This window comes from Myxocyprinus asiaticus, chromosome 34 (genome assembly GCF_019703515.2).
Source record: "Myxocyprinus asiaticus isolate MX2 ecotype Aquarium Trade chromosome 34, UBuf_Myxa_2, whole genome shotgun sequence".
In the NCBI taxonomy this organism is placed as follows: domain Eukaryota; kingdom Metazoa; phylum Chordata; class Actinopteri; order Cypriniformes; family Catostomidae; genus Myxocyprinus; species Myxocyprinus asiaticus.
In genome coordinates this window covers 1,233,999-1,297,997 of record NC_059377.1, presented here as the reverse complement: position 1 = coordinate 1,297,997, position 63,999 = coordinate 1,233,999, and the positions used below count along the sequence as shown (strand labels likewise).

General features: G+C 39.1%; 1 protein-coding gene across 1 annotated transcript; it reads right to left on the bottom strand.

Moving 5' to 3' along the window:
• Positions 1-4,138: 4,138 nt before the first annotated feature.
• Positions 4,139-44,420, bottom strand: LOC127425143 (26S proteasome non-ATPase regulatory subunit 3-like). The gene is made up of 12 exons (XM_051670828.1): positions 44,137-44,420; positions 28,664-28,854; positions 27,676-27,813; positions 25,874-26,010; positions 17,842-18,032; positions 8,832-8,935; positions 8,630-8,744; positions 8,209-8,328; positions 7,477-7,580; positions 7,064-7,219; positions 5,306-5,356; positions 4,139-5,222 (listed from the first exon to the last, which is right to left on the bottom strand). Exons 1-12 carry the CDS (start codon positions 44,279-44,281, stop codon positions 5,145-5,147), a joined length of 1,530 nt encoding a protein of 509 aa, XP_051526788.1. The 5' UTR covers positions 44,282-44,420; the 3' UTR covers positions 4,139-5,144.
• Positions 44,421-63,999: the final 19,579 nt, after the last annotated feature.

Below are 63,999 nucleotides of genomic sequence, written 5' to 3'. Positions count from 1 at the left end.
TGCTTTTCAGCAGCAGTTAATCTTGCCATACCTGACAAGAGTGATAAAATTATATGATTATGAATGTCCTAAGGCAAAATGTATGCTTTTTATTAAAAATACATTTCTGGTTGTATATTGTCTGTGGAGTTACTATGGAGTCTGTGGTGTTACCAGGAAAGACAGTAACATCAGACAAATTAGCACAAATCCAGACTTTTCTAAAATGGAGGCTACCATCATGACGATTTCAAGATCAGGGGACATTTTGGAAATATTAATAAGACTCTATCAAAATTTTGATTAAAATATGTCAGATCTGCAAGTTATCGAGATAACACAGACACTAATAAAGTGTGACACATGAAATTGTCAGAAATTTAGCTAACTTTAAGAAAATTAATAAGAAAGAATGTACTCACCATGCACCCCTCAGATCAACCAGCACCTGCAATGACCTTTACACACAGGAAGTAGTCCAAATAGAATTCCCCCTTTTCTTAAATGGGCGACGTCCATTGGTGTAACACCACAGACATGAATTTGGTGGGGGGGCAACTTTTTAAAACAATTTAATGAAATTGTACACGTTAAATAAAATCTATATTCCCATATAACCACTTTATTTGTCTTAAAAATGTTATATTGTTGCAATTACATTCTATGATAACTCTCTGAGATATGGTGGGAACATGCACATTTTGTTACACATGCAATCTCTCAAACTCAATTAAAATGTATTTTAAAACAAAAACGTAACTTTTAACAGTTAACAAATTGTGTTTACCCTACAAAATACAAACATGCAAACATTTTATGATTTATTGGTATTAAAGTTTATTTCAACTGTTGCAAAATAAAGGGACACTACTTGCCACCGCAAATGAAGAATGACCCAAAAAGGAGATTTTCTGGCTGGGGGAAAGTGTGCTTTTCACCCAGTTGACATTCAGACCCAGATTTTTCAGATGGCAAAGCAGCAAGTCTATTGAGGCTTTTCCACTGCACGGTACAGCTCGACTCGACTCTGTTAGCTTTTTGGGGGTTTTCCACTGTGGATAGTACCTGGTACCTGATACTTTTTTATTACCACCTCTGTCGAGGTTCCAAGCGAGCCAAGCTGATACTAAATGTGACGTCAAAACCCTGCAGATCACTGATTGGTCAGAGAGAATCGTCACTACCAGCGTCACTGGATTTGTGACACGGGACATCAATCCGCTAGTTTTAAAGTTAGCAACAGCGACAGCAATATTATTTGTTCACGTGACTTTCGAATTGTAAAAAGAAATGGCTGTGCGCAAAACCACGCCGTGGTCAATAAACGAGGTGCAGATGTTCCTCTTGTTAGCGACGAACGAAACGACGTGAAACGAAAAAGTCTTTCAGGAAGTGTCTCAGCTGTTGGCCGCGCACGGCTACCACCGGACCTACCAACAGTGTAGGGAAAACTTAAAAAAACCTAAAAGTGACTACAGAACCATCAAGGACCACAACAGCCGGAGTGGTTTAAACAGAAGAAAGTGGAAGTGGTTCAACCAAATGGACGCTATCTATGGCAATCCATTTGGCGAGCAATGGGAGGGAGAGTGCCCTGGACTTGGTGTTGTTGGAGTCCATGATGGAGGATGGTACGTTTTGTTAGGTTAACTTTATATTCTGCTTGAAAGCTTCACTTTATTTAGTTGACCAGCTACTGGAAAGCTTGCTTCTAAAACAACCAGACCAATTTAACTGTTACACTTGTGTAAAATCACCATGCAACAACTGCTTTATGCAGCACATGAGCTAGTAGCTAACAGCTAGCGGTTGTGCTATTGTTTATGGTCAGTAATGTTTGTGTAGCGTTTAAGATGATGTCACGGCAGTAGAGACGGCGCAACTATGACGATCAGCCTATAATCCCACCCACGTTGAGGCGGCACTAAACTGCAGTGGAAAAGCAAGCTCAGAAAAGTAAACCGAGCAGAGTCGAGTCGAACCATAAGGTGCAGTGGAAAAGTGCCATATGTTCGCTCAGTAGTGCCTCTGATTGGGCTAGTAATAACTAATCGCCGAGGTAATTAAAAACATGCATACATCTTATTTGCTAAAAAATGGGGCAAATATTTAGTTTTTTGGGGGGAATCTCGGGGAGGGGATGTGGAGAGTGTAGTTTAATCATGTATGTTTATTATTTTATTTATTTGTGTGTGTGTGTATATATATATATATATATATATATATATATATATATATATATATATATATATATATATATAATTTTATGTAAGTGTATGTATATGTATCTGTGTATGTATGTATATGCATGTGTGTGTGTATATATGTGTATATATATATATATATATATATTAATTTATTTTTTTGGATTGTGTGTGTGTTATGTGGGACCACAGGGGTGTTCGTTAGGGGTCAGGGTGGGATTGTATTAGTAGGGTTTAAATGTAAAATGTTGATTCATTATATATGCGTTTAGTTTTTTTCACTGTCATAGCACATGAATCAATAAAATGTTAATTACAAAAAAAAAAAAAACTTTAATTAATTTTCAATGGGGCAAGCGCCGCATTGATACATTTCGTGAATGTGCGTGGAGCCAGAGACAGACCGAAAGGAAGGATCTTGAATTGATACGCAATTCCCTTGAACGTGAATCTCAAAAACCGCCTTTGACGCAAAGATCTGTTTCTGAGTAACATTTTGAATGGGCGCTTTGCGAGCGCGATTCAAGTGTCTCAGATCTAGAATAGGCCGAAGCCCGCCGTCTTTCTTCGTAACAAAAAAAATAACAGCTGTAAACCCCTCTGTGTGTCGCAGTCCAATATGGAGCTTCAATGAGAAAATGAGTTGCGTTCAATAAACAGACTGTTTCGTCTGTGAATCCTATTTTCTGCATTTTATTGTCAGTTATCGTCATTTTAGTGTATGAATATCGTGGTGTCCCATCTGGTGTGGACAGGCAGATAGCTTGTCGCTGGAACCTTATCGCGTCGCGTCTGAGGTGTTATGCGTTTTGATGCTAACCTTGTAGGCTCCATTTTAGAATGGGTCTGGTATCATGGTCCATAGGAACAGCTGCTAAGGCATCTACGTATGTATAACTATGACCGTTACCCTCCAGCAATCTTCTATATAGAGGTAACAACCTCCGCCTTTTAACATTGGAAGAGTTTAACGGTCAACTAAGGATACCATACAAACGAATGGGGAGAGCCGTAAACTGACACCTACCAGTCACAAAAAATGTTGTCTTTATGGTTGTAAACTCCACACATAGTTTATTCCAGAACGATTGTTTAGTGTAAAATATGTTGACGTTCATTAATTTATGAGCTGTTTCCTCACAAAAGCAGTTTATTCAGCGTAATGAAGCGACATCCTTAAAAAATAAAGAAAAAACGGCCTCTTGTAGAATCTCTCGCCAGTAGAATGTCTATGGTACCGCTTGTAGGCTCCCTATGAAAGGTTCTGTTACCCTCTCTCATATGGGTAGAGTGCAGAGGTTGTTATATCAGAATAGAAGATCTCTGGAAATATCAACCTCTGAACTATGAACCTTAGAAGATCTTTTCCACAAGTTTTTGTAATTTCAAAAACATGAAGGGGATTTTTTTTTTCTTCACAGTTGACAAAGGTAAATTATATATATATATATATATATATATATATATATATATATATATATGTGTGTAAAATAATAGTCAAACCATTTCATATTACTTAAAAGGTTAGGCTTATAGAAAAATGCCTTTTAAATAGGGTTTCTTGACCATTTGAAATCTTCATTACTGTCAAGGGACATGTTTGTCACCATATTTTGATAATGACCCAATTCAGTATTGTGAACTGAACGGTGAGATAATTGAATCGTTACACCCCTACTTCTCACACAAATCATGTCATTCAATATTCAAATCAATATTCAATCAGAGAAATATTGACACTTTGCAATTATGGCACTACTAACTAAAGCAAATTTTCCTTGAGGAGTGCCTTTACTTAGCCCCACTGTACCCTATTCAAAACTAAAATCCATGCACATTATGTTCAGACCTATGTTAAGAAATATCTTCAGCTATCTTCTTAAGTCACAAAATAAAACAAGACAGCATTACGGAATGCCAAGGAGAGAAAGAAACCACTCGGAACCACAGCTATCTCAAATGATGACTATACTTTATTAGACAGAGAATTTTGGTGAACTTGAATGCTGGTACTGGTCAGTCCCACACTCCCAGTGCACTCAAATAGGTTGACAGCTTGATAGATTGCTGCCATTTTCTTAAGACTTTATGGCAGAGATGCTTTTTTTTGGATCAGATCTTCAAACTGAGGTATGCTGAACTTGTTGCACTGCAGGAGTCCCTACAAACTCCTTTGTCCTGCCTGATATTCTAATTAAGTTGCCTTCATTCTCATTTTGTAACTGTAAAGAACATTAGAATTCTTCAAACAGAAAGAAAATCAGTTCACAGTTCTTCACATGTGTAGTATGGAAGACTTCCCAGGACAGAAACTGTTCTACAGCTAAAGTGTGTCTTAATTTGTTTCTTAATGTATTTCTAGATGTATCAAATATTTCCGCGTCACATACAATACTCGAACTAAACACACATTTAACTTAAGCGGTGCTGAATTTTAATTGAAGATAGATTCTCAACGAGAAAAAACATACTATTAAATGTAAATAAGTAACACCAACAACCAGATCATTTACAGAAAATCTCACTACATTTTAGAGCCAAATTATATCCGGTCAGGAAATCACTGCTCCTCAGCAATTTAATGTATCTCTTACAATTTGGAATTCAGGTTAATTTGGGAAAGTCAGGCAAAGCTTTGTGTTTTGAGATTATTTGTTGCAAACCAACAATTAAAGAACATTTATTATTTTTATGAATGCATCTTTATAAAACACTGATGCATGTACAGATTTTATAGCTGTTGAGTTGGGAGTGAAAAAACCCCCAAAACAATTATGCACAGTTCACATAACTGTAGAACCTAAAACTGATGATGCATTCATGATGTCATATCACAGCATGTTCATGGGCCATGAGAAGAGCGCAGTTGAACAGAAGTTAAAGAAGAGCAGACGGGTCATTTTACAGATGTGGGGAGCGAAACAGTATGAGACACATTAATAAAAGTGATGTTCTGCAGACTCATGGGAAACTGTCATCATCATCCTCTGCCATCTCTTTAGCAAACTCCAGATCCTGTTGTTCTCTCTCTCTTCTCTCCTGTGGACACATACAGATAACACATCAATGTCTTGGCTTTTATCTAAAGCAAATTTGTGAAGGAAGGGAGACATATCTCATACCTCAGCTGACTCAAGATCCTTGTTGTAAGCCTTTGGTGGAAATCTCATCGCCTGCACAGAGACACGTGGATTATGAAAACAACAGTATAAAGTTTACCACCTTTCAGCAGTCAATAATGGTTGATTTCACATGGAATAACCCTAATTTCAGAAACATTAAAAAAAAAAAAAAAATTCATACCTTTTCTGAAGATAAACAAGTGATGAATATTAAATATTAAAATATTAAATGCCATGAATCAACATTTACTGAGTAATCCATTATTTTGTAGAAAGTTTGCTTGTGATTTGGAAACAAAACTACAGTTAAGAAAAATACCAGAGATGGGTAAGTACTACTGAAATCAGTTGACTAGCACCCCTTGTTGCATTAAACACTAATGGTGGATATCTTAGGGGGTATTACACTTGGTCACTTCATGCGTTTTTACTGATCGGATTGCTATCCAATTGAATAAGCACAATTAATTTACACTTTGCCACATGAATGTGTCTGCACCAAATGGATATAAATCCCATCTTCAATTCCTGCGCCACAAAAAAATTTTTTACACTAATGCTGGGCAGCAAATTTAAAAGATATGACTTATTTGATTCCAAGTGACTTTGCCCAGTGCACTTGTGTGCACTGTGTTTTTTCTCCCTCGGAGCTTGTTGTAGTTAAGCTGTTCATGCGAGTCAGCTCACTCATTGTCAGTGTTTAGTTTGTTCTGTCAGCGATCTGCATAAAATAAATGAAAACATTTCTGTCTCCCCTACAATGCGCATTCGTTTTATAAATTAGATAAATAATGTTTTATTTATTGCGTGATGCGAGCCCTATGCAAATCGGTAGCAGCTATTATTTTTCAAATTTTCCCTATGCTGACGTAGCACTGTTTGGGTGAAGTAAAGTTTACAAATGTGGCTTGAACAGCCAGATGCATTTACACTTGAATGAGTTTCCAATGGAACACATCTCAAACCACCTCCAGAGTGATCAGATATATGTCCGTCTCTAATCCGCCTTGGAGGGCATTCCTATTTGGTCTTTTCATGATAGGATAGAAGGGATGTCATAACATACTGATATATATTATGTATTGATCAGCACAATATTTTATCGATATATTTTTGAGGCATCAAGAGATTAAAATTAGCTGACATTTAAATTAGAATTAGTGTGTGCATACATTCGTAGAAAATAGTTTAAAATTTTAGAATGCGCCATGTCATCCGCGAGACGTGTCTGGTGTATGACCCTTTAATTTACCCTACCACTCACACTTTACCAAAGTTGTGTTGAGAAATATGTTTTAAAAAAACAAAAGACAATTGTGCAACATGCAGCCCTATTTATATCTGATATTTCTTTTCAATACATCGATAATCGATGCATGAAAAAGGCTTCGATCCCAAGCCTATTCGATCCCAAGCGAATAGCTATCCGATCAGTAAAAATGGATAAGGTGACCAAGTGTAAATACCCCCTTTATATCTTTTTAGATTCTAGTTCAGAACAAACTTTCCTTTTAGCATTTTCATATCAATAGGATTATCAATGGGGCTCAGTGTGCCTTCATGCATAAATTGTTTAATTTTATACATTTCCAATGGTAGAAAAGCAAATATCTGTGTATGAAGCTAGTTTTTCTTGTCCAACAAAATACTGATCCATGACATCATCATTTATGCATTTATTTTATCAAAAACAAAATTGAGCCGGGGACCTCTGGTTGACACTAAATGTATTTTCCCATATAAAGATGTTTCTCGTACCTTGACAGACATGTTGTGTATGTCCAGACAGAACGAAATGCGCTGGTGGAAAGCGAGCTGTGGCTCTCGAGTGCTGTAGATGTCCATGGTCTCTTTAGACTGAACATAACCTTTCTCATGGTTTATGCTCGCCTCAATAACACCGTCACGAATCGCCTGGGGAATGGATAAGAATGATGTTATTTCTTTTTCAATTCAGAAATCTGCTGACTGTTATTCCCTGAGCAGTCAGTAACAATTCAAGCGAACTGGAAAACACTCAAAACTCATCCCGTACTTTGTAATATTTTTGGGTTGAAAATCATGCCATATATGCAAATATAAAATGTAAATAAAAAACAGTGTGATTATCCAAGTCAATTTCATCACTGCATCTTTGTGCAACAGATCCAAAAGGTAGGTGTGATAGTGACCTTGGCTACGATGAACTCTGCGTCTTCAGGACTGTCCAGCTGCAGTTTTTGAGCAATATCAGCCAGAGAGATCCGCGAGTATGACAAACTGATCATTCTCACACCTACACAAACACATCACAAACATCAGCTTTACAAGCGTTTTCATTACTCCACCACCAAAAAAAAAAAAACTATAGAATTTACTTAAAGGCCCGTTTACACCTGGTCAAATGTACAAATGTGTCTCCTGTGACCACATATGTTCAGATTTTGAGAGGAGGGTCTCTGAATTTCATGACTGCATAATCCCTCTCTACGTTTATGGTATGACAACAAACCGGGAAAAAAAAGGTTGTCACATGGTTTTTGATCACCACCATATGTGGTTTCAGTGATCCTATCACAAAATGTTATGACCCCATTTACACCAGCATTTTGAGCTGAACACTTGTGATCAGACCACCCGAAACATCTTAATATCTGGTGCAAACAGGGGCCATACTGAGGTTAAATTATTCATAAGAATTAAATATTCAATTTGTTTTACAAAACATGTTTGAAACCTGGTGCTGTTTAATCTGCTAGCTAGTATTCAAGCTTAGAATGCTGGTGAACATTCATCACCACTAATTTAGCATAATAAAACAATTCCGCCAGGCAAAATTTTATGTTACCCCATTTACAAAGATTCTATGTATGTTTTGGTAGAAAAATGAAGGTGAACATAGATAACTTGCAGTCAGAACTGACCGGTTTTGATGACATTGTGTCTCAGACGGATGATCAGTGTGTAGGTACCATCAGCCTGGAACTTCTCTCCAAACTGATCCAACGCTTGGTTAAACTTTGCAAGATTTCCAGTTCTCACCGCTAGACAGAAAAACACATCAGCTCAGAATGCCAAAACACCACACAGAATTTTCTTAGGAAGGAAAATTAAATCCAATACAGAGAAAAAATTTGTGAATTTTTGCACAAATCTGCAGAACAAGTATGAAATGACACAATGCATTTTAGTTAAAGTATAATGTGCCCAATCATTTGCAGTAAAACTGGATGAAAGAAGATTTGTGACCACTGTATTCATGACATCTAACAGTTTATATGAAAAAGATGACTGTGATTATGGGATGTACTGATGTAGGACAGTTGATCAGAAGTGTTTAATTACCCTGTGTGAGCAGGAAGTATGGCATGAGCGACCTCTTCAGAGACGGCTGACGGAACTGCAGACGGTCTGGAATCTCACCCAACAACAACTCCACTACAATCAACAGCTTATGCACCTGACAGACACATAAACTCTCACAACACACACAAACAAACAAGATTCCCGTGTATTCTGATGCTGGAGATGAAAAGATTAAACTTACCGTCTGTTTGAAGCCCACAGCAGTGTGCTGAGGGGCTTTGCGTAGGGCATTTGTCAGAGTCCTTCTCGCTTCTGAATACTCCAGCTGAATGGCTTTTATACGCCCTGAAAAAGTGAACATCACAATCAAACAGTGGTGTAAAGTAACAAAGTTCAAAAACTTTGTTACTGTACTTAAGTAGCTTTTTTCAAAATGTGTACTTTGAATATTTAAATTTGTTGCAACTTTTACTTTGCTAATTTTTTTAGCCAAACAAATAATTTTTACTCTGATATCCCTCTTGTTACTCATTACCTGGATAATTTTTTTTCATTAAAGAGAGCAGAGAGCATCTTATAAACAGCACGCAGTGTGTTTGATTGACAGCAGTCAGCGTGAGCACAGACACTCAGCGCATGAGCTTATGGAGTCTGTCAGACCAGTGAGGCACGCTGAACTACACATCTGACATTATTCTAAACAATTTTGAAGCAATTTGGGTAAATATAAGAGTATTTTAAAGTCTGTTGTAAGGTCCTGGAGTCACGTGACGCCATGCGAGGAGCAGACGTGTAAACGGCGAGCTCTGCGCACTTTGCTAGTTTTTAATTATTTTCATGTTATAATCCAGTGAGAATCGATACACCCAGTTACATATTTGCTCTTTGAGGTAAACATGGCAAAGAAGTCAAAATCCTCAGACTCTGGAGACATTAAAAGACACTTACGTGTTCAAGCGAGCCGGGGACTCTATTTGGAAAACTCGACGGGAGAAGAAATCCAGCGTCAACTGTCCAACATCTCGATGATGCTGACGAAGGTTGTTGCTGACTTGGAGGATCTCGCTGTAATACGTTGATCGATGGAAACAAAATTCGCCGAGTTGGTCACAAGAGTCGCAGAAGTTGAGAAACGAATCAATTATCTTGAGTCATCAGAAAGGGAATTATCCGCCCGCGTCCAAAACAGATTTGGAATGCATTTTAGAAAAATTGGAAGATCTCAAAAATAGAAATCGAAGGAACAATATACGAATTGTTGGAATTCCTGAGCATGAAGAGGGCAAAGATATGGTGAAATTCCTGGACAAGCTCTTCCCGAGTCTGCTCGCCATAAACTGGAAATCGAGCGAGCTCACAGAGTCCCGGCTCGTAGATCTGCTGAGGGAGACAGGCCCCGATCAATTCTGGCCAAATTTCTGAGATCACCCGATAAAGACATTGTGTTGCGCCAGGCGAGGAGCAAAGGAAAGCTTTCTTGGAAGAATCACAATATTTTTTTGTTCCCGGATTTTGCGAATTCGACAAGAGAGAAACGCGATCAGTTCAAGGAATGTAAGAAACTCTTACATCAACGGAAGATTGCTTTTGCACTGTAGACACCAAAGACGGCCACAAAATGTATTTTTATGCCCCCAAAAAGCACTGTCCTTTATAGAATCTATGGGTGAGTAAACCATTGCATGTTACTTATGTGAGTGGACTAACTCGCTGTACATAACTTGATTGTCTGAGGAAGCTGGGCGCCATGTTTGTTTTTTCTGCGTTTGCTCCGCCTAGTGGCTGGAGTTTGTTTTGTGGAATAACACTTCTCCTTCAAGAAACTTTTGCATTGACGGAAGATCGCTTTTACACTGAAGTTCCCGGCCAGATTGAGAATGGACACAATAGATGACTGCAAAATATCCACATGCCCACACAAAAAATGTAAAGCTGACGGACTGAGTAAGTCATGATGTATTTTTTTTTATGCAGCCTCCGAGTGAATTTGACTCTTGATCATCCGAGGAACCGGGATGCCTGTTTTGTTTCATTATGTTCTGGCTACGCCTAGAGGCTGGAGCTTGTTTTGTGGAATAACACTGCTTTGGCTCAGCTGTGGATGAATCTGATTGTTCTTTGTGCTTATGCCTCCTGTTGGCTGGAGTTTGTTTCATGGAGTATTTTCGCAGGACATTGGAATGATTACGTCATCTGCTGCACTCATAACAGCTGGTTCACTGAACACTTGAAATACTTGTTTGTCTGTCCGAGAAAACTGAACGGCTTCATATCAGCTGGAGTTTGTTTTGTGGAGGAACACGCCTTCAAAACAGTTCTGTGAATGAATCTACACATTCTCTCTCTTTATCCTGCCTGTTGGCTGGGGTCTGTTTTACAAAGTATTTTCTGTTATGAAATTTTGCCTCACAAAATCTGTACAGAAGCACCGGACTTGAACAATCCGACAGCAAAGTTGTCGCGGGGGTTCTTGTAGGCATACATGGGCTCTTTGAGTTTAGAGGGATTGGCGCCGGTTGGCGCTGTCGTGTGTGGGGTTAATGCGCACGTTTTCTTTTTTTCCTGTTTGTTCTGTTCGGGGTTTTATTGTTGTACTAATGGGGAATGTGGTCTGTATAATCTTATTTTTGACACACAGTTTATTTTTTCTATTATATCAAAATGTAAAATGTTAATGTGAATGGATTGTCTCTCTCCACATGGAATGTGAATGGGTTGGGGCACCCCATAAAAGTTATTTCTATTCTTAAGTGTAAGAAATATGATATAGTGTTTCTTCAAGAAAAATTTGGGAATATATGGGGTGAACATGTTTTCTTTAGTGCTGGCTCAAGTAAGAGTAGGGGAGTCATTACATTGATAAGTAAACATCTACAATTCAAATTTCTCAAACAGATTAAAGATAAATTAGGAAGAGTCATTATTGTTTTAGCAGAAATTCAGGGGCAAAGGTTGATTTTGGCTATTATTTATGCACTTAATGCTGATGATTAGGGCTTTTTTTATAGATCTTGAAGGAATGTTGCAAGCCGCTGGCACCCTTCATGATATAATATTAGGAGGAGACTTTAATCTTTAGATGGACTCAGTCCTTGATCATAGTGAAGCAAAAGTGTACAAGCCCCCTAGAACAACATTGACGCAAAAATCTTGGTTTTACAGATATTTGGAGACTTTTGAACCCATCTGGTAGGGATTATACATTTGTTTTTCCATCAGTCCATAAGATTTATTCTAGAATAGATTTTTTTCTTGATATCCCTCATTTCATCTGTTGTTGATTGCTCAGTTGGAAACATTTTAGTCTCATATCACGCCCTGGTGAGTTTAGAGGTGTTGCCACATATAGAGAAAAATAAATCATATAGTTGGCGCTTTAAATGTATCCCTTTTGCAAAATCCTGATTTCCAACAAATGTTAAAGACAATGTTATATAATGTTTATATAGAGACAAAATGGTCCTCAGTATCCTCTGTGGGCGTGGCTTGGGAGGCACTTAAGGTGGTTCTTAGGGGTCGGATCATACAGTATGCCTCATTCACCAAAAAATCCAAAGCACGAGAACTCGTGGAGTTGGAAGAGAATATTAAAAGTGCCGAGGCAGAACTGAAGCGCCAAATGTCGTTTATGCTTTTTAAAATCCTAGCCCATTCTCTCTCCTCCAATTCCAGGTTTAAATCTTTCTCCCATAATCTCTTGAGAGTGGTTGAGACTCCATCCCCCAGACTCTGAATTAATAAGGAGTAATACACTGATGCCTCATGGCCCTTTCCAAAAGCAGAAATCACCTCTCCTAGAGTATCTGCTGCTTTAGGGGGGTGTATGCTACTCCCAAAAATAGTACAGAGCAAATGGTGTAACTGAAGATACCTAAAAAACTGAGATCTGGGGATCCCAAAATTTTGAACCAGATTTTCAAAGGATCTCATCACACCACTCTCATAAAGATCACAGAATGTATAAACCCCCCCTCACAATCCACTCAGACCAACAAAAAGGGGACTTATTAATGCATAGTTTGGGGTTTAGCCATAGGCTCGAGGCAACATTTAGATAAAAATCTAAATCTAAACACTCTGGACACTTTTGTCCATACTGAGTGTAAATGTGAAATAATGGGGTGTGATTTAACTTCTCTATTCAGTTTGATGGAAAGGCTGTGCAATGGCAAAATAGGGGCAAGATGTTCTTGTTCAATGCAGAACCAGGGAGGGGCTCTTTCAGGTGGAAGCGACCAATGAGCCAAATGTCTGAGACCGAATGCATAATAATAAAACAGAATCTTGGGTAGGCCTAGCCCACCTTTGTCAATCGGCCTATGTAATTTATTGAAATGTAGTCTGGGGCGCTTACCACTCCAAATGAAAGACTTCGCTATGCTATCAAATTGCTTGAAATAAGAGAGGGGGACATCTACCGGGAGAGACTGTAGCAAGTAGTTAAATTTTGGAATACAGTTCATTTGAATAACATTAACCTTCCCAATCATCGATAAATGTAATGAAGCCCACCTGACTACACTGCTTGAAAACCATTTTATTAAAGGGTCAAAAAGAACTCTGACTAAATCAGACAAATTTGTTGGGAATAAAATGCCCAAATACTTAATGCCCTGTTTGGGCCACTGGAAGGTGCCTGGCTGGAAGGCCGTTACTGGACAGTACGCTGTCAAAGCCAAAGCTTCGGATTTAGACCAGCTGACTTTGTATCCTGAGAAATTGGAAAAGGAATGAATAATTCTGTGGAGGCAAGGCATAGATCTAGTGGGGTCAGAGACAAATAATAAAATATAATCTGCATAAAGCAGAAGCTTATGCGCCACACCGCCTGCAATAACCCCTGGAAAATCATCATCTTTTCTTATCGCGGCTGCTAATGGTTCCAGGGCAAGACAGAACAATAATGGGGAAAGAGGGCAACCCTGACAGGTGACCCTATCCAGAGTAAAATAATCTGAAATTAATCCATTTGTTTGTACCACTGCTACAGGGTGTTTAGCGTAACTTGATCCAACCAATAAACGTACTCCCAAAATCATACATTTCCAAAATCTTAAAAAGATAATCCCATTCTACCATATCAAACGCCTTTTCGGCGTCAAGTGAGATGGCAGCGACCGGAGACTGATCATTCGCTACTGACCACATGATATTGATGAAACGCCTGATGTTATCAGAAGAGCTGCGGCCCCAAATAAACCCCACATGATCTATATGTATAAGAGATGTCATAACCTTACTTAATCGGTTAGCCAAAATTTTAGTCTGAATTTTAACATCTAGTTGGATCAGGGAGATTGGACGGTAACTTTTACACTCGCTTGGATCTTTGTCCTTTTTAAGAATCAGACTGATCCGGGCTTGTGTCATGGCTGGTGGAAGGTTTCCATTCTTTAATGATTCAGTATAAACTTCTAACAAAAGTGGAGCCAGTTCTGTAGCATAAGATCTAAAAAATTCGGCGGCAAAATCATCTGGCCCCAGAGCCTTGCCTGTAGGTAAGGACTTAATTACCTCGTCAAGTTCCTCCAAGGTTATCTCAGAATCAAGAGAGTTTTTTTGCTCATTCGTCAGTTTAGGGAGTTCTAATGGTTCCACAAAGTTTCTAATATCTTCATCAGTAGACGAAGACGTGGAACTATAGAGATCAAGATAGAATTCTTTAAAAGCATTATTAATTATTGGCTGAGGTAAATATTTCACCACCAGCAGATTTCACTGAGGGAATGGTAGAAAAAGACTCTCTCTGCTTTATATATCTAGCCAAAAGCTTCCCTGCTTTTTCCCCTGACTCAAAGTATGACTGTCTTGCCCTGAACAACCAAAACTCCACTTTCTGCAACAAAATAGTATTATACCTGTATTTCAATCAGGTCAATTCTCTGAGACCATCATATGACATATGGTGCTTCAGCTCTGCCTCGACACTTTTAATATTTCCTTCCAACTCCACAAGTTCTCGTGCTTTGGATTTTTTGATAAATGAGGCATACTGTATGATCAGACCCCTAAGAACTGCCTTAAGTGCCTCCCAAGCCACGCCCACAGAGGATACTGAGGACCAGTGGGTCTCCATATAAACATTGATTTCAGTCTTTAACATTTGTTGGAAATCAGGATTTTGCAAAAGGGATACATTAAAGCGCCAACTATGTGATTTCCTTTCCTCTGTATGTGGCAATATCTCTAAGTTCACCAGGGCATGATCTGAGACTAAGATGTTTCCAATTGAGCAATCAACAACAGATGAAATGAGGGACTTAGATATAAAAAAAAAAAATCTATTCTAGAGTAAATCTTTTGAACTGATAAAATTTTTTTATAATCCCTACCACATGGGTTCAAAAGTCGCCAGATATCTACAAGACCAAGATTTTTACAGATCTTGTTAAGCGTCAATGTTGCTCTAGGGGGTTTACACACTTTTGCTTCACTATGATCAAGGACTGAGTCCATCAAAAGATTAAAGTCTCCTCCCAATATTATATCATGAGGGGTGCCAGCAGCTTGCAACATCCCTTCAAGATCTATAAAAAAGCCCTGATCATCAACGTTAGGTGCGTAAATATTAGCCAAAATCAACCTTTGCCCCTGAATTTCAGCTAAAACAATAATAACGCTTCCTAATTTATCTTTAATCTGTTTGAGACATTTGAATTGTAGATGTTTATTAAACAATATAATAACTCCCTTGCTCTTACTTGAGCCAGCACTAAAGAAAACATGTCCACCCCATATCTTCCCAAATTTTTCAGCTTCCTGTGGGGAAAGATGAGTTTCTTGAAGAAACACTATTTCATATTTCTTGAGCTTAAGAACAGAAATAACCTTCCTTCTTTTTATGGGGTGCCCCAACCCATTTACATTCCATGTGGAGAGAGATAACCCATTCACATTTGACATATTGATACAATAAAAATTTTTTTAAAAATGAGTGTGTCAAAAACAAGATTACACAGACCACATTCCCTATTAGTGAAACAATCAAACCCCGAACTTCCCCCTGAACAAAAAAAAATAGAAAAAAGAAAAACATGCGCATTAATCCCACGCACGACAGCGCCAACCGGCATCAATCCCTCTAAACTCAAAGAGTCCATGTATGCATGCGAGAACCCCCACTACAACCTTGCCATCGGATTATTCAAGTCCGGTGTTTCTGCTCAAATTTTGTGAGGCACAATTACATAACAGAAAATACTTTGTAAAACAGACCCCAGCCAACAGGCAGAATAACAGAAAAAACATGTAGATTCATTCACAAAACTGTCTCGAAGGTGTGTTCCTCCACAAAATAAACTCCAGCTGATATAAAGCCATTCAGTTTCCTCGGACAGACAAACAAATGATCAGTGAGCCGGCTGTTATGAGTGCTGCAGATGAGGTAATCATTCTACTAGGAGGCATAAGCACAAAAGAACAAACATATTTAACCACAACTGTCCCAAGTAGTGTAATTCCACAAAACAAGCTCCAGCCGTTAGGCAGAGCCAGCGCGAAAAACAAAACCGGCATCCCGGTTCCTCGGATGATCAAGAGCCAAACTAACATGTAGATATTTTGTGGTCATCCAAAGCGTCCATTCTCAATCTGGCCGGGAAAAAAAAAACTTCAGCCAGTGCAAAAGTTTCTTGGAGTTATGCAATAAAACAAACTCCAGCCGCTAGGTGGAGTCAATGCAAAAAGAAACAAAAATGGCACCCAGCTTCCTCAGATAATAGAGTACCTGAACACTAATATCAGTCAGTCCACTAATATAAGAAACATCAAATGGCTTATTCACTCCAATGTATTTATAAAGGAGAGTGCCTGTTTTTTGGACAAGTAAATACTTTGCGACCATTCTTCGTTTCTATTCTCAGTTTGGCCGGAAACATCAATGCAAAGGCGATCTTCTGTTGGTGTAAGAGTTTCTTACATTCCTTGAACCGAATATTATGGTTCTTCCAAGAAAGCTTCCCTTTGCTCCTCGCCTGGCGCAACACGAGATCTTTATCGGATGATTTCAGAAATCTGGCCAGAATCAATTGGAGCCTGTCTCCCTCGGGGACTCTGTGAGCTCACTCGATTTCCAGCTATGCCTATGTCATGTCGAGCAGACTCGGGAAAAGCTCGTCCAGGAATTTCACCATATCTCTGCCCTCTTCATGCTCAGGAATTCCAACAATTCGTATGTTATTCCTTCGGCTCATATTTTTGAAATATTCCAGTTTTTCCGAAATTAATTCCAAATCTGTTTTGGACACGGGCGGATTAGCGGATAATTCCCTTTCCGATGACTCAAGATAATCGATTCATTTTTCAACTTCTGTCACTCTTGTAAACAACTCAGAGAATTTTGTTTCCATCGCCGTAATCGATCGACGTATTACAGCGAGATCCTCCAAGTCAGCAAGAACCTTTGTCAACAACACCGACATGTTGGACAACTGACGCTGAATATCTTCTCCCGACGTGCCGTCCAAATCGAGTCCCCGGCTGGCAGTCCCGTCAGAGGCCTCAGCTTGAACATGTAAGTGTCTTTTAATGTCTCCAGAGTCTGAGAATTTTGACTTCTTTGCCATATTTACCTCAAAGAGCAAGTATGTAACTGGGTGTATCGAATCTCACCGGATCACAACATGAAAATAATTAAAAAACTATCAAAGTTCACAGAGCTCGTGTCTCACACGTCTGTCTCTCACATGGAGTCATGTGAACCCGCCAAATGTCGTTTGATGGCCTCAGAGAATTGACCCGATTGAAATACAGATATAATACCATTTTGTCGTGGAAAGTGGAGTTTTGGTTATTTAACGGTGAAATTATTTAAAATACAAACGAGTTTTACTGCAATATGTAAATAGTCTAAAAAAGGACTTTAAATGGACTTTCAGGCAATTAAATATTTAATTAATAATAAAATAATTCTTTAAAAGAGCAGTTCACTTTTAAACTTTTTTTTGTATTGTATTGTATTTTATTTTTTTGGAGTATTTTTTATTTGTCTCATGTCTATCAAATCCACTTGTAAATAAACTGGATAATAAGAAATCTGATTGGCTGGTAAAATTTTTCATCTACCAGCCACCTTGGCTGGTTGGCTTAAAAGTTCATTTTGGACTCTATGTACATTCATCCGGTCAGTACTACAGAATAAACACCCAAAGGGTGATCAGGACCCAATGTGAAGTGGCAGGCTGTTTGTTAACACTTAATCAATAGATATCGATTCATAGATATCATTGTGATTAGCAAAATTTCCCACTCACCAGTGTAGTAAAGATAGCGAGCCCACTCATTGTTATTGGCGAGTTCAGGGAAAACTGATTTGGACACAAGTTTCTCTGCCTGGTCATATAAATTGTACTGCAGATAGTTCCGAAGCAGCAGGTTGAGCAGTGTAGCCTGACCATCAGCATCATGACGTAATGTAGCTGTCCTCAAACGTGTGTGCAGGAAACTGCAGAAATTAAAGCACAGTTATGACCACAACCCTTTATTCAGAATGCAAAAAGTAATTCTGTTATATCCTTCTACATTGTAAAATTTAATATTTTCAGCTGAACCATGTCTAATTGTTAATGGACTACTTGCACTGAGCCTCATGACGTACTTCCGCTTTTAAATAAAGCAGCTTGCTAGTTTCCAGTTTCCATGTATACACAATGTGCCGTAGTTGTCTAGTTCCCAAAACTCTGTTTAAAATGAGTGTTCAGAAGAAGATTTTAAAGTATCAATATTTTTAGAGACAGAAAAAATATATTCTGAACATTACTGTGTACAGTGTCTTCAAAATTCATTGGAAGAACTGTTTGAGCTTTAATTCAGCCCAAGTCAATCTGAGGAAGCAATGGCTAGTATACACTCCAAGCGTATTTCACCATTTCTCCTCACACGGAGGTCTGTAGCAGACATTTAACCACAGGGGCTATATGTTGAAATATAAAAGTATAAGAGCTGCCAAAAATATTCAATTTGACATTAAAACTGCTTCATTCTTTGGTTTTTAAAGCCTGGTCAGAGTAGGGGAATGGCTAATGTTTTTATAAATGAATCTATCTGGGTCATTTAACCAAACTGAAGTCATCTGCAATCGTTGTATAGTGGTATTTATCATTGAAGCACAATAGGTATGAAATATCATCAACCGGGGTATCTACAGGTATGAGCACATCCAATTTAATACTTTTTAATACCCCTTTCAAGACCTTTTCAAAAATATGACCTGCACGCCACTTCAATCACTATCGGGGTTAAAGGAAAAGTTCACCCAAAAATAAAAATCTCTCATCATTTACTCACCCTTATGCCATCCCAGATGTGTATGACTTACTTTCTTCTGCAGAAAACAAATGAAGATTTTTTGAAGAATATCTCAGCTGTAGGTCCATACAATGCAAGTGAATGGGTGCCAACATTTTGACACTCCAAAAAGCATATAAAGGCAGCATAAAAGTAATCCATAAGACTCCAGTCTTTAAATCCAAATCTTCAGAAGTGAGAAACACATCAATATTTAAGTCAATTTTTGCTAGAAATTATTCTCCCTGCCCAGTAGGGGGTGTATGCATGAAGAATGTGAATCACCAAAAACACAAGAAGAAGAATGTGAAGGTTAAAGTTGAGATTGACTGACCAGGGAGGATAATTTGTATTAAATATTGACTAAAATAGTGATCTGTTTTCCACCCACACCTATCAAATCGCTTATGAAGACACTGATTTAACCACTGGAGTCATGTGAATTACTTTTATGTGGACCTATGTGATTTTTGAAGCTTCAAAATGTTGGGACACATTCACTTGCATTGTATGGACCTACAGAGCTGAAATATTCTGCTAAAATCTTCATTTGTGTTCTGCTGAAGAAAGTCATTCACATCCGGTATGGTATAAGGTTGAGAAAATGATGAGAGAATTTTCATTTTTGGATGAACTATTCTTAATGCAAACACAGATCAGCCACAACATTAAAACCACTGACAGGTGAAGTGAATAACATCAATCATCTTGTTACAATGGCACTTATCAAGGGGTGGGATATATTAGGCAGCAAGTGAACAGTCAGTTCTTGAATTTCATGTGTTGGAAGCAGGAAAAATTGGCAAGCGTAAGGATCTGAGCAACTTTGACAAGGGACATATTGTGATGGCTAGACGACTGGGTCAGAGCATCTCCAAAACGGCAGGTCTTGTGGTGTGTTCCCAGTATGCAGTGGTTAGTAACTTACTAAAAGTGGTACAAGGAAGGACAACCGATGAACCGGCGACAGGGTCATGAGTGCCCAAGGCTCATTGATGCGTGTGGGGAGCAAAGGCTAGCCCGTCTGGTCCGATCCCACAGAAGAGCTACTATAGCACAAACTGCTGAAAAACTTAATCCTGGCCATGATAGAAAGGTGTCAGAACACACAATGCAATGCAGCTTGCTGCGCATGGGGCTGTGTAGCTGCAGACTGGTCAGAGTGCGCATGCTGACCACTGTCCTCTGCCAAAAGCATCTACAATGGGCATGTGAACATCAGAACTGGACCATGGAGAAATTGAAGGTGGCCTGGTCTGATGAATTACGTTTTCTTTTAGATCATACGGATGGCCGGGTGTGTGTGCATTGTTTACCTGGGGAAGAGATGGCAGCAGGATGCACCATGGGAAAAAGGCAGGCCAGCAGGGGTAGTGTGATGCTCTGAACAATGTTTTGCTGGGAAACCTTGGGTCCTGGTATTCATGTGGATGTTACTTTGACACGTACCACCTACCTAAAGATTTTTGCAGACCACATACACCCCTTCATGGCAACAGTATTCCCTGATGGCAGTGGCCTCTTTCAGCAGGATAATGCGCCCAGCCACACTGCAAAAAGTGTTCAGGAATGGTTTGAGGAACATGAAAGAGTTCAAGGTGTTGACTTGGCCTCCAAATTCCCCAGGTCTCAATCCGATTGAGCATCTATGGGATGTGCTGGACCAACAAGTCCGATCCATGGAGGACCCACCTCGCAACTTACAGGACTTAAAGGATCTGCTGCTAACGTCTTGGTCCATGCCTCTCAATTCAGGGGCAAAGGTTGATTTTGGCTAATATTTACGCATCTAACGCTGATGATCAGGGCTTTTTTATAGATCTTGAAAGGATGTTGCAAGCCGCTGGCACCCCTCATGATATAATACTGGGAGGAGACTTCGATCTTGTGATGGACTCAGTCCTTGATCACAACGAAGCAAAAGTGTGTAAGCCCACTAGAGCAACAATGACGCTTCACAGGATGTGTAAAAATCTTGGTCTTGCAGATATTTGGAGACATTTGAACCCATCCGGTAGGGACTATACATTTTTTTCATCAGTCCATAAGATTTATTCTAGAATAGATTTTTTTTTTTGATATCCAAATCCATAATTTCATCTGTGGTGGATTGCTCAATTGGAAACATTTTAGTCTCAGATCACGCCCTGGTGAGTTTAGAGGTGATGCCACATATAGATAAAAATAAATCATATAGTTGGCGCCTTAATGTATCCCTTCTGCAAAATCCTGATTTCCAACAAATGTTAAAGACTGAAATCAGTGTTTATATGGAGACCAACTGGTCCTCAGTATCCTCTGTGGGCGTGGCTTGGGAGGCACTTAAAGCAGTTCTTAGGGGCCGGATCATACAGTATGCCTCATTCATCAAAAAATCCAAAGCACGAGAACTTGTGGAGTTGGAAGAGAATATTAAAAGTGCCGAGGCAGAACTGAAGCGCCGTATGTCAGCTGATGGCCTCAGAGAATTAACCCGATTGAAATATAGATATAGTACTATTTTGTCGCGGAAAGTGGAGTTTTGGTTATTCAGGGCAAGACAGTCATACTTTGAGTCGGGGGACAAAGCAAGGAAGCTTTTGGCTAAATATATAAAGCAGAGAGAGTCTTTTTTTTACCATTCTCTTTGTGAAATCTGCTGGTGGTGAAATATTTACCTCAGCCATTGATATTAATAATGCCTTTAAAGAATTCTATATTGATCTTTATAGTTCCACGCCTTCGTCTACTGATGAAGATATTAGAAACTTTGTGGAACCATTAGATCTTCCTAAACTGACGATTGGGCAAAAAAATTCTCTTGATTCTGAGATAACCTTGGAGGAGCTTGACGAGGTAATTAAGTCCCTACCTACAGGCAAAGCTCCGGGGCCAGATGGTTTTGCCGCAGAATTGTTTAGATCCTATGCTACAGAACTTCTAACAAAAGTGGAGCCAGTTTATACTGTATCATTAAAGAAGGGAAAACTTCCTCCAACTATGACACAAGCCCGGATCAGTCTGATTCGTAAAAAGGACAATGATCCAAGCGAGTGTAAAAGTTACCGTCCAATCTCCCCGATCCAACTAGATGTAAAAATATTGTCAAAAATTTTGGCTAATCGATTAAGTTATGACATCTCTAATACATATAGATCAGGTGGGGTTTATTCGGGGCCGCAGCTGTCCTGATAACATCAGGCGTCTCATCAATATCATGTGGTCAGTGGCGAATGAACAATCTCCGGTTTCTGCCATCTCACTTGACGCCGTAAAAGCATTTATGGTAGAATGGGATTATCTTTTTAAGATTTTGGAAATGTATGGGTTCGGGAGTACGTTTATTGGTTGGATTAAGTTACTTTATAAACACCCTGTAGCAGCGGTACAAACAAATGGATTAATTTCAGATAATTTTACTCTGAATAGGGGCACTCGGCAGGGTTGCCCTCTTTCCGCATTATTGTTCTATCTTGCCCTGGAACCATTAGCAGCCGCAATAAGAAAGGAGGATGATTTTCCAGGGGTGATTGCGGGAGGTGTGGCACATAAGCTTCTGCTTTACGCAGATTATATTTTATTATTTGTCTCTGAACCTATTAGATCTATGCCTTGCCTCCACAGAATTATTAATTCCTTTTCCAAGTTCTCAGGATACAAAGTCAGTTGGTCTAAATCCGAAGCTTTGGCTCTGACAGCGTACTGTCCAGTAACGGCTTTCCAGCCGGGCGCCTTTCAGTGGCCCAAACAGGGCATTAAGTATTTGGGGATTTTATTCCCAGCAAATTTGTCTGATTTAGTGAGAGTTAATTTTGACCCTTTAATATAAAGGTTTTCGAGCGTTACATTTATCGATGATTGGGAAGGTTAATGTTATTAAAATGAATTGTATTCCAAAATTCAACTACCTGCTTCAGTCTCTCCCTGTAGATGTCCCCCTCTCTTATTTCAAGCAATTTGATAGCATAGCGAAGTCCTTTATTTGGAATGGTAAGCGCCCCAGGTTAAATTCCAATAAGTTACATAGGCCAACTGACAATGGTGGGTTAGGCCTACCCAAGATTTTGTTTTATTATTATGCATTCGGTCTTAGACATTTGGCTCATTGGTCGCTTCCACCTGAGAGAGCCCCTCCCTGGTTTTGTATTGAAAAGGAAGTTCTTGCCCCTATCTCACCACTGCAAAGCCTTTCAATCAAACTAGCCGGAGAGGTTAAGTTGCACCCCGTTATTTTGCATTTGCACTCGATATGGACAAAAGTGTCCAGAGTGTTTAATTTGGATATTTATTTAAACGCAACCTCGAGTATATGGCTGAACCCTAAACTATGTATTAAGAAGTCCCCTTTTTGTTGGTCAGATTGGATTGTGAGGGGGGTTAATACACTTGGTGACCTATATGAGGGTGGAGTATTGAGACCTTTTGAAAATTTGGTTCAACATTTTGGCATTCCCAGATCTCAGTTTTATAAGTATTTACAGCTTCGCCACCTACTTTGCACTATTTTTGGGAGTGGCACGCACCCCCCTCAAGCAGCAGGTGCTTTGGGAGAGGTGATTGCTGCTTTTGGAAAAGGCCATGAAGCATCAGTGTATTACTCCCTACTAATTCAGAGTCTGGGGGATGGAGCCTTGGCTTCTCTCAAGAGAGTATGGGAAAAAGATTTGAATTTGGTATTGGAGGATGGAGTGTGGACTAAGATTCTTAAAAATGTCAAGTCTGTATCTAGAGATGCAAGGGTTCGCCTTACGCAATTTAAGATTTTACATAGATTTTATTGGACCCCTCTAGATTATATAGGCTTGGTCTTAAAGACACACCCACTTGCTGGCGATGCAATCAGAAGTTGGAGACACTACCCATGTCTTTTGGGGTCGTGTTAAGATCCAGGAGTTTTGGTTGAGGGTTCAGAGGTATTTGTGTGATGTTTTGAACACTCAGGTTTTGCTTTGTCGCAGACTCTGTATTTTGGGTGATGGGACGGTCATGCATTTAGGGGATAATCACATAAATTGGGTTCTGACCAGTCTCATGATCGGCAGGCAAGTAATTTTAAGGGGTTGGAAGTCAAGTGGAGCACCCTCTTTTTCGGAGTGGTGTGTGGAAATGGGGAGGGTAGCTGCATTTGAAGAGGCGGTAAGTAGAAGGCTGGGGTTTAGGGACTTATTTGCTAAAAAATTTGGCAAATATTTAGTTTTTTTGGGGGACTCTCAGAGAGGGATGTGAAGAGTGTAGTTTAGTTAAACTATATATATTATTTTTATTTTTTATTTTTTGGATTGTGTGTGATATGTGGGGCCACAGGGATGTTCGTTAGGGGTCAGGGTGGGATTGTATTAGTAGGGTTTAAATGTAAAATGTTGATTCTTTATATACATGTTGAGTTTTTTTCCACTGTCATGTGCATAGGAATCAATAAAAATGTTAATTACAAAAAAAAATGTGTAATACAGAATTACTCAACAGAAGAATCTATAAAACAGACTCCAGCCAGTAAGCGAAGAAAAAAAAAAAAAAAAAAAAGTGTAGATTCATCCACTTAACTGTCTCGAAGTTGTGTGCCTCCACAAAACAATCTCCAGCCGCTAGTGGAAATAGCATGCACACAAAAACAAAAATAGGCCGTTCAGTTCTTCGGGCAGTCAAACTCACTCGAATGTCCTGCAAGAAATATTCCACAAAACCAACTCCAGCCAACAGGAGAAATAAGCACCCAAAAGGAGCAGATTCATCCACATGCTGTCCCGAAGAAATGATTCTACACAAAACAAACTCCAGCCGCTAGGCGGAACCAGCACAAAAAGAAACGAAAAAGGCACCCAGTTTCCTCGGACAGTCGAGTGTATGTTCAGTGAGACAGGTCCACTAGGCGGCCACATGAAAATCACCAAATGGCTTACTCACTCCAATGTCTTTATGTAGGATAATGCTTGCTGTGGGCATGTAAATTCTCTACGGCCATGCTTGGTATCTATTCTCAATTTGGCCAGGAACATCAGAGCAAAAGCTATCTTCCGCTGATGTAAGAGATTCTTGCGTTCCTTGAATCGATCACGTTTCTCTTGTAGAATTTGCAAAGTCTGGGAACAAGAAAATGTTGTGGTTCTTCCAAGAAAGCCTTCCTTTACTCCTCGCCTCGCGTAACACGAGATGTTTATCGGATGATCTCAGAAATTTGGCCAGAATTGATCAGGGCCTATCTCCCTCAGCGGATCTCCACCCTGTGAGCTTGCTCGATTTCCAGCTCATGGCCTGTTATGTCAAGCAGACTCAGGATCAGCCCGTCTAGGAATTTCACCATATCTCAGCCTCCTCATGCTCAGGAATTCCAACATTTCGGACGTTGTTTCGTTGATTACGATTTTCCAAATCCTCCAGTTTTTCCCAAATGCGTTCCAAATCTATCTTGGTCACTAGCGGATTAGCAGCCAATTCCCTCTCTGATGACTCCATATAATCGATCCTTTTCTCGACGTCCAACAATCTTGTAAACAACTCAGAGAATTTCGTTTCCATGGAAGTAATCGATCGACGTATCACAGCAAGATCCTCAAAGTCTGCAACGACTTTCGTCAGCATTGCGACATTCATCAATTCACACCGGATTTCTTTCAGTTCGCCGTCGGAATTGAGTCCGGGGCTTTCGGCCTGTTGCTCAGGGGCTTCAGCTTGAGCACATAAGTGTCTTTTAATGTCTCCAGAGCCAGAGGTTTTGAATTTTTTGACATATTGTCTTCCTAGAACAGTTAACAATCAGGGTGTATCAAATCTCACCGGTTTATGACACAAATAGTAATAAAATTAGCAAAGTGCGCAGGGCTCCCCAGTAAATTATAACTTTGAGATAAATCAAGTTAATGCCAAAAACATGTTTTATTGTTGGAATCAACTGAAAGCCCTAAAAAGTATAAATAATCTGCCTTCACGTGACCTTGTAACCAGAAACGCCTGAGCTGCACTATATAGAACGCCAAAGCAGTTGTGCAAGGAGTCCATTGTAAATATGGAAGAGAGACTGACCTGCGGACCACATCCAGCTGATTTAGGAACTCGTACACACGGGAATGGTAGTAGTAACACTTGGCAGCAACTAAATCCAAAGCACGACGGTTCTGTGAGCTGATCTTCTGAAGCAGGTCATCAGACACTTTCTGAGCCTGGGAAAAAAACTATCATTAATAAGTCCTGTAATTAATAATAGCAATGTGGCACAATGATGATTTCAATATTAAGTTCAAGTTGGAACGCCACACAATCGTACGTTGCCATACAGTGCCAGTGAACTTGTGGTTATTAAATTTATAGTTAGCACCTAACTATATATTAGCAACTGGCTTGCTATCCTGAAAAAACATGCATATTATTGAAAAAGTAATTATAATTGTTTTTAAGAGAACAACAATATGCATTGTATGGACCTACAGAGAAGAGATAGTCTTAAAATCTCTGTGTTCTGCAGAAGAAAGAAAGTCATACACATCTGGGATGGCATGAGTTAAATGAGAGAATTTTAATTTTTGGGTGAACTACTCCTTTAAATATAATGTAATTATTGATTTTTCATCATTATTAACACTACTACATTGAATTTTACATTTTAATATACAGTAGTAATATATTTTTTCAATTTCATAGGTCTAGTTACATTGATTTTTATTTTTTAAGAAAGCCGAATAAAGCACTTTCAGTTTGTATAGTTTTCACTCCTAATAAGTGGTTTGCTATATGGCTTAATGTGATAATAAAACTGCAAAAAAATATAATATAATTTGGAAAAAGACGGTGTGGTTGTTTCAAGGAGCACAATACTTGTTGACCCCTCTCCAAACATAGCGCTTATGGTTGTGACCATAAAGCTCTATTTTGGTCTCATCACTCCAAATTACAGTGTGCCGGAAGCTGTGAGGCATGTCAAGGTGTTGTCGGGCATATTGTAACCAGGCTTTTTTGTGGCATTGGCTTCTTTCTGGCAACTCGACCATGCAGCTCATTTTTGTTCAAGTATCGTCGTATTGTGCTCTTTGAAACAACCACACCATCTTTTTCCAGAGCAGCCTGTATTTTTCCTGAGGTTACCTGTGGGTTTTTCTTTGTATCCTGAACAATTCTTCTGGCAGTTGTGGCTGAAATCTTTCTTGGTCTACCTGACCTTGGCTTGGTATCAAGAAATCCCCGAATTTTCCACTTCTTAATAAGTGATTGAACAGTACTGACTGGCATTTTCAAGGCTTTGGATATATTTTTATATCCTTTTCCATTTTTATAAAGTTCCATTACCTTGTTACGCAGGTCTTTTGACAGTTCTTTTCTGCTCCCCATGGCTCAGTATCTAGCCTGCTCGGTGCATCCATGTGAGAGCTAACAAACTCATTGACTATTTATACACAGACACTAATTGCAATTTAAAAAGCCACAGGTGTGGGAAATTAACCTTTAATTGCCATTTAAACCTGTGTGTGTCACCTTGTGTGTCTATAACAAGGCCAAACATTCAAGGGTATGTAAACTTTTGATCAGGGCCATTTGGGTGGCTTCTGTTACCATTATGATGTAAAAAGGAGCCAAACAACTATGTGATAATAAATGGCTTCATATGATCACTATCCTTAAATAAAAGACAGTTTTTTTGCATGATCAGTCATATTTTCAAAATCAATGCCAAAATTTCACAATTTCTGCCAGGGTATGCAAACTTTTGAGCACAACTGTATACACACATACACAATTTACTAAACACCTAAACACCTCCTCTCAGGTGCAAGGAAACATCTCTTCCCTGCTTCTCCCGTCTATTTCAATTTGTTACTCAGACTTGTGTTTACCTCAGTGTAGCGTTTGTTGTTGGTGAGGTGGACCACCAGCAGGAGCTGTAGATAGGCCTCCACCTCTGGAATCAGCGGAGTAGCAGCTGCTTTACCTGTGCGAGGCCTGAACTGCATGTCTCCCTCAGTATCCACTGGCTGAAGGAGAGGAGGACACAAACAATGAACATCTGCATATAGAACAACATCCAACAAGATAAAGACTATTCAAAATCAGAATGGAAGTAAAATAGATGGTTTTATAAAAGCATCTGCAGCCATAGTGGTCTGTCTGTTGTTGGGGATGCTGAGGTCTTATGATAAACCAGATGTTGTGTAAACGTTATTAAACAATGACCCTTACTGAATTAAAAAATTGTACATTTTTGGTTAAAAACACATTTTAAAGGTAATGCAAGCTATTTTTTTCATGAAAAGTATGCAAAAAAATGTCCTAATCGCATTCTCATAGTATTGCAGTTGCAGAGAGTTGCCATTTTGTAAATAACAGTTGTCAGTTGAGGGCACTATTTTGCTGATGTTTTTTTTTAAACTGCTTTTGGTCTCAGTAAAGCTCATTTGGCATCTTTGGAGTGCTGGGTTTTGGAAAGAGGGGCTATGGCTAATCCAACGACTCAGCGTGTGGAAATTCTAGAATGGCTAAAATCACTTACTGCTCCTTTAAACACATTTTTGAGATGAGAAAAAAAAACAAAAAACAAAAAAAAAAAAAATTCCCAACCACATCATGATTCACTATGAATCTACTGGACTATTTCCATCATGAAAGCCAATCATTCCCATAACCTTTCAGAGTAAAATATTATTCTACCAAGCATTCGTTCAAGCACTCAAACGACTACGAAACTGATTCTCATAAAATTTTGGAGATAATTTATAAATGCTGTATTTCAGCCTGTTTAAACAATGAAATCAATGGGCAATTCGCTCTAACTGAAACAAAAACATACATGTATTGACAAAAAGAAAGGTCATTATGTTCTGGTACCTGCTCCAGGAAGCAGAGCAGGAATTCTCTTCCGGCAGCATTGGAGGTGAAGAATCCGGACACGGCCTTGTGCAGAACATTAGGATTGAGCCGACGGCTGGTGGAGGGCAGTGCACGCAGTGCACGAAGAACAAACCGCGGCTCCTTCCCCAACACCGCTTTCTCAATCTGCCTCACGTGCTCCCTAATGTCTGCAACAATGACATAAATTAGCCAAACATTACAGTGCTGCACTCCTATCATGTATTATTAAACTTCTTCAAATTCAGGATGTAATGATGCCTTTCAGGAAAACTGACACACTGGCCACTTTGGTATGTTAAAGTCACTGGCTGTGTTTCAAAACCTAAAAAGTTTAGTACGTGGCTATAATGCCAAAAAATGCTGTCAAGGTAGGGAGTTCAAAAGGTTTTAAGTAGGGTTGGTTACAAAGAACCGGTTCTTGTCCAGTTTCCACTCCAAAAATAAATAAATCACTGGTCAGGAAATCATCAAGAATTAAACAAATGCACTCCCCTGGTGCACTTCTGTTTTCTTATTTAGTCTTCTTGTATGCAAAGACAAAATCATGATAATGAAATAAAATTCAAACTAACATATGTACAAAATTGTTTAAAAATATCTTCTGGGATATTTTTTACTTCTTAAAAGACAAGTCATTAGTTGGTGATCTGCCATACCTGATGCAGCCCATCAAAGGCCTGATAACAAGCTCATAAATGGAACCAGGAGTAATAAAGCAAGAGCAGCTGTTTTGTGTAAAAAATGTCCCAAAAGATTTTTTGATACAGTTGCAAAATTAGAATTTTTTTAGAATGACAACAGAAGAAGAATAGATTTTGGATTGCTGGACAACAGCACATTACAAGAGCAAAAATCTAAGTCAATGAGGATTTTCAAGGATTTTTTGTCTTGGCGCTCCATCTAGTCAACATCCTTGATTTATCATACATAAATTAGATTTTGGATTGCTGGACAATGAAATCAAGAAAATCTGAACTTGAGAAAAACTTAAACAGATTTCATAGGGCTCTTTATTTGTTGGATAGCTGTTGCTATTTTTACTGCACAGCTATTACATTACAAGAGCAAAAAGTCAAAGAGGATTTTTTTTAACTTGCTGCTCCATCAAGACAAAATCGGTAGTACATCCTTCATATGTCAATTACAGTTGAAATAAATAATATTTTTATTTGCTGTTGACAAGAGGAAATTGACAATATAGCATATGTCCTCAGACTATCCTGGTGTGTATATGTTTTAAGTTTTGTCATGTTTGGACCTTGTGCACACAATAAAGGCATAGTAGTAGTCACAGTTCAAACCCAAAGAATTCATTGGCTTATTTCTTCTAAACAATATGACAAATCAAAAATTCTAAAACATTTTTAGGAGGAGTTTGCAAAAGTAGGTTTTTCTGAAAATTTAAAATGGTGGAAAATGTTTATACATGGAAATAAAAATGTTTTGTTCATCTTGACCCAAGTAATCAGTGGAAAAATATTTTGATTCTAGCCCTTACGGTTGCGAAGATATGAACTAAAATGTAAAAGAGCTTATTATAGTGCCACCTAGAGTCGGATAGGGGTGTGTGTATGCGCCTGACCATCCTGTCAAACTTGGTGTCTCTAGGACTTACGGTTTTGGTTGTCCATAAGCTTTTAGGGCAGAATAATAATAATAATAATAAATATAGCTGCATCAGCAATTAATGGGGTTCAAGCTATTAAAGTCCTTTAGGTACATATGCAAGCAATATTGCGTATTAATTAGATGTAATATTTATTTAATGAACAATCTGATTCACACCAATGATTCTTAAAGCAAACTTGTTCACAATAAAGAGATCGATAATATGGTATGAATAACATGTGTTTGTGTGAAACACAGCCGTATATACAACCATTTACATGCATGAGAAACGTGATAGCATCTACCGGTGGCCAAATTTTTTCAAATTTTGCACAGACCTCTTTGGCCAAGAGATAAATAGGCCTACCACGTTTCGTTCCGATCTGCCTTTTTAACCCTATATAATAGCTGCTGAAAGGTGATTGGTCGATGGCGTCCATGTTTTTAAAGATATAAGACTGTCCTCCACCATGATGGCATTTTGGACAAAGATACTGCACGCAAAATTTCAAGTCGATTGGACCAAGGGTTCCATAGTTAGATGGAATTCCAACATTTCAGGGGGGCGCCAGGGTATGTCAGGCGAGGCGTGGAGAATTATGATAAATTCACCAAGTAAAATCAAAAGATACACTGACGGCTAAACGTTTGGAATAATGTACAGATTTTGCTCTTATGGAAAGAAATTGGTACTTTTATTCACCAAAGTGGCATTCAACTGATCACAATGTATAGTCAGGACATTAATAACGTAAAAAATTACTATTACAATTTGAAAAAAAAAATTCAGAACTTAAACTACTTCAGAGTTCTCATCAAAAAACCCTCCACGTGCAGCAATGACAGCTTTGCAGATCCTTGGCATTCTAGCTGTTAGTTTGTCCAGGTGACATTTCACCCCACGCTTCCTGTAGCACTTGCCATAGATGTCATAGTCTTGTTGGGCACTTTTCACGCACCTTACAGTCTAGCTGATCCCACAAAAGCTCAATGGGTTAAGATCCATAACACTCTTCTCCAATTATCTGTTGTCCAATGTCTGTGCTTCTTTGCCCACTCTAACCTTTTCTTTTTGTATTTTTGTTTTCTTTGCAATTCTTCCCATAAGGCCTGCACCCCCGAGTCTTCTCTTTACTGTTGTACATGAAACTGGTGTTGAGTGGGTAGAATTCAATGAAGCTGTCAGTTGAGGACATGTGATGCGTCTATTTCTCAAACTAGGGTCTCTGATGTACTTCTCCTCTTGTACATTTGGGCCTTCCACATCTCTTTCTGTCCTTGTTAGAGCCAGTTGTCCTTTGTCTTTGAAGACTGTAGTGTACACATTTGTATGAACGCTTCAGGTTTTTTTTTTGACAATTTCAAGCATTGTATAGCCTTCATTCCTCAAAGCAACGATTGACTGATGAGTTTCTAGAAAAAGCGGTTTCTTTTTTTGCCATTTTTGACCTAATATTGACCTTAAGACATGTTGGAGTGATGGCTGCTGGAAATGGGGCCTGTCTAGATTTGATAAAAAATGACCTTTTTCAAACAGTGATGGTGCTGTTTTTTACATCAGTAATGTTCTGACTATACTTTGTGATCAGTTGAATGCCACTTTGGTGAATTAAAGTACCAATTTCCTTCCGAAACAGCTAAATCTGTACATTATTCCAAACTTTTGGCCGCCAGTGTAAATAAATACAATAAAAATGTATTGTGAAGATAAATGAAAATAATTGGCTTAATAGACCATAGTCCAGCTTAATAAACTGTAGCTCTATGGCAATATAATTCTGTTAAATGTCATGAACGCATGCATATCATGCGAGAGCACACCTGTACCGGTCGCATGAGTGCGTATCTCTCCGATCACAGCAGATTTACTATATGCTGCTCTATGAAATCTTGCTGCTCTCTTTCAGAGAGTGCGTGTACGATCAAAACTGGTCATGTGCACTCACAAAACTATTATAAAGCCATATAGTTCTGCCTTTGTTCATTCATCCAAATATTCTGTAGTCTGTAGACGTGTTATATCAACGAAGAAACAAACCAGAGTGAGGAATCAACTCGCATTTGGCTGATAACGATTACAAGAAATGCAGTATAATACATGGTTAAATTCGTACTGAACAAGAATGATATTCTGATGATCGCTGATGAGACGTGCAAATCAAATAACATAAATGGTGAACTAAGAACATCTGCTGCGACTCACATCTTCTGTCACCACAGTAGAAAACAGCTGCACAAGTTTATCTAAGATGCAGAAAATCCAATGTTGTGGAACAAAATCATGACGTTCAACATGATATCGGGTCTTCATGTGTTTGTGTTTGATTAACATAGAGACTGGCTCATGTGCTGTGATTTTATCACAAATATAGGTGAAAAAAGTTAAATAATCCCATTGTCATAAGGACAAACAGGCTTTTTTTTAAAAATAAAAACAATGCAAAATACTGTTTCATTTTATTAATACAAATATATATTGCCCAATATGTATCACTCATCCGGTGTATGAAGCATTGCTGAATGAGTCTGTCAAACTGAATTTAAGGTTATTGATCATTATTGGTGAATTGCTCCAATGCCTGAAATATTATGGTTTTTAATAATATAACACCAGAGGACAATACCTGATAAAACTTCAAATAATTGGCCAGAATGTACTGCTGTTTTTAGTGGAAGATCTGTATTTTTTTACATGTAGCATAGGCTATTTTATTTATATTTACTTGGCTATTGTAAAGGCCTATATACAAAATTTGTGAATATAAATCCGTCGCAGTCTTGTAAATTTTGTGAGGGGGGGGGGGGCTTACTGTTTAACACTTTGAAAACCCCTGTACTAGATAAAAAGTATTAATTGGACAGCCTGTGCGCACCTAAAACAATGATTAAGTGTCTTAATTTTCAGAAACATCAGGTCATGAAGCACAGAGATATAGTATTTTTACCTCCTACATTAGAATTTCAAATTTGGTGATAATATCTCATTCCATTCAAGTTATAACCATTTATGTAAATGTGGCCACGGCCTCTTTTAATGTTTTGGCATACTGTTGCAACGATGAACCGAAAGTTAAAACTTTTTTTAATAATTTATATTGGGACCCCAGAGAATATTTCTGCATTGGTTTGGTTCTGATTGGGCAAATGGCCTAGGACATTCAATAGCTGCTAAAAGTTGATTGGTCGATGACGGCCATGTTTTTCAAGATATGCAAATGTCCTCATAGACCTTGATGGCAACTTGGACAAAGGTACTGCATGCAAAGGTTTAAGTCGATCGGACCAACAGTACGCCCAATTCCCAATGCGCTCTAAGTCCTCGTTGTGGCGTAGTGACTTGCTTCAATCCGGGTGGCGGAGGGCGAATCTCATTTGCCTCCGCGTCTGAGACTGTCAATCCGTGCATCTTATCACATGGCTTGTTGAGCGCATTACTGCGGAGACATAGACACATGTGGAGGCACACGCTATTCTCCGCGGCACCCACGCACCCCACCGAGAGCGAACCACATTATAGCAACTACGAGGAGGTTACCCCATGTGACTCTACCCTCCCCAGCAACCGGGCCAATTTGGTTGCTTCGGAGACCTGGCTGGAGTCACTTAGCACACCCTGGATTCGAACTCCAGGGGTGGTAGTCAGCGTCTTTACTTGCTGAGCTACCCAGGCCCCCAGTTAGAGCCATTTTTACATTTTTAATCATTATAGCACCACCAAGTGGAAGAGGGGTGCAATTATTTTTGTGTGTCCTCAGAATGATCCCATACATATGTGCACCAAAGTTGGTGATAATATCTCTTTCCGTTCAAGTGTTATAACTATTTAAGTAAAAGTGGCCATGCCCACTATGCACGTTTTGTCATACCTTTGCGACGCTGAATAGAAAGTTCAACATTTTTTGATAATTATTAATAATGAGACTCCAGAGAATATTTCTGTTTCAGCACGTCACGCTTGAACCCCTTATAATAATCCTGACAAATACAATAGGGTTTCAGCCCTTCAGGCTAAAACCCTAAACCCTAAAAATGACTTGACCCGATCACGTTCAGTTCACAATGCAGGGTCCGAAATTAACACTGGCCAAGCACCAAATGCAGGTAAATTTTCTATTTGGCTGGTGAATTTTGCAGTGTTATATGCCACTCTCAGTATGTGCTTTTTTCTCAGTATGTGTCAGCCTGTAAAATAATGTAACATGTTCCAGTTTTGTCATCCAAGGGGTTCTGTAGGTCTTCAGTCAGTAAGGTTGCAGATCTTTACATGGAACGGCTCTCATTAGCTAGTCCTGCTGCTCATCGAAAGTCTCAGTTAGCAGTAGGGATACTGTGCTCACTGATTGTAAAAATGCTCCGATAGAATCTGACGTACGAATGTCATTACGTAAACATTCAGCGCACAAATTAAAATCACGTTATCTACTAGTTTGTTTATTAAACCACAAAGACTGAGATTTAATTAGATAAATGTATATATACAGTTGAAGACAGAAGTTTACAAACACTTAGGCTGAAGTCATTAAAACTAATTTTTTCACCACTCCACAGATTTAATATTAGCAAACTACCATTTTGGAAAGTCGTTTAGAACATCTACTTTGTGCATGACACAAGTAATTTTTCCAACAATTGTTTACATTCAGATTGTTTCACTTTTAATTAACTATCACAATTCCAGTGGGTCAGAAGTTTACATACACTAAGTTAACTGTGCCTTTAAGCAGCTTGGAAAATTCCAGAAAATTATGTCAAGCCTTTAGACAATTAGCTTCTGATAGGTGGTGTACTAAATTGGAGGTGTACATGCGGATATATTTTAATGCCTACCTTCAAACTCAGTGCCTCTTTGCTTGACATCATGGGAAAATCAAAAGAAATCAGCCAAAACCTCAGAAAAAAACATCCACAAGTCTGGTTCATCCTTGGAAGCAATTTCCAAATGCCTGAAGGTACCACGTTCATCTGTACAAACAACAGTATGCAAATATAAACACCATGGGACCACGCAGGAAGGAGACACATTCTGTCTCCTAGAGATGAATGTAGTTTGGTGCGAAAAGTGCAAATCAATACCAGAACAGAACAGCAAATGACCTTGTGAAGATGCTGGAGGAAACAGGTAGACAAGTATCTATATCCACAGTAAAACGAGTCCTATATCGACATAACCTGAAAGGCTGCTCAGCAAAGAAGAAGCCACTGCTCCAAAACCGCCATAAAAAAGCCAGACTATCATTAGCAAGTGCACATGGAGACAAAGATCTTACTTTTTGGAGAAATGTCCTCTGGTCTAATGAAACAAAAATTTTACTGTTTGGCCATAATGACCATCATTATGTTTGGAGGAAAAAGGGTGAGGCTTGCAAGCCAAAGAATACCATCCCAACCGTGAAGCATGGGGGTTGCAGCATCATATTGAGGGGGTGCTTTGCTGCAGGAGGGACTGGTGCACTTCACAAAATAGATGGCATCATGAGGAAGGAAAATTATGTGGATATATTGAAGCAACATCGCAAGACATCAGCCAGAAAGTTAAAGCTCGGTCGCAAATGGGTCTTCCAAATGGACAGTGACCCCAAGCATACATCCAAAGTTGTGGCAAAATGGCTCAAGGACAACAAAGTCAAGGTACTGGAGTGGCCATCACAAAGCCCTGACCTCAATCTGACAGAAGATTTGTGGTCAGAACTGAAAAAGCATGTGCGAACAAGGAGGCCTACAAACCTGACTCAGTTACACCAGTTCTGTCTGGAGGAATGGGCCAAAATTCCAGCAACTTATTGTGAGAAGTTTGTGGAAGGCTACCCAAAATGCTTGACCAAGTTAAACAATTTAAAGGCAATGCTACCAAATACTAACGGAGTGTATGTAAACTTCTGTCCCACTGGGAATGTGATGAAAGAAATAAAAGCTGAAATAAATCATTCTTACTACTATTATTCTGACATTTCACATTCTTAAAATAAAGTAGTGATCCTAACTGACCTAATACAGGAAATGTTTTCTACGATTAAATGTCAGGAATTGTGAAAAACTTGTTAAATGTATTTGGCTAAGGTGCATGCAAACTTCTGAAATCAACTGTATGTTGCATGTACTGTGTGCTCTACAAATGTATCGCCTGTGAATGTGTGGAGCCGTTGTTGTGCTGATGCCTGCTGCTCTCAAACTTGCGCACCGTTTGTAGCAGATGATCGCGAGATGAGCACTAATTTAATTCATACAGACTACATATTTATTTAAACAGCAGCTGTTTACAGATGAATAATTACTTTGAGTCACGTAGCGACTGGCTTTTCTGGAGGTGAAACTTCCGTTAAAACACACAAAAACGGAAAGGGCTTCAAAACAAAAGCTCAATTTAAATGAAAAATGTATGACAGAAATACATCACTACTGTATAGTTAAGTAATATTCACTGTAATACTACTACTAACAGAGTTCTTACAAATGCTTCAAAGTTAAATTCAAGGACTTAAGGAATTTTCAAGCACATTTTTATTTGTTTTCAAGGACAATGCTCGAGATGTCATTAAAACCAATTCTTTATTTGTTAATTTTAAATAAATATATTTTATTCATTCAGTTAATTTATTTTTATAAATCACCACTTACAAGTACAACATATCTCAATGTGCATCTTTAACTACATATTCTCACAGTGACAATTCTTGGTTCATTCATGATGAAACTGATGTGCAACTGTAGTGTGCTCCCTTAAAATGCACTTTGCTTTCCAACAAAAGTGAATAACTGGGTCCATAAACAGTAGTCCATATGACTCGTGCTGTGTTCAAAGTTTTCTAAATTCACACAACAGATTTATGTGAGGAACTGACCGAAATTTCAAATGGGTCATTCTCAAAAACATTTGACTTTCCAATTTACAAAATATTAAAATTTTCCATTCAGTTTTTGCCTATAAACGCTGAGGGTAAACACTATGTAACATGTTGACATAAATTTTTATTCATAAAGGACAACTTGGCTGTTGTTCATTTATTATTTAATTTTGTTTCATGAATGAAGCAAGTTAACACTAATGAGGGTTAAATGGGTTACAACACCACATTTGAGGGTTCAATGGGGTACACCACCAGATATTTTTTATGAAAATATTAATTTAAATGTGAATTAATAACTTTTTAACATGCTGGGAAAAATCACTATATGCATATTTAAGCAGCCTCTGACCTTTGACCTTCAAAAAAAAGTCAAAAACTTTTTGTATTTAAATTTTTTTTTAAAACATATAAAGGTTTTAACAATAACACCAATGCCATAAAATCAAGGGACAAACATTCTTTTTAAATTATTTAAATGATTAATAATAATTTTTACTATAATTTTAACTTTTTTGCACACTTGTTCGGCCTTGCACTAATGCTTGAATTAAAAATAAGTACAAAATAAATACATAAATAACTTAAAATGTCAAAGAAGTGTTGTACCAGATAATAATAATTCCTTACATATATAGTGCTTTCTCTAGGCACTCAAAGCGCTTCACATAGTATAGGGGGAATCTCCTCAACCACCACCAGTGTGCAGCATCCACCTGGATGATGCAACGGCAGCCATAGTGTGCCAGTACGCTCACCACACCAGATGAAGGGGACAAGGATTTTTTTCAGGCAATTGACAATTTCAAATATATTTTCTAAAAAATTTGCAAAACAGAGTCAAGCCATTTCATATCATCAAAGGTTAGGTTATAGAATGATACCTTTATAAAAAAAATAATAATAATAAATGTAAAAAATAGAATTCGTTGACATGTTTGTCAACATATTTTGATATTATGTTGTCAGAAATAATCTATTTTGTGAGACAAAAAGCTTTCTTTACACAAGGGGGTGCTTGATGGCTCACAAAACTGAATCCTCCATTGATCTGCATACTAATCTCAGAATGTTTTACATCTCATAATTTTTTTCACTTTGGAGAGCAATTTTTAATTAAAACTGAAAATCTATATTTATATTTTTTTTTTAATCTAAATAAATACATACAATTTCATTTATTAAAATGATTTAAGCAACATATTTTAAGATTTTTTATAATTCAAGAACTTTAAGCACCTCTTGGTAAAAATGGCTATTTTCCTTTTTTTTTTCTCCCCAATTTGGAATTCCCAATGTGCTCCAAGTCCTCGTAGGTGCCTCAATCCGGGTGCCGGAGGACGAATCTCAGCTGCCTCCTCAGTCTGAGACCGTCAATCTGCTCATCTTATCACGTGGCTTGTTGAGCGCGTTACCGCAGAGACATAGCACGTGGAGGCCCACGCTATTCTCCGCGCCCCACCGAGGGCGAGAACCACACATTATAGCGACCACAAGGAGGTTACTCCATGTGACTCTACCCTGCCTAGCAACTGGGCCAATTTGGTTGCTTAGGAGACCTGGCTGGAGTCACTCAGCATGCCCTGGATTCGAACTTGTGACTCCAGGGGTGGTAGTCAGCGTCAATACTCGCTGAGCTTCCCAGGCCACCCAGAAATTGCTATTTTCAAGGGCTTTCCAGGACTTAAATTTGAAAAAGCCTAATCCAAGTACATCAAGCACTTCATACGAACCCTGTACTACTAATAATAAATCAATAGTAATTGTATAGTATTTAAGCAATATCTTACAACCGTTATGCAGCACTTTATTTGACTAAAATAACCCCAATGCCATATTTTGGATTAGGCTGTGAGGTTATTACTCCCTACTAATTCAGGGTCTGGGGGACGGAGCCTTGACTTCTCTCAAGAGTATGGGAAAAAGATTTGAATTTGGTATTGGAGGATGGAGTGTGGCCTAAGATTCTGAAAAATGTCATAGATTTTATTGGACCCCCTCTAGATTACATAGGCTTGGTCTTAAAGACATTGCCTGCTGGCAATGCCAATCAGAAGTTGGAGACACTACCCATGTCTTTTGGGGTCGTGTTAAGATCCGGGAGTTTTGGTTGAGGGTTCAGAGTTATTTATGAGATGTTTTGAACATTCAGGTTTTGCTTTGTCCCAGACTCTGTATTTTGGGTGATGGGGCGGTCATGCATTTAGGGGATAATCACATAAAAAATTGGGTTCTGACCAGTCTCATGATCGGCAGGCAAGTAATTTTAAGGGGTTGGAAGTCAAGTGGAGCACCCTCTTTTTCGGAGTTGTGTGTGGAAATGGGTGGGGTTGCTGCATTTGAGGAAGCAGTAAGTAGAAGGCTGGGGTTTAGGGACTTATTTGTTAAAAAATGGGGCAAATATTTAGTTTTTTTGGGGGACTCACGGGGAGGGGATGTGGAGAGTGTAGTTTAATCATGTATGCTTATTTTATTTATATATATATATATATATATATATATATATATATATATATATATATATATACACACACACACATACACACACACACACACACTATATTGCCAGAAGTATTCGCTCATCTGCCTTTAGACGCATATGAACTTAAGTGACATCCCATTCTTAATCCATAGGGTTTAATATGACGTCGGCCCACCCTTTGCAGCTATAACAGCTTCAACTCTTCTGGGAAGGCTTTCCACAAGGTTTAGGAGTGTGTTTATGGGAATTTTTGACCATTCTTCCAGAAGCGCATTTGTGAGGTCAGACACTGATGTTGGACGAGAAGGCCTGGCTCGCAGTCTTCGCTCTAATTCATCCCAAAGGTGCTCTATCGGGTTGAGGTCAGGACTCTGTGCAGGCCAGTCAAGTTCTTCCACACCAAACTCGCTCATCCATGTCTTTATGGGCCTTGCTTTGTGCACTGGTGCGCAGTCATGTTGGAACAGGAAGGGGCCATCCCCAAACTGTTCCCACAAAGTTGGGAGCATGGAATTGTCCAAAATCTCTTGGTATGCTGAAGCATTCAGAGTTCCTTTCACTGGAACTAAGGGGCCAAGCCCAGCTCCTGAAAAACAACCCCACACCTTAATCCCCCCTCCACCAAACTTCACAGTTGGCACAATGCAGTCAGACATGTACCGTTCTCCTGGCAACCGCCAAACCCAGACTCGTCCATCAGATTGCCAGATGGAGAAACGTGATTCGTCACTCCAGAGAAGGCGTCTCCACTGCTCTAGAGTCCAGTGGCGGCGTGCTTTACACCACTGCATCCGACTCTTTGCATTGCACTTGGTGATGTATGGCTTTGATGCAGCTGCTCGGCCATGGAAACCCATTCCATGAAGCTCTCTACGCACTGTTCTTGAGCTAATCTGAAGGCCACATGAACTTTGGAGGTCTGTAGCGATTGACTCTGCAGAAAGTTGGCGACCTCTGCGCACTATGCGCCTCAGCATCCGCTGACCCCACTCTGTCACATTACGTGGCCTACCACTTCGTGGCTGAGTTGCTGTCATTCCCAATCGCTTCCACTTTGTTATAATACCGCTGCAGTTGACTGTGGAATATTTAGTAGCGAGGAAATTTCACGACTGGACTTGTTGCACAGGTGGCATCCTATCACAGTACCACGCTGGAATTCACTGAGCTCCTGAGAGCGGCCCATTCTTTCACAAATGTTTGTAGAAGCAGTCTGCATGCCTAGGTGCTTCATTTTATACACCTGTGGCCATGGAAGTGATTGGAACAACTGAATTCAATTATTTGGATGGGTGAGCGAATACTTTTGGCAATATAGTGTATATATATATATATATATTTTTTTTTTTTTGGGGATTGTGTGTGTGTTATGTGGGACCACAGGGGTGTTCGTTAGGGGTCAGGGTGGGATTGTATTAGTGGGGTTTAAATGTAAAATGTTGATTATATATGTGTTGAGTTTTTCCACTGTCGTGGATATGAATCAATAAAAATTAATAAAAATAAATTTAAAAAAAATTAACTGTTATTTTTCATTTGATTAAAGTTTTAAATTAATTTATTTAGACACAATTTTGATTATAAAAATGTAAATAACCTGTTGATATGGATTTCAGAACAAATAAAACAAAAAAGTTATCAGTATCGGTGAATACTGAAAAGGCAATCTATCTGGCAATTAAATATTTAATAAATAAAACAATACAATTCTTTAAAAAAAAGCAGTTAACTTTAAAACATGCTTATAGTATTGTTTTTTTTTTTATCTCATGTCTGTAAAATCCACTTGTAAAATGCAATAAAACAAAAATGGCCTGTAAGAAATCTGACTAATTGGTAATTTTTTTCCATTTACCAGCCACCTTGGCTAGTGGGCTAAAAAGTTAATTTCGGACACCGGTCTTGGGTGCCTTTACACCTCTGTCAGTTAATGCGGTCAAGTGCTATCCGATAGCAATCCAATCACTGAAAACGCATGTTTAATGCAAGGTGCAAATGGGGCCATAGAAGCTAAACGCGAATCTAATTATTCCAGCGCCAAGCGTCAGCAGTTCAGATTAAGAGTATCTAACTAAACATGCAACATTTGCCCACGATTTTACAATTGAAATTGTCAGTTGTATCGACCGATAGTAATTTCCAAGGATGCAAACTAATCACCTTTAGGCGAAAATCGTTGTTTAGAACTGATATGTCATGTAAATTATGTAATTCGTGATGTCATTGATAATTGTGAATGTGAAAACATCAACGGAGCAGTTTTCAGCATAAGGCAAAAGACAATAAGTGAACATGTGCATATTATGAATGAATTTGCTTATCTGGCTAGCTTCTGAAGTGTTATCACCCTCAGATTAGAACTAAAACATGGTAAGACTTGTGGCTTCCATTGTGTTTTTAGGTTTTGTGTAAGTACAGTGTCATATTTTTAATTCTGGCATTTTGACAGCAACTCCCAAGTTGTCTTTAAAAAGAGATATGTACTTGTCAGGTCTGTGCTTAAAAAAAGAAATAAAGAGCCACCAGTTAAAGGAGCAGTTCACCTCAAAATGGAAAATTCTGTAATGTACTCACCCTTAAGTTATTCCAAACCCATATGTGGTCACTTTTTAGTGGAACATAAAAATTGATATTTTAAGCATCTCCATTCCATAGAATAACAGTTTATAGTGAGCAGGAGTGGTCAAGATTCAAAAAGGACAAATCCTATAAAGTACTATTAAAGCTTTCATATAAAGACAGCATAAAAGTAGTTCATATGACTTGTGCACTATATTCCAAGTTTTCTGGGGCCATACAGCAGCTTTGTATTGTATGGACTACATTTATGGTATTTTAATCAGGGATACAAACTCATGAGAGATGAAAAATGTAAGAAAGTCATAGGAGTTCCAGATGTATAATTTCTGTTGATTTAAAACAATGTATTTAAAGATTTTTTAAGCTTAAAGTAACCCTCTCAAGTGATTTTAACAAGGAAAATCTAGATAATTAAAAAAAAAAAAAAATGGTGAGCAAATTAGCTTCAGAAAAGGTGACTTTATTCACCTATTCACCTTGCATCCCTGTTTAATGATGATTTTTTTTTTCTTCTCTCTGGACCTTGACAGCAGTGGTCAATATGAACGTTTTTTTAATGGAAAAGAGCAGAGTAAAGATTGTTACGATTCCACTGGGGGGGAAGCCACAATGAGGGTGAAAAAATTAGGAGTAAATAATTTTGTGTAAGCATTTTTTTGCTAGCCAGCTAACACATTCGTCATTTTACAGATACATAAATGAAAGGAAATTCAAATGAATTTAGTCTTTTGAGACAGCACAAAAAAGGTAAGCTGACTGAAACAGTGGTAGTCTTGTATTGTGTGAATAAAAAAAATAAAAAATAAAAACATTTTCAAATAAAAAAAATTATCAAATTGTGGGCTTTTATAACATTTAAAACCTTTATTCAGAAAATTACTGCATTGAGTGCCTTTAATATCATAAAGGACCATTATATTTGTGACTTCAACACCCGTGACCACCCACCCCCAAAATGTTTGGTCTCCCCAATGTTCAAGACATTGACTTCAGTTGCACATTTGTGTCATTCCAAATATGTTTGGACATTACAAGATTCTAAACAAATCTAAAGTCACCCCATGGCACCGGGGCTGTTTAGAGCAAAGAGGAAATGAGAGCATTGAGCTGACAACAGCTTTGTGCTCCTTCCAATCTAAACACAGAAACAACAACACAAACACTTGTTAACAAACACAACACATTTTCCCATCAACATAAAGGCTCGGGACCGTATAGCAATGCCATATGGTACATTATTACAGAAATATATTACTATTGTATTTTAAAACAATAATAGTAATAATAAAATAGACCTTTAAACAGGATGCAAGTGTGAACACCCTAGAGTAACTCTTATATTGGCATAAAAGCATGGGCTACTAGTAGTAGAGAGCTGCAGTTTAATGTAATTTAATATTATTATTATTTTCTTTTAGAAATGAAATCTAAGCAGTGGCAACTGTGATTTTTTTTTTTTTTTTGTCCAAATCGTTCAGCCTTGTAATACAGAAAACATTCTCAAATGACAGAAAAATTAATAATCGTGATCACAATTTTTGGCAAAACAATCGTGATTCTCTTTCAACCATTATCGTGCAGCCCTAGACACAGCCGTTATCCGACTCACGATGAGTTGTTTATTTCATGGATGCAAACTCATGAGAGAGGGGAGGGGGAAGGAGAAAAAAAACGTGCTCTTACGAAAATTAACCATGTTTTACAACAGAGACCATAGCTTGACTTAAGTATTATATATATATATATATATATATATATATATAAATAAAATAAAAAAACACATAGTAACTACAGGTTTACTTCATATAATCTGCAGTCAGTCAGTCACCGCCATCCAAACTAAACAAAAAAACACGACCGACGCACTCGTCATTTATTATCATGAAAAGATCCTCCTAATGCTATATGGACAATCAGAACTTATAAAATCCTCAGACCTTCTAGTGTAAGTTGATCTTGTTCTTTGGGTGCTTTCTGTTCGTCCTCGTTCATCTCCACATCCTGTGGCTCGGGCCCGCTGCCGCTCTTAGGCTCTTTTTCCCCTCGCGGCTTCTCGCGCTTCTTCGCCGTTAATTCTTTCATTCTCAAACGCTCGTACTGAAACAAATACGGAATATAAATGAAACGGTCCCGCGCTGTTTACGTTCGTGCCGCTCGCGATCAACACTGAAGATGACTGGCAATTCTCACAAGCAGCAATGAATTGTGGGCCGGTTTATTCTTCTCTGCTTTGTATCAATGTTGATATTGTGAGACGCGACATGCAGTACTGCCATCTACTGACCATACTTCAATACTGAGATAACAACCTCCGCGCTAAACTGACAACAACCTGTCGCAAAATCGTCCGTGTCTTCTCTTATAAAACAGAAATGATATCGTTGTAAACTCCACACAGAGTTCATTCCAATAGGATTTTAAATGTAAAACATGTTGAAGATTTTCCGACAGGCGGTCAATTCAATAAGTGAGCTGTTTCCTCACAAAAACAGTTTATTCCGCATAATGAAACATCTCCATAGACATCCATTCACAAAAACGGCCTCTTGTCTCCTCGCCAGTGTACCGCCCATAGAATGTCTATGGAATCGTCGCTTTATGCAATGCTATGCTAACCTTGTAGGATCCTTTGGTTAAAAAGGCTCTGAACATTTCACATGCATCTAGCAGCAGGGAGCCGGCGCCGCCCTATAGGGGACCTAAAAAATGATGAACTTCCAAGATGATTTAAAAGAAGTTATTTTAGAATAAAAACAAAACTCGTCAAAATTCAGGAAAACTTTAAAATAATCTATTATATAAAATTGGACTATTTTAAACAACCATACATATTGTTCACCATCAAAGGCCTCAGCACTGTCTGTGCTCCTGGGTAGGGTTGCACCAGCTGTGCGAAAGGTCTCAAGTAATTTGGGACATAAAGTTCATACTAAGGGCTTAGTAACTACTAGTTAGTTTGTAACTAAGTCAGTGCTTAATTTGGTTGCACCACCCGTTCTTAAGGCAAGACTTAACTAGTAGGTCGTAAGCTCTCCGTAAAGTAATGCGTAGTACATATGACGTTTACCTGTATTGATCCAATAAACAGCCTTCAAATTTGTACACAGAAGTGTTAAAAAGCAGTGAATTTCAATCTGATCTTGCTACGGTTGATGTTCAAACCTTGTTTGCTCACGTAACTGTCAGCTGTAATAAATTATATCCCCATTAAAATATGATACGTAATAAAATTAGATTTGATAAACAGTATATTTGCCCTGTGTAAATAACAATATATAGGAACTGTATCTAAAATAAATAAGGGGTGATAAATACTAATACAACAGGCTGGAAAAATAGACATTTATTCATTTTAATATCCTGTATATATTTTGAATGTGTTGAAATTTGACACCAGGTGACGCACCCTGAAAACTGCACCGTTAGAACGGTTTCATGCTAAAGAGTTAAAAGTAAGTTGTTTTTCTCTCTCGTAAATGTAAACGAATGTAAATGTCAAAAGGATTGATGCCTGTCACGCAAAACATGAGCTCATCAATGACATAAAATATCAGTCTGCTTTTTTATTCCAACTGTTACACCTGGTCGGAGGCTTCCGTAAATGTTTAGTTTATATGTATTTAAGTTTAATGGTGCAACGCTCAAATTTAGTAGTGCGTAAATTGTGACTTAGTGCCCATTTATGCTACAACTATGCTAAGTTGTAACTTACGTATAGCAGGTGCAACCTGGTGCATAGCTAGGGCAAAATATTCAGGGCTAGATTCCCGAATTATTAGTCTGGCCCTGAAAATTTTTCGGAACCTTTTTGGTTGGAACTGAAGCAGGAGTTAAGTCGTAATATCATGAATAAGAATTGTTGACTGGCTAAAATCTTTTTAATATATGTTCTATCACCTGTTTAGAATCAGAACAATGCTGATTAGCAAATGAATCATTTGTTTGTTTCAAAGTATCGCTCAAACAGGTTGGTAAAACAGTCTGAATCAGTTTACGATTCATTCAGAACCAATTGGATGCCTCCTGCACGGACTGAATTGTTTGGAGCGGATTCTCTCACCAGAACATTAAATGCCCATTCCATATTCTTATAGTATTGTAGTTGCAGCAAATTGTTGAGGCTAAATGCCATTTTTATGCCATGTTGTTCATTACGGTTGTCAGCTGAAGGGCGCTATTTTACTGCTGTTGTTTTTGACAACCGCTTCTGCTTGGTGTCGGTCTCAATAAAGCTCATTTGGTATCTTTGGAGTGCAGGGGTTTTAGAAAGAGGGGGCGTGGCTAATTCAACAGCTCAGTCTGGAAATTCCAGAATGGCTAAAATCACTTTCAGCTCCTTTAAGTAAAAGTAAAGATATCTTTATGGGAATTGACTTAAGTAAATGTATTAAAGTAAGACACATTAAATCTATTTAAGTATAAAAAGTACAAGTAAATCGCATAAATTACGGCACAGCTCACTGTGATATGTAGGAGTTGATTCAAGAACTGCCCTGACCAATTCAGTGAGTGAGTGAATGTACTACTACGGTGGTGTAAAAATAACAAAGTAAACAATATTACTGGTGTATTCAAGTCATGTCGGAATGATCTTATTTACGAGATGAGCACAAATGAAAACTTCCACAAAGTCATAAATACCAGTGGGCAACTCAGGATTTTCTTGGAGTCACTGATTTTCAGAGTTGGAGGGCATGTCAATTAAAGAATCACAGCGGAAGCAAATTGGCATAGAACGCAACAGTTCCCGCCCACGTTTTCAGCCATCTGGGTTCCGGAAGTATTTTTCCCCATTCCTTTTTCCCACAGGCTTTTCTTAAAATCCTTTATAAAAGAGTTCTAAGCAATGAACCAAATCAACCAGCTCTGAAGTGAATCACAACATTACAAATTTTGATTGGAAGCAAAAAAGTATTTGAAAATTGGACAAAAAGACAAAAGGTACAACACGGTGTACTTACCATTTTTCACAAGGGCACAAACTACAATACATTTGCGTTGCAAATGATGTAATCGAATAAAAAATGATGGAAATATACAAAACTATTAATTTAAGGTTATGGATTATAAGTATAGAAACAATATATTTTAAATTTACTGCAAAATATTCACAAATATGCAAATATATTTGTAGTTTAAGGGTGTAGGATACAGACTTGATTGCCTCATTCATAGTGCATCATGGAAGTAGGTGGTCATTGCTTGACTAGTTTGTGGGGCTTTGTTGGCTGCAGTTCTCTGATTGATGGATCTTTCTCTGCTGGACCATGGGTGGTGTAGTTGTTCACCAGGAATTTCGATATTAAATATGATTTTTAAACAAGTTGATCTAACGTGGACTGATGGCTTCAACGAAGGAATATACCATCGACGAACAACCTCTGAGCTTACGGTGGGCCTGTCTTTAAAGGTTTAGAAGTTATTGTTGAAAATCAATTTGTTTATGGAAAAATGAATGGGATTTTTAATTCTGGAACCAGACTGTTTTGCTCAATTGGACATAATTCCAGACATTCTTTTATATGCTGAGATAACAACCTCCTTGGCTCTACCAAAAGGGAAAACGTAATGGTCACCTTGGATCATGTGAATCTTCTAAGCCAATCGAGTTTCTCAAACACAATTTGTTCTGAATATGCAGATCTCTTCAAGGTTGAGATTGGTAAGCTTCCAGTGACATACTCAATGAAAATAGACCCAGCTGTACAACCAGTTGTACGTCCTGCACATAAAATTCCAGCGGCCATGCAGGGTAAAGTTAAAGAGGAACTACAAAAATGGTCGATACAGGTGTAATTACTCCAGTCTCTGAGCCCACAGAATGGGTATCATCAATGATGGCAACCCATAAAAAGAATTCAGAGGAAATCAGGTTATGCATAGACCCAAGGGATCTGAACAAGGCACTTCTACGTCCGCACCACCCCATGCATACAGTAGAAGAGGTTGCAGCTCAAATGCCAAACGCATCAGTCTTTTCAGTCCATGGATGATAAATCATCCATGCTAACGACATTCAATTCTCCGTTCGGGAGATTCCGATTTCTATGCATGCCATTTGGAATCAGCACAGCCAGTGAAGTATTTCAAAGAGCTATGGAACAGATCTTTATGGGTTATGCGTGTGCAATTATAGTGGACGATATCCTAGTGGGAGGAAATGATGTGAAAGAGCACAACGAGAATCTCAAGAAAGTGCTAGACCATGCACAAAAGGTCAAATTGAGACTAAACCCTCTCAAATGTAAATTTCGGTTATCAGAGGTATGCTATGTGGGACATGTGTTCATAAGTGAAGGACTAAAACCAGATCCATCAAAGATAAAGGTGATCACAGAAATGGGAATTCCAGAAAATGTCACAGCCCTACAACACATTCTAGGGATGGTCAATTATCTTGGAAAGTTTCTCCCAGGTTTCAGTATACTTTCAGCACCCCTGCAAGAATAGACTCATAAAGACGTTGAATGGTGCTGGCTCAAATAACATCAAGACACATTCGACATGCTGAAAAAGAGCATAAGTAGTCCACCAACACTGAGATACTATGATGTACAATGACATGACAGCCTGTCACGCTGACATGTGATGCTTCACAATATGGACTCGGTGCGGCTTGCCTACAAGAAAATGCGCCTATAGCATATGCCTCACATACAGTGACGCAGACAGAAACACACTATGCGCAAATTGAAAAAGAGCTTCTTGCGGTAGTGTTTGCATGCGCAAAGTTTCATGACTATATCTACGGAAAAAAGATCCACATTGAAACCGACCACCAGCCGTTGGTGATGACACTCAACAAACCATTACACATGGCACCAGCACGTTTACAACACATGATGTTGAGACTTCAAAAGTACAACTTTGACATCACCTAGAAGAAAGGGAAACAGATGTATCTAGCCGATACCCTTTCACGTGCTCCCATGAAGAATACGGAAATGCTGAGAAGTGAGAAAACTGATTTTGAGGTAATGTCTGTACAACACATCTCATCATCACTTGATGAATTGAAAGAACAAACATCCAGAGATCAGACAATCCAATAACTATGCAGAATAATATATCAGGGATGGCCAGATCAACAGTCAAAGCTGCCACATGATCTTCATCAATACTACCCGTACAGAGACGAGCTCACAACAAAGGATGGGATTGTGATGAAAGGTCCAAAAGCTGTGATTCCAAAGTCAGTGCAAAAGGATTACATTACCATTCTTCACAGAGGACATCCTGGAGTAGAATCAATGAAGCGAAGAGCACGAGGTGTAGTATTTTGGCCTTCAATGAACAAGGATATTGAGGAAAAAATGCACCTCATGTTCTATCTGCAACAGCATGAAGCAACACCAGCAAAAGTGCGAAGTGCAAAAGAATTGATGGAAAAGTCGAAGAGAAATGGAACAGATGTCTTTCTTGATTGACTAAATCTGAGAAACACTCCCCGTGATAACATCTTGGGATCACCAGCAGAAAGACTAATGTCAAGACAAACATGGACGACGTTGCCAATCACAACAAAGTTACTGGCCCCTTCCACCAAGAGTCAAAAGGTAGTCAGAAAGAGACTCACACAGAAACATCATCATCAGAAACTTTATTATGACAGGACCAGTAAGCCTCTTCATCCATTGTTGAAAGGTGAGGTAGTCAGGCTGCAAACTCCTCAGGGACACAACAAATTAGGTACCATCAAAGACATTTGCAAAGAACCCAGATCATACAAGGTAGAATCAGAAGGGCGAGAGTACTGAAGGAATCACAGACACATTATGCCTGTTCCAGAAACTCTACCACTTCAGCATAAGTACAATCCAGCTAACTCAAGAGTTTGTGCACGAGGCCCAAATCAGAGTTCATTATCAGAACACGCTGATGCTCAGGTGACATCTACTGACTCTGAAACTACACCAGAGACTGTTGTAAATGTTAAAGGAATAGTTCACCCAAAAATGAAAATTTGCTGATAATTTACTCACCCTCAGGCCATCCAAGATGTATCTGAGTTTCTTTCTTCATCAAAACAGAATTTAAGATTTTTAAGATTTCATTTCAGGCCTCCTCCTTTAAACAATGCAAGTGAATTTTGGACTTTTTTGACAGTCCAAAATGCATATTTAGGGTGCATCAAAATAATCCACACGACTCCAGTCGACAAATAAAGTTCTTCTGAACCCAAACGATTGGTTGTTTTTAGAAACAAAACAATACTTATATACTTTTTTACTACAAATGTTCGCTTCCGTACATCTCTGTGACGTGCGCTCATGAGAGGGATGACGTAAGCTCGTTGGTAAGGTCACACGTGGAGGAGGAGACAGGAAGATACATCTTGGATGGTCTGAGGGTGAGTAAATTATCAGCAAATTTTCATTTTTGGGTGAACTATTCCTTTAAACGAAAACGAGGTTAAGATAGTTTGTTTTTGATATTCCAAACACATTCAGCAATAAATGGTGATAACTCTTAAACGGCTTAGAAAATACTTTCCAAAATAGTATTACTGTAAAACATGGAAACCTAATAATATTCTTCAAGCTTGTTTTCATTATTTTCAATCGATATTATGAGCATTTGCCTGCAAAAGCCGTCGCAATGTGAGTTACACAGGAAGAGGTCCTCCTGTCGCAGCGGTATGTAAGGGAATGTGGAGAAAGTGCAATTTCTCCCCCCCTTCTTTTTTGTAATAGCTTGGTGTGTGAACTGTATGTCCAATATAAACATTCTTTTTGTAATAGCTTTTTTATTAAAGGACATAGAGACACAAAACCAGCGTCATTCAATAGAGTAGGACAGTGCGCAACTTTCACAACTTTTCATTTTACCCCTAGTGGTTGAATAAGGAACTGCATGTCCAAAATTAACCTTCTTTTTGTAATAGGAGGACAGTGAGCATTTCAAATGACTGATATCTTTAGCATACAGTATGGTGGACTTAAGAATGTTTGTGCATAATGCAAAACGATATACAGTACCAGTCAAGGGTTTGGACAATAATAATCATTCAAGGTTTTGTGTTTATTTTTTATATTTTCTACATTGTATAATAATATAGCGTTGCACAATCTTTTTATTCTGTCATTTGTGCAGTACAACTCATCCCAAACCATCTCAAATTAGGTGGAGGTCAGGTGATTGTAGAGGCCAGGTCACCTAATGCAGCACTCCTTCACTCTCCTTAGGCTCAGTTAGCCTTTACACAGCCTAGAGTTGTGTTTTGTATCATTGTCCTGTTGAAAAATAAATTATAGACCCACTAAGCACAAACCAGATGTGATGGCGTATTGCTGCATAATGCTGTGGTAGCCTCACTGGTCTAGTGTGCCTTGAATTTTAAATATATTCACTGACTGTGTCAACAGAAAATCACCCTCACATCATCACACCTCCTACTCCATGCTTTATGTTGTGAACCACACATACAGAGATCATCCTTTCACCTACTCTGCGTCTCACTAACACAAGGCGATTGGATCCTAAAACATCTTTGACCTTTGGACTCATCTGACCAAAGTACAGATTTCCACTGGTCTAATGCCCATTGCTCTTATTTCTGCACCTAATGAAGTCTCTTATTATTGTTGTCATTTTGGTAATGGTTTGTTCTCCTCTGAACATTTGATGTTGATAATTGTCAGTTTCTTTAACTCTGAAACATTTATGTTTGCTGCAATCCCATTTAATTTCAGATTTCTGAGGCAGGTAAGTCTAATGAGCTTATCCTCTGCAGCAGGTTTAATTCAGGATGTTACTTTCCTGTGGCAGTCCCCATGACAGCTTAATAACAGCGCTTTATGGATCAGGCGACTGCACTTGAAGATACTTTCAAAGTAGTTGCAATTGTCCAGTTTGACTGACCCTTATGTCGTAAAATAATTATGTACTGTCATTATTTTTTTTAGCTTATTATAGCTGTTCTTTACATAACATTGAATAACAATTAATTACTTTTGAGTGGTCATTTTAGTTTTTAGTTTTAGCAGTGCCCCCTCAGCCAGACAACGGTGCCTCCTCTGTCAAAATGTTGTATTTGACCCATTTTTATTTTATAATTTAGTTATTATCTTTTAAATGTGTTTTACCTTTTTTATTTTTATTTATTTATTTTTTTGCAAGCCTACAATTTCAACTAAATTGCAAAATAAATTAAATTAAAGCAAATTAATCCTTAAACTAATTGTAGTGAGTAATTGAACATTTCAGGTGAAAGGTGGGGATTATGCTGTCTGTCCAATTAACTGCTCTCTTTTCCTAATTAGAAAAATGTTTTCTGCTATGTAATTCAGTCAGAGCTCAGAGGCTAAAAGAAGGAAATGGATTTAAGAAAAGGATTTTACAGAGTCATGTGATGCCATGCGAGGAGCGGACGTGTGAACGGTGAGCTCTGCACACTTTGCAAATTTTATTACTATTTGTGTTATAAACCGGTGAAATTCGATACACCCTGATTCTTAACTGTTCTAGGAAGACAGTATGTCAAAAAATTCAAAATCCTCGGGCTCTGGAGATATTAAAAGACACTTAAGTGTTCGGGCTGATTCCCCGGAGCAAGCCCGGACTCAATTTGGATGGTGAACTGAAAGAAATCCGGCGTGAATTGATGAATGTGTCGGCAATGCTGACGAAAGTTGTTGCAGATTTGGAGGATTTTGCTGTAATGCGTCGATCGATTACTTCCATGAAGACGAAATTCACAGAGTTGGTTACAAGATTGTTGGACGCCGAGAGACGGATCGATTATCTGGAGTCATCGGAGAGGGAATTAGCTGCTAAATTGCTAGTGACCAAGGTGGATTTGGAACACGTTTGGGAAAAACTGGAGGATTTGGAGAATCGTAATCGATGAAACAATGTACGAATTGTTGGAATTCCTGAGCATGAGGAAGGATGAGATATGGTGAAGTTCCTAGACGAGTTCTTCCCGAGTCTGCTCGACATAACAGGCCATAAGTTGGAAATCGAGTGAGCTCACAGAGTCCTGGCTCTCAGATCCGCTGAAGGAAACAGGCCCCGATCAATTCTGGCCAAATTTCTGAAATCATCCGATAAAGATCTTGTGTTGCGCGAGGCGAGGAGTAAAGGAAAGCTTTCTTAGTGATTAACATTTTTATTAATTTTCAAAACAAAGAAAAACAAACTATATATATAATGATTCAACATTAACTCCCACTACTTCCCCTCCCCAATCAAGAACCCCACCCGACCCCAAACGAACATCCCAGTGGTCTTACATAAGTACACACATTTACAGAGAATAAAATAATAAATAAATAAATACACACACACACACACACACACACACACACACACACACATATATATATATATATATATATATATATATACATACATACAGGTGCATCTCAATAAATTAGAATGTCGTGGAAAAGTTCATTTATTTCAGTAATTCAACTCAAATTGTGAAACCCGTGTATTAAATAAATTCAATGCACACAGACTGAAGTAGTTTAAGTCTTTGGTTCTTTTAATTGTGATGATTTTGGCTCACATTTAACAAAAACCCACCAATTCACTATCTCAAAAAATTAGAATACATCATAAGACCAATAAAAAAACATTTTTAGTGAATTGTTGGCCTTCTGGAAAGTATGTTCATTTACTGTATATGTACTCAATACTTGGCAGGGGCTCCTTTTGCTTTAATTACTGCCTCAATTTGGCGTGGCATGGAGGTGATCAGTTTGTGGCACTGCTGAGGTGGTATGGAAGCCCAGGTTTCTTTGACAGTGGCCTTCAGCTCATCTGCATTTTTTGGTCTCTTGTTTCTCATTTTCCTCTTGACAGTACCCCATAGATTCTCTATGGGGTTCAGGTCTGGTGAGTTTGCTGGCCAGTCAAGCACACCAACACCATGGTCATTTAACCAACTTTTGGTGCTTTTGGCAGTGTGGGCAGGTGCCAAATCCTGCTGGAAAATGAAATCAGCATCTTTAAAAAGCTGGTCAGCAGAAGGAAGCATGAAGTGCTCCAAAATTTCTTGGTAAATGGGTGCAGTGACTTTGGTTTTCAAAAAACACAATGGACCAACACCAGCAGATGACATTGCACCCCAAATCATCACAGACTGTGGAAACTTAACACTGGACTTCAAGCAACTTGGGCTATGAGCTTCTCCACCCTTCCTCCAGACTCTAGGACCTTGGTTTCCAAATGAAATACAAAACTTGCTCTCATCTGAAAAGAGGACTTTGGACCACTGGGCAACAGTCCAGTTCTTCTTCTCCTTAGCCCAGGTAAGACGCCTCTGATGTTGTCTGTGGTTCAGGAGTGGCTTAACAAGAGGAATACAACAACTGTAGCCAAATTCCTTGACATGTCTGTGTGTGGTGGCTCTTGATGCCTTGACCCCAGCCTCAGTCCATTCCTTGTGAAGTTCACCCAAATTCTTGAATCGATTTTGCTTGACAATCCTCATAAGGCTGCGGTTCTCTCGGTTGGTTGTGCATCTTTTTCTTCCACACTTTTTCCTTCCACTCAACTTTCTGTTAACATGCTTGGATACAGCACTCTGTGAACAGCCAGCTTCTTTGGCAATGAATGTTTGTGGCTTACCCTCCTTGTGAAGGGTGTCAATTATTGATCTGTCAGATCAGCAGTCTTCCCCATGATTGTGTAGCCCAGTGAACCAAACTGAGAGACCATTTTGAAGGCTCAGGAAACCTTTGCAGGTGTTTTGAGTTGATTAGCTGATTGGCATGTCACCATATTCTAATTTTTTGAGATAGTGAATTGGTGGGTTTTTGTTAAATGTGAGCCAAAATCATCACAATTAAAAGAACCAAAGACTTAAACTACTTCAGTCTGTGCGCATTGAATTTATTTAATACACGAGTTTCACAATTTGAGTTGAATTACCGAAATAAATGAACTTTTCCACGACATTCTAATTTATTGAGATGCACCTGTATATATATATATATATATATATATATATATATATATATACACACACACACACACATACATACACACATACAGTGCATCCGGAAAGTATTCACAGCGCTTCACTTTTTCCACATTTTGTTATGTTACAGCCTTATTCCAAAATTGATTAAATGAATTATTTTCCTCAAAATTCTACAAACAATACCCCATAATGACAACGTGAAAGAAGTTTGTTTGAAATCTTTGCAAATTTACTACAAATAAAAAATGAAAAAAAATAAATAAATAAAAAAAAAATCACATGTACATAAGTATTCACAGCCTTTGCTCAGTACTTTGTTGAAGCACCTTTGGCACCAATTACAGCCTCAAGTCTTTTTGAGTATGATGCTACAAGCTTGGCACACCTATTTTTGGGCAGTTTCTCCCATTCTTCTTCACAGGACCTCTCAAGCTCCATCAGGTTGGATGGGGAGTGTCGGTGCACAGCCATTTTCAGATCTCTCCAGAGATGTGAAAGGGCAGTGGTAGCTCTGCAGTTAAGGCTCTGGGTTACTGATCAGAAGGTCCGGGGTTCAAGCCCCAGCACTGCCAAGATGCCACCGTTGGGCCCTTGAGCAAGGCCCTTGACCCTATCTGCTCCAGGGGCGCCGTATCATGGCTGACCCTGCACTCTGACCCCAGCCTAGCTGGGATATGTGAAAAAGAAGAATTTCACTGTATATGTGCAAATGTATAATGTGTGATAAATAAAGAAAATTATTAATTATTTAGATGTTCAATCGGGTTCAAGTCTGGGCTCTGGCTGGGCCACTCAAGGACATTCACAGAGTTGTCCCATAGCCACTCCTTTATCATCTTGGCTGTGTGCTTAGGGTCGTTGTCCTGTTGGAAGATGAACCTTCACCCCAGTCTGAGGTCCAGAGTGCTCTGGAGCATTTTTTCATCAAGGATGTCTCTGTACATTGCTGCATTCATCTTTCCCTCGATCCTGACTAGTCTCCCAGTTCCTGCCGCTGAAAAACATCCCCACAGCATGATGCTGCCACCACCATGCTTCACTGTAGGGATGGTATTGGCCAGGTGATGAGCAGTGCCTGGTATGGCGCTTGCCATTCAGGCCAAAGAGTTCAATCTTTGTTTCTCATGGTCTGAGAGTCCTTCTGGTGCCTTTTGGCAAACTCCAGGCGGGCTGTCATGTGCCTTTTACTGAGGAGTGGCTTCCGTCTGGCCACTCTACCATACAGGCCTGATTGGTGGAGTGCTGCAGAGATGGTTGTTCTTCTGGAAGGTTCTCCTCTCTCCACAGAGAAACGCTGAAGCTCTGTCAGAGTGACCATCAGGTTCTTGATCACCTCCCAGACTAAGGCCCTTCTCCCCCGATCGCTCAGTCTGGCCAGGCGGCCAGCTCTAGGAAGAGTCCTGGTGGTTCCAAACTTCTTCCATTTACGGATGATGGAGGCCACTGTGCTCATTGGGACCTTCAATGCAGCAGAAATTTTTCTGTACACTTCCCCAGATCTGTACCTCGATACAATCCTGTCTCGGAGGTCTACAGACAATTCCTTGGACTTCATGGCTTGGTTTGTGCTCTGACATGCACTGTTAACTGTGGGACCTTATATAGACAGGTGTGTGCCTTTCCAAATCATGTCCAATCAACTGAATTTACCACAGGTGGACTCCAATCAAGTTGTAGAAACATCTCAAGGATGATCAGTGGAAACAGGATGCACCTGAGCTCAATTTTGAGTGTCATGGCAAAGGCTGTGAATACTTATGTACATGTGATTTTTTTCGTTTTTTATTTGTAATAAATTTGCAAAGATTTCAAACAGACTTCTTTCACGTTGTCATTATGGGGTATTGTTTGTAGAATTTTGAGGAAAATAATGAATTTAGTCCATTTTGGAATAAGGCTGTAACATAACAAAATGTGGAAAAAGTGAAGCGCTGTGAATACTTTCCGGATGCACTGTACACATACACCTATAATAAACATACAACTCTAAACTATACCTCTCTCTCCACAGACCCACTGCGAGAGCCCCCCAAAAACGTCAAATATCTACCTTATTTCCCAATAAAAGAATCCCATATCCCCAGCCTTCTACATGTTACCTCCTCGAAGGCTGCCACCCTTCCCATCTCCTCGCACCACTCCCGAATTGAGGGTGCTCCCAACCCCTTAAAACAATCTGCCTGCCTATCATCGCACTGGTGAGGACCCAATTTTTTATGTATTTATCACCTATGTCAATGACTGCCCCATCACCCAAAACACAGAGTCTGGGGCAAAATGAAATCCGAATGCCCAACACTTCACACAGAACACTCTGTACTTTCAACCAAAATTCCTGAATCTCAGTGCACCACCAAAAAACATGGGCCATGTCTCCTTCCTCTGATTGGCATTGCCAGCAGGTGGGTGTGTCTTTAAGACCAAGCCTATACAATTTAGAGGGGGTCCAATAGAACCGATGTAAAATCTTGAATTGTATAAGGTGCACCCTTGCATCTCTCGATGCAGTTTTTATGTTTTTTAAAATCCTAGCCCATTCTCTCTCCTCCAATTCCAGGTTTAAATCTTTCTCCCATAATCTCTTGAGAGTGGTTGAGACTCCATCCCCCAGACTCTGAATTAATAAGGAGTAATACACTGATGCCTCATGGCCCTTTCCAAAAGCAGAAATCACCTCTCCTAGAGCATCTGCTGCTTTAGGGGGGTGTATGCTACTCCCACAAATAGTACAGAGCAAATGGCGTAACTGAAGATACCTAAAAAACTGAGATCTGGGGATCCCAAAATATTGAACCAGATTTTCAAAGGATCTCATCACACCGCTCTCGTAAAGATCACCGAGTGTATTAACCACCCTCACAATCCACTCAGACCAACAAAAAGGGGACTTATTAATGCATAGTTTGGGGTTTAGCCATAGGCTCGAGGCAACATTTAGATAAAAATCTGAATTAAACACTCTGGACACTTTTGTCCATACTGAGTGTAAATGTGCAATAATGGGGTGTGATTTAATTTCTCTATTCAGTTTGATGGAAAGGCTGTGCAATGGCAAAATAGGGGCAAGATGTTCTCGTTCAATGCAGAACCAGGGAGGGGCTCTTTCAGGTGGAAGCGACCAATGAGCCAAATGTCTGAGACCGAATGCATAATAATAAAACAGAATCTTGGGTAGGCCTAGCCCACCTTTGTCAATCGGTCTATGTAATTTATTGAAATGTAGTCTGGGGCGCATACCACTCCAAATGAAAGACTTCGCTATGCTATCAAATTGCTTGAGATAAGAGAGGGGGACATCTACCGGGAGAGACCGTAGCAAGTAGATAAATTTTGGAATACAGCTCATTTTAATAACATTAACCTTCCCAATCATCGATAAATGTAATGAAGCCCATCTGACTACATCGCTCGAAAAGCGTTTTATTAAAGGGTCAAAATTAACTCTGACTAAATCAGACAAATTTGTTGGGAATAAAATGCCCAAATACTTAATGCCCTGTTTGGGCCACTGGAAGGTGCCTGGCTAGAAGGCCGTTACTGGACAGTACGCTGTCAAAGCCAAAGCTTCGGATTTAGGCCAGTTGACTTTGTATCCTGAGAACTTGGAAAAGGAATGAATAATTCTGTGGAGGCAAGGCATAGATCTAGTGGGGTCAGAGACGAATAATAAAATATCATCTGCATAAAGCAGAAGCTTATGTGCCACACCTCCCACAGTCACCCCTGGAAAATCATCATCTTTTCTTATTGCGGCTGCTAATGGTTCCAGGGCAAGACAGAACAATAATGGGGAAAGAGGGCAACCCTGACGGGTGCCCCTATCCAGAGTAAAATAATCTGAAATTAATCCATTTGTTTGTACCGCTGCTACAGGGTGTCTATAAAGTAACTTGATCCAACGGATAGACGTACTCCCAAACCCATACATTTCCAAAATCTTAAAAAGATAATCCCATTCTACCATATCAAATGCCTTTTCGGCGTCAAGTGAGATGGCAGCGACCGGAAACTGATCATTCGCTACTGACCACATGATATTGATGAAACGCCTGATGTTATCAGAAGAGCTGCAGCCCCGAATAAACCCCACCTGATCTATATGTATAAGAGATGTCATAACCTTACTGAATCGGTTAGCCAAAATTTTAGCCAGAATTTTAACATCAGGGAAATTGGACAGTAACTTTTACACACACTTGGATCTTTGTCCTTTTTAAGAATCAGACTGATCCGGGCTTGTGTCATGGTTGGCGGAAACTTTCCATTCTTTAATGATTCAGTATAAACTTCTAACAAAAGTGGAGCCAGTTCTGTAGCATAAGATCTAAAAAATTCAGCGGCAAAACTATCTGGCCCCAGAGCCTTGCCTGTAGGTAAGGACTTAATTACCTCGTCAGGTTCCTCCAAGGTTATCTCAGAATCAAGAGTATTTTTTTGCTCATTCGTCATTTTAGAGAGTTATAATGGTTCCACAAAGTTTCTAATATCTTCATCAGTAGACGAAGACGTGGAACTATAGAGATCAAGATAGAATTCTTTAAAGGCATTATTAATATCAATGGCTGAGGTAAATATTTCACCACCAGCAGATTTCACTGAGGGAATGGTAGAAAAAGACTCTCTCTGCTTTATATATCTAGCCAAAAGCTTCCCTGCTTTGTCCCCTGACTCAAATATGACTGTCTTGCCCTGAACAACCAAAACTCCATTTTCTGCGACAAAATAGTATTATACCTGTATTTCAATCAGGTCGATTCTCTGAGGCCATCAGATGACATACGGCGCTTCAGCTCTGCCTCAGCACTTTTAATATTTCCGTCCAACTCCACAAGTTCTCGTGCTTTGGATTTTTTGATAAATGAGGCATACTGTATGATCCGACCCCTAAGAACCACCTTAAGTGCCTCCCAAGCCACGCCCACAGAGGATACTGAGGACCAGTTGGTCTCCATATAAACATTGATTTCAGTCTTTAACATTTGTTGGAAATCAGGATTTTGCAAAAGGGATACATTAAAGCGCCAACTATATGATTTCCTTTTCTCTGTATGTGGCAGTATCTTCACCAGGGTATGATCTGAGACTAAGATGTTTCCAATTGAGCAATCAACAACAGATGAAATGAGGGACTTAGATATGAAAATAAAAAAAAATCTAGAGTAAATCTTATGAACTGATGAAAAAATGTATAATCCCTACCAAATGGGTTCAAAAGTCGCCAGATATCTACAAGACCAAGATTTTTACAGATCTTGTGAAGCGTCAGTGTTGCTCTACACACTTTGCTTCACTATGATCAAGGACTGAGTCCATCAAAAGATTAAAGTCTCCTCCCAGTATTATATCATGAGGGGTGCCAGCAGCTTGCAACATCCCTTCAAGATCTACAAAAAGCCCTGATCATCCACATTAGGTGTGTAAACATTAGCCAAAATCAACCTTTGCCCCTGAATTTCTCCTAAAACAACAATGACTCTTCCTAATTTATCTTTAATCTGTTTGAGACATTTGAATTGTAGATGTTTATTAATCAATATAATAACTCCCTTGCTCTTACTTGAGCCAGCACTAAAGAAAACATGTCCACCCCATATCTTCCCAAATTTTTCATCTTCCTGCGGGGAAAGATGCGTTTCTTGAAGAAACACTATTTCATATTTCTTGAGCTTAAGAACAGAAATAACCTTCCTTCTTTTTATGGGGTGCCCCAACCCATTCATATTACATGTGGAGAGAGATAACCCATTCACATTAACATTTGACATATTGATATAATAATTAAAAAAAAAAAAAAAAAAAATGAGTGTGTCAAAAACAAGATTACACAAACCACATTCCCCATTAGTGAAACAATCAAACCCCGAACTTCCCCCTGAACAAAACAAACAGAAAAAAGAAAAACGTGCGCATTAATCTCACGCACGACAGCGCCAACCGGTGTCAATCCTTTAAAACTCAAAGAGTCCATGTACGCATGCGAGAACCCCCGCGACAACTTTGCCATCGGATTATTCAAGTCCGGTGTTTCTGCTCAAATTTTGTGAGGCACAATTACATAACAGAAAATACTTTGTAAAACAGACCCCAGCCAACAGGCAGAATAACAGAAAAAACATGTAGATTCATTCACAAAACTGTCTCGAAGGTATGTTCCTCCACAAAATAAACTCCAGCTGATATAAAGCCGTTCAGTTTCCTCGGACAGACAAACAAATGATCAGTGAGCCGGCTGTTATGAGTGCTGCAGATGAGGTAATCATTCTACTAGAAGGCATAAGCACAAAGAACAAACATATTTAACCACAACTGTCCCGAAGTAGTGTAATTCCACAAAACAAGCTCCAGCCGTTAGGCAGAGCCAGTGCGAAAAACAAAACTGGTATCCCGGTTCCTTGGATGATCAAAAGCCAAACTAACTCGGAGGCCACGCAAAAAAAACAAAAAAAAAAACAAAAAAAAACACCATAACTTACTCAGCCCGTCAACTTTATAAAAGACGTCCTTTATGTGAGCATGTAGATATTTTGTGGTCATCCAAAGCGTCCATTCTCGATCTGGCTGGGGAAAAAAAAACTTTAGACCGTGCAAAAGTTTCTTGGAGTTATGCCATAAAAAAACTCCAGCCGCTAGGCAGTCAACGCAAAAAGAAACAAAAATGGCACCCAGCTTCCTCAGATAATAGAGTACCTGAACCACGAGTCCACTAATATAAGAAACATAATATAAGAAACATCAAATGGCTTACTCACTCCAATGTATTTATAAAGGAGAGTGCCTGTTTTGGACAAGTAAATACTTTGCGACCATTCTTCGTTTCTATTCTCAGTTTGGCAGGAAACATCAATGCAAAGGCAATCTTCTTTTGGTGTAAGAGTTTCTTACATTCCTTGAACCGATCGTGTTTCTCTCGTGGAATTCGCAAAGTCCGGGAAAAAGAAAATATTATGGTTCTTCCAAGAAATCTTCCCTTTACTCCTCGCCTGGCGCAACACGAGATCTTTATTGGATGATTTCAGAAATCTGGCCAGAATCGATCGGGGCCTGTCTCCCTCAGCAGATCTGTGAGCTTGCTCGATTTCCAGCTTGTGGCCTATGTCGAGCAGACTCTGGAAAAGCTCGTCCAGGAATTTCACCATATCTTCATGCTCAGGAATTCCAACAATGAACAATGGTACTGAGTCATGAGAAAGCTCTGGGAAAGTACAGCAAAGTTAAAAGATTGACACAACCAATAATCAAAGTAACTATATATACTCAGATTGTGATGTATTATTCATTAAGAATGTATGCTTTCATGGGGTAGCTCAGTGGTAAAATACGCTGGCTACCACCCCTGGAGTTTGCTAGTTCGCTAGTTCGAATCCCAGGGCGTGCTGAGTGACTCCAGCCAGGTCTCCTAAGCAACCAAATTGGCTCGGTTGCTAGGGAGGGTAGAATCACATGGGGTAACCTCCTCGTGTTCACTATAATGTGGTTTGTTCTCGGTGGGGCACATGGTGAATTGAGCGTGGTTGCCGCGGTGGATGGCGTGAAGCTTCCACACGCGCTATGTCTCCGTGGCAATGCGCTCAACAAGCCACGTGATAAGATGCGTGGGTTGACTGTCTCAGACGTGGAGGCAACTAGGATTCGTCATCCGCCACCCAGACTGAGGCGAATCACTATGCGGCCACGAGGACTTAGAGCGCATTGGGAATTGGGCATTCCAAATTGGGAGAAAAAGGGGAAAAAATCCCCCCCCCAAAAAAAATAAAAAAAAATAAAAAGAATGTATGCTTTCATGATAAATGAATTGAAAATGTTATTTTTTAAAATGGACTAAAAGCCAGGTTCCCACTATTAAAAAGAGGTCAGAGGCTCTGTGAAATAATGGTGGGAAACAGAATCCATTGGATACAAAAATATTAAGAGAGCAAAGACATGAGGTAATGCTAGATAAAATACTGTATAAAGACTTAGGGTTTTGAGCAAGACAGTCAGATCTCAGCTGACATCTCGGGTTTGTTGTTTTGCTCAATAAACTCTAACCTTTGACACCTGGAACTCCTGACTTCGAGAGTTTTCTTACAGAGAGTGGAGAAAAGTCTTCCCCATGCTCCACAACATAAAATTGGCGACTACGAAGGGACAGGCACAGGGCCAAGGGGAGCCGCTGTGGGCTTACTTGCACTGACTGCACAAACTCACCAGTGCCAAAAAACCTGAGGTAAGCAAATTTAGCTTAAATGGTGTTTTTGTGAGGTCTGTTGCAAGGTCTGGCTTGGGTGGTAACTCTATCAAGGCCTTTCCGGTCTCGAACTGAATTAAATGGTTAATTGGATGAAATAGAGAACTGGGTTCCAGGTTTCAAAAAACTGTGCATGCAAATGTAAATATGTCTTGTAAATAAGTTGAAGAATGCAAATCCTACGGATGCTGCACCTCTAGGCAGTGCAGGGGTGAGCAGCTCTGGTAGGTCACGCAAGGGCGTGCAAATCCTATGGATACTGCACTTCTAAGCAGCGCGGAAGTGAGCAGCTCTGGTAGGTCACCCAGAAGAGGGGTGTTTTGAATTCTGTGAATAACGCTGAATGCAGTGACACCAGTAAATGATAAGGAGCCTGCATGGATGGTTGGCCTTTGACCTGGCTGAGAAACATGGAGCCCATATGGATGGTTGACCTTGTTCCCAAAATAGCACTACATTTAGGGAAATTGGCAGGCACTCAAGAGGTGTGGTCGCCCAAGAGGGGCATAGTGATAGTTAAGATATTTGGATATTTCAAAGTATGTGCTGAAGATTATAAACATGTTTGTGTTGAATAAGTTGATGTAAATAAGTATGTTGGTTGTATTAAGTTGTGTACAAAATCAGTTGCATTGTTGTTGT

Excerpts from the sequence above, each read along its gene's own strand:
- LOC127425143 (XM_051670828.1), bottom strand. The coding sequence starts at position 44,281 with ATGAAAGAATTAACGGCGAAGAAGCGCGAGAAGCCGCGAGGGGAAAAA. Across the intron at positions 8,745-8,831 it reads CTGTGGGCTTCAAACAGACG|GTGCATAAGCTGTTGATTGT; the intron begins GTAAGTTTAATC and ends TGTGTCTGTCAG. Across the intron at positions 7,581-8,208 it reads ACACAATGTCATCAAAACCG|GTGTGAGAATGATCAGTTTG; the intron begins GTCAGTTCTGAC and ends GTGTTTGTGTAG.